We start from the raw sequence: 71,151 nt of genomic DNA on the forward strand, positions 1-71,151 counted from the left end.
AAGACTCAGATGACGGTGATAGGGATGGGTGGTGATCGAAGGGAGCAGAATACATGCAGGGGGACAAGTGCAGAAGTGGTGACATGGTGGCCACACCCAGGTGCAATACAATGGGGGCCTGGCTGGAGCTGTGACAGTCAAGAGAGAGCAAGTGGTCAGACTTGAGAGCTATTTAGGTTATTGGACCAACAAGGCTTGGCAATAGGTGGGATGAGGAGTTGAGACCAATTCCTGGCTCTCTGGGCAGGAGCACCTGGAGGTGAGCCAGACTTAGGTCTGTGTGTGTCCCAGGAGCAGCCCCCGAGGCAGCAGCCTCTGAGATGACCCAGTGGTCCCCTACTCCTGTTTTTCACACCCTGTGTCGTTCCCTCCTGAGTGTGGATTGGACTCAGTGACTTGCAGTGAACAAACACAATCTGTCAGCGGTGATGGATGAAGAGGCTGGGTTATAAAGGGACTGTGCCTTCCATGGTTGGTGCCCCTCGTGCTCTCTCTTCATTGCTGGTGTGGGGGGAGGCCAGCTTTCTTGACAAGAAGAGGTGGCCCTGTGGGGAGGCCTGTGTGACCGCTCTTGGGAATAGCTATTGGGGAGGAAGGACTGCCAACAGCTATGTGAGTTTGGAATCAGATCCCCCCGCCCCCTGTCAAGCCTTGAGAGATGACTGCCACCAAGGCCAACACCTTGATTGCAACCTCGTGAAAAACCTTGAGTCAGAACCACCCAGGGAAGCCACTTTCAGATTCCCACCACACAGAAGCTGCGAGCTAATGTTCGTTACTCCCAGCTGCTAGGTTTGGAGGTAATCTCTTAGGTGGCAATAGATAATCAATACAGCCCTCCTTCACACAAGCTGTGCTCTCAGCTCCCCTGGGGCTGGGAAGAAAGGGGTTAACCCCAGAGCCTAGGCCTGGGGGGCCAGGGGTTGGGGGGAGCAAGGTTAATGCCTCCAGCTCGAGAGACAGTTCATTACAGGTTATCTAGCGGCTCAGCCAACACTTGGGTCTGCTGCCAGCTACCCTCCCCCATCCCCCATCCTGTGGTGCCTGTCAGAGCAGGGGCCCGCAGCGGGGCATCCTGGAAACCGACAGATTTATTAACAGCCTTGCCTCTCTGCATCTGTCCACAGTGCGCCAGCTGCAAGTAGTGCCGGTTTGGCCATGGCCGTTCCCCTGGCAGGATCAGGCTGCCTCAGCTCCGGGGTTGCAGCATCTTCCCAAGCTCATGGCTCCAGCTCCGCTGTGGTGAGAGTCCAGAGCCCAGAAACTGCCAATAACCACAACCAACATGACTGGAGCACCCTGTGTGATGAGCCCTTACATTCACCATCTCATTCATTGATAACCCTTCTCAATGACCCTGAGAAGCAGAAATGCCTCTGAGCCCCATTCTGCACTTGAGAAAACCGAGGTCCAAGCTCATGTGGCTGGAAAGTGCAAGGCTGCCTGACTCCAAAGAAAGCAGCTCTACCGCTGCGTATTGCTCAAACCAGGTAGCGTGGGTTTCAGAACGTGTGGTCTGAACTGAAAATGTTCCAGTCCCAAGTCCCACTTCCTGTGGGGCCCAGGGAGCTTAGTGACAGACCCACCTCCTGGGATGGATGGGTGGCTTGGAGAAGTCAAACGCAGACAGCCCTTCGCACAACGCTGGGCACCTAGGAAGTGCTCCATGTGTGCAAGGATTTGCCTCTGTAAACGGGGTCTGTGGTGTTGAAGACACAGGACTCTTAGCAGTAGGGAGCCTATGAACAAAGTGACCTTTACCCTTTGTGCTTACGAAGAAGCCCCCAGCCCAACACCCACCACCCTCGGGGAGCTGTGCGCCCCCAGAGAACCGGGACTAGGAAGTAAGTCTGCTGGGGCCGGGGCAGGGGAAAGGGGAAGAGAAATAACCGTTGTGGGTTTTCTCTGAAAGCAGAGCCTGGGAGAGGGGAGTCGACCCCGATAAGATTAAGACTTGTTACAAACATTTCCTGAGTTATAAATCCTGGCGTGTTTTGTGGGTTTACCAGAAGGATTAAGTTGACTTTGAGAGGAGCCAAAAGAGAGGAGAAAGGCCACTCCGGGGGCTGAGTGTAAGAAGAGCTGAGGGCCAGCCTGGGGAGGGCCAGCCTCTCACTCGAGCCCAGGTTCTTTCCCAGCACCCCTGGCCGCAGCCCATCCTGTCCCTGCTTGAACCCTTCCGGTGACGGGGAGCTCACTCACACAAGGAAGGGCCTGTTTCCACAGGTTCCTCTCTGAATGTTAAGAACAGCTTCTCGCCCCCAAGTGCAAAACCTGCCCTTAGCAGCTTCATCCAATAACTCAGTGGGTTGTTGTATGGAAACATATTTTTAATACATTTATTTTGTCTCTAATACAAACACTAAATCTTCTTGTTCATTTGGATAACATCGTGGCCGACTATTTTGAGGTTTCTCTATACATAATTATATCACCTTTGTTGTCATAAGGAACTTATAGATAATTTTTATGAATTTATTTGAGCCCAAACTGACAATTGCCGGGAAGCCAGATCTCAAATGCTCAGGAGAGTGACAGTTTTGCAGCTTCTTCTTAAAAAAAAAAATGTTTATTGATTTTTAGAAAGAAAGGAAGGAAGAAGAGAGAAACATCATGTGAGAACACAACATTGATCAGCTGCCTCCTGCACAGCCCCCCACCAGGGATGGAGCCTGAAACCCGGCCATGTGCCCAGACCTTTCGGTGTGACGCCCAGCCAACTGAGCCACACCGGCCAGGGCTCCACAGCTGCTTTTATGCATTGGGAGTTAAGGAGGGAATGAAAGGAAGATTGCACGAAGGTGGGGGAAAACCAGGCAGGGATTGGATTATGGGATAGTTAGTAAAATTATGTGCTTTCTTGAGGGTGGTTTCTTCCCAGGGGTCTGGAAAGACAATTACTCTGGCATGTTAAAGGTGTTAACCTCCATGCACAAGAACGATGGACAGGGCTTGCTGAAAGCAAAGATAAACCTTTTACTAAAGAAGCTTTGGGCCTGGGGCAAGACTGCTCACCAGACCTGCCTACTTAAGAATTTATGATCAGATCGCCCTGTGAGGTTACTTTCTGTAGAACCCTCTTTTGTCCACACTTTTGAAAAATGACTTTTATTTCTTCTCCAAATCTTACCCCTTTTATTACCTTACGGCACTAGTGAGACCTCCAATAAAATGTTGAAAAAAATGGGTGCTGTGAACATCCTTGACTTGTCTCTGGTCTCAAAAAGAGAAGCTTGCAATATTTTACCATGAATTGTTAGCTGCAGACATAATCTTTATTAAAGAAATTGTCTTCTATTAATAATTTCCCACATTATTTTTTAATTTTAAAATCATGAATAAATATCAATATTTTATCAAATGGTCTTTTGCATGTTGTTTTTTGTCCTTTAATCAGTTTATGTGCTGAATTACATGAATGGAGCCTTAGCAATCTTGAGAAAGAAGAATGCAGTTGAAGGGATCACAATACTGAATATCAAAGCCATTGTAATCAAAACAGCCGGGTACTGGCACAAGAACAGGCATATAGATCAATGGAACAGAACAGAGACCCCAGAAATTGACCCAAGCCATTATGCTCAATTAATATTTGATGAAGGAGGTAAGAGCACACAATGGAGTAAAGACAGTCTCTTCAATAAATGGTGTTGCGAAAATTGGACAGATACATGCAAAAAAATGAAACTAGACCACCAACTCACACCATACACAAGAATAAACTCAAAATGGATAAAAGACTTAAATTTAAGTCATGAAACCATAAAAATCCTAGAATATACAGGTAGTAAAATCTCAGACATCTCTCATAGCAGTATTTTTGCCAAAATGTCTCTTAGGCAAGGGAAACAAAGGAAAAAATAAACAAATGGGACTACATCAAACTAAAAAGCTTTTACACTGCAAAAGAAACCACTAACAAAAGAAAAAGAGAACGCATTGTATGAGAGAACATTTTTGCCAATGCTACATCTGATAAGGGGTTAATTTCCAAAACAGTATATAAAGAACTTATACAACTCAACACCAAAAAGACAAACAATCCAACTAAAAAATGAGCAAAAGACCTGAATAGACACTTCTCCAAAGAGGACATACATAGGGCCAATAGATATATGAAAAAATGCTCAACATCACTAATCATCAGAGAGATGCAAATTAAAAGTACAAAGAGGTATCACCTCACACCTGCCAAAATGACTACCATCAATAAATCAACAAACAACAAGTGCTAGAGAGGATGTGGAGAAAAGGGAACCCCAGTGCACTGTTGGTGAGAATGCAGACTGGTGCAGCCACTGTGGAGAACAGTAGGGAGTTTTCTCAAAAAATTAAAAATAGAACTGCCTTTTGACCCAGCGATCCCATTTCTGGGACTGTATCCTAAGAATCCCGAAGCACCAATCAGAAAAAAATATATGCACCCCTATGTTTATAACCAAGATCTGGAAAGAGCCCAAATGTCCATCAGTAGATGATTGGATACTAGTAAAAAAGCTGTGGTACATTTACACAACGGAATACTATGCAGCTGTAAAAAGGAAGGAATTCTTACCTTTTGTGACAGCATGGATGGACCTGGAGATGATTATGCTAAGTGAAATAAGCCAGTCAGACAAAGACAAATACCATATGATCTCACTTATATGTGGAATCTAATGAACAAAATAAATGGATGAACGAATCAGAACACGAGGAATGGTTACATGGAACAGGCTGACAAATGTCAGAAGGGAGGTGGGTGGAGTGGACGGAATGGAAGAAGATTGAGAGAACAGCCAAAGAACATACATGCACACAGATAACAATGCGACGAGGGCCAGAGGGAGGGGAGGGTGGGGTTTGGATGGAGGTGGGCAAAGGAGGGAAAAGGGAGGGGAATGTAATAATGTCTGCCATAAATATAAAATATAATTTTAAAAAATCAACCTTGGGCTCCTGAGATTAGCCCATTTTGGTTGTGGTACTTTTTTATAGATTGATGGATTTTTGTGGTTAACACTTTATTAAGGATATTTCATTCAAGTTTCCGAGCAAAATTGACCTTTAATTTTTTTCTTTTCTTCCCCCCGCCCCCATATCTTTGTCCTATTCTGGTGTGTAGGTGATGTTAGCCTTAAAAAAATGAATTGGGGGTTGTCCCCTCTTTCTCTTTTCTTTGGAAGAGATTGTCAAAGACTAAAATTGTGTCATCTTTGGATGTTGGAACTTGTCAGTGAAGCGATCTAGAGTTGAAGTTTCCTTTTTAGAAAGGGTATTTCAGAATCCTTCACTGATAGAGGATTTCCTAGTTTTTCTGTTTTGTCTTGAGTCAAAATTAATATTTTATGCCTTTCTAGGATGTTCATTTCATTTAAATTTTCAAATGTATTGACTCAAAGTTGTTCAAAACATCCTCTTTTTTCTGTAATGTTGGTAGCATCTATAGTGACATCCCACTTTTTATTCCTAATATTGTGTGTGTGTGTGTGTGCCATTTCTGTTTTTCTCTAGGGAAATTTTATTCAGGAGGTTGTCAATTTTGCTGTCTTTTCAAAGATCCGACTTTTGGCTTTGTTGGATTAACTCTGTTTTAATTTTTGCTTTCTTATTTTATTCATTCCTGTTCTTGCCTTTATTACTTACTTTTTCTTACTTTCATTATATTTGTTTTAATATTATTTTTCGAACTTCTTGAGCTAAAGGTTTATTTTATCAGTTTTCAGCTCTTCTCTGACATATGCATTTAAAACTACAAAATTTCCTTCTATGTACTGATTTATCTACACCTACAAATTTTGATACGGATTTTCTTTGTTATCAATTGATTCAAATCTTTTCTGGTTTCCTTTATGAGTTCTTCTTTAATTCATGGGTTATTTAGAAGTATATTTTTAAATTCCTTAGCATATGGAAAATTTTGAGTCATCTCATTATTGACTTATACTTCAGTTATAATGAATAGCTGTTTAGATAACATGCTCCATGTGATTTGGATTCTTTAAAATTTCGTAAGACCGGCTTTATAGCCAAGTTATAGTCAAATTTGGCAAATTGTCATATGTGCTTAAAAATATGGTATTGGATGCAGAGTTATCTATATATGTCCATTAGGTCAAGCTTGTTCATTGTTTTGTTGAAATCCAGTGAATAGAGTCTGCAAATGCTCACTCCTACCTGGTTCTCTCTTTTCTAGGGACATTGGCAAACTACATTTCTCAGTACCCTTGGAGCTAGGAGAGACCACGTGACCAGTTCTAGCTTAAGCGATATAAATGGGCCCTGGCTGAATAGCTTAGTTGGTTAGAGCATCATCCTGATATGCCAAGGTTGTGGGTTCAATTCTCAGTTGGGGCACATACAAGAATCAACCAATGTATGCAATCTCTCTCCTTTCCTCTTTCTCTAAAATCAACAAAATATATACATATATAAAAAGAGATGTGAATAGAAGTGAGACATGTAACTTCTGGGCCGAGGCATCTATAGCTCGTGCTATCTTCCCACTTTCTCTTCTTGAGAAGCATCTGTGGAAACCACAGGATAAATTGGCAGAAACACGTGATGGGAGAGCCTGGATCCCTGGGTCACTGCATGGAGGAGAATAGCCCTGGCAATTGCCTGATTCCACTGGACTCCGTGTGAAATATGAACCTGTGGGGTATTAAGCCACCAAGACTTTTGATCTTTATGTTACTGCAGTATAACTTAGCCAGTAAATACATCCTCTATATCCATATTGACTTTTTGTCTTCATGTTCTGTCAAATACTGAGAGAGATGTAGTGAACCTTCCATAATGATTTGAATTTGTGTATCTCTCCTTAGAGCTCTATCAATTTTTTGTTTTGCACATTTTGAACTTATGTCATTAGGTTACAGAAGATTAAAATAGTTATATGTTCTGGTAAATGAAAACATTTACTCTATACAGTGCCCTTCTTATTTCTAGCAATATTTTTAATGGTGTTCTTTGAAATACAAAAGTTTTAAATGTTTATGAAGTCCACTTTATCAGTCTTCTCTTTTATCACTTGTGCTTTGGGTGCTGTATCAATTGCTCTATTTTTTCCCCCCACATGGGTGGGTTCAGTTTGTGGAAACTCTCCAGGTTTTTATAATCTGTACACTTTTATGCATACGTATGTAAGACTTCAATACAAAAATTTTTTAAGGGGCTGATAAGAATTGCAACTTTTCCCACTGGGTCATTGTGAGGACTGAATGGGTGGCGGGATGGATGCACAGTGCTGAGCACCGCACCTGGCACCACTTGTTGCTCAATCATGTCTGCTGCTGTTGTTATTATTGTTAAAATCTAGCTCTGCCTCTCATTGGGTGGGTAGTCTTGGGTCAGGTCTCACTCTCCTCATTTGTACAACGGGCTAGTACACCCACTTCACGAAGGCTACCGGCCTCTCAATGACACAAGATACAACATCGTCAAGCTTGAAGTCCGCTGCAAAGGCTTGGGTCAATAAAACAGGAAAGGAGGAAAAGAAAAACCAGGTTCATGACCGGGAGAGACAAAATGCTAGGCTGTAAAGATCTGGGTGGCTGCCAAGCTCTGGCTGGGAACCCCTTCGCGTTTCCATGAGAGGCCGGCCAGCCCCGAGAAGGAATGAAGGGGGAGTTGGCCAAGGGAGCGTTGGCTTCCAGGTGGAGCCGGGCCTGGTGGTGCCAGGGTGACCGACTGGCTGTGGAATCATCAGAGACCACACCTCCCTCTACCCTCTAGGCCCCCACACAAGTTGCCCTAATCTTATTCCAGTTCCCCATCGTTGCCCAATCAACCCTCTCCACCCACCCCTACCTCCTCTATGCCTGCCTTGCCCTTGAGATCCCACCCAGGAAATCTTCTCTGCCCTTCTGCTCACTGGGGCTCTCCATAGCCACGCCCAAGTCCCCACTTTCACCCCGCTACTCCCTCATATCACCTTTCACTCACTTCCCTCCAGCGGAAACCTCTTCACAAGAATAAAACCCAAATCCCGCTCTGACCCCCAGGACAGGTTGGAGAGCATGTGAGATCTTGCTCCTCAGCGTGTGTCATCAGTTAGGCTCTTATAAACGTCTTTAAGGGGTGGGGGTGGGGAACGTCAAGGTTTTCAGGGGCTTGAAGCTTATAACATCGAGGAAATTCGCATTAAGGTATAACATGCACATAGAAAAGGCTCACACCGTAAGCGTACGCCTCTATGAATTCCCCAAACTGAACACGCCGTGCGAACCAGCACCCCAGCTCAAGAATCAGACCCTTACCAGCTGCCAGCTGCTCCCCTGGCTCCCCTTCCGGTTGCTACCCGACCCCTGACGGTAACCACTGACTTCTCACATCGTAGAGGAGTTTTTCCTGGCGGTGAACTTCATAGGAACAAACCCATTCAGTGTGCACCCCTGTCTGGCATCTTCTGTGGAACGTGTTTGTGAGATTCCAGTAATCGTGCACAGAGCTGCAGCTTGTCCTTTCTCCTTCTTACACTGTTATGTTGAATGACTACGCCGCAATGTCCATACCATCCTGCCAGCGCTGGACGTTCAGGTTGTTTTCAGCTCTGGGATATTGTAAGAAAAGGCTGCTGTGGACATTCTTGCACGTTTTCGGAGGACACAGACTCGGCATTTCTGTTGGGTAAACATCACGGGAGGAATTGCAGCCTCGTAGGAAATGATGGTTCGTCTGCTTGAGAAGATCCTGCGGATAGCTTTCCAAGGTGGTCCTTGCATCCCCCTCTTCTCCTGACAGTCCCTGGGTCCATGTCTCCACTGAAACTGTGTGTGGGCTCTTTATTTTACCCACTCTGGTGGGAGGACGCTTGGCACCCTGGCTCATGATTGCCATTAAAACATCATGGTTTTCATTTTAATTTGGGGGCACCATCTTTAAGAAAAAGGATATAAAATGATGAATATAAAATGGGGTACAGAAGTGAATATTTAGCCCTGACCGGTTTGGCTCTGTGGATAGAGCGTCGGCCTACGGACTGAAGAGTCCTGGGTTCGATTCCAGTCAAGGGCATATACCTTGGTTGCAGGCACATTCCCCAGTAGGGGGTGTGCAGGAGGCAGCTGATCGATGTTTTTCTCTCATCAATGTTTCTAGTTCTCTATCCCTCTCCCTTCCTCTCTGTAAAAAATCAATAAAAAAAAATATATTTTTAAAAAGTGAATATTTATTAAGAATGTGAAAAGAAATCACAGCAAATTGCTGGGGATTTTCAAGCTTCAGATTCCTTTCTTCTGAGATCTCCCAGAAGCGCTTACATGGAAATGCTTCCTGATAGCGGCCTGGCTCCGGTCCTGCCTGGAGCCGCAGCAGCTACCTCAGACCCTCCTTTGTGGCCGGCTGTGCAAATGAGGGTCCCAGAGCTCCGCGTCATCAACTTCCTGGGAAATGGCCTCTGCCTGGCCCTCGCCACCTCTGCTCCCCACCCACCCCACTTTCGTGGCCTCACTCCTCTTCCTTAAGGGATCAGCTTTCTCATTAGCTTCTCAAAGAGGCCTTCTCTGACTTCCTTATCAAAGACCCTCTAATTTCATAAACCCATGTCACGTGACAGAGGACAACAGAGCAGGAGGTGAGGAGCAAATGCTGTGGAGCCAGCCTGCCTGGTTGGTGTCCTGTCTCCACTATTTTCTGGCTGTGTGACCTTGGATATGTCATGTAACCTCTCTGGGCCTCAGCTTCCTCCCTGCAGGTGGAGGAGGCAATGCCAGCTCCTGCTCACAGTATGTTGTGAGGGCCCAGCAAGTTAGTGCAGGTGATGCCTGGCACCCTGTTCATGACTGCCATGCTGGTCCCATTGCCCCGAGCCCTGGTCTCTCCTGGCACATCTCACCTCGCACTGGCCATCTGCTTTAATACTATTTACCCCCCCCGCCCAAAACAAAAAACCCATACCCTAAGCCATTACCCACTCCCAGTCCCTTAATCCCTCCAGCCCCAGGCAATCACCAATCTACTCTCTTCTCTATATACTAGAGGCCCAGTGCACAAAATTCATGCACGGGCAGGGTCCCTAGGCCTGGCTGGTGATCAGGGCCGATCGAGGCCTTCCAGCTGCCTGCTGGGACCTTCCTTCATTCCCAGCCTCTGGTGGTCAGCGCACATCATAGCGAGTGAGCGAACTCCCGGTCTCCCAGTCGAACTCCCGAAGGGACACTTTGCATATTAGCCTTTTATATATATAGATTTGCCTCTTTGGGACATTTCATATAAATGAAATTATGCAACATGGGGTCTTTTGTGACTGGCTTCTTTCATTGAGTATGTTTTCAAGGTTCATCCATATTGTAGCGTGTACTGGTACTTCACTCATTGTTATTGCTGAATATTTTGTTTTATGGGATATACTACATTTTATTTATACACTCATCAGTTGATGGACTTTTTGGCTACTATGAATAATGATGCTATGAACATTCCTGTACACATTTTTGTGTGGTCACATGGTTTCATTCCTGCTGGGTGTATACCTAGAGTGGAATTGCTGGGTCATGCGGTAACTGTTCATGAGCCCAGCCTCTAGTCTGGCTTTCTCAGACCCTGGGGTGCTGATGGGGAAAGACTTGCCATGTCCATTGCCCGGGGTCTGGGGATCAAGTCCTCCCTTCCACTTTCCAGGTCTTTCTGTGAGATGCTGTGGTTGAGAGGGTCAACAGATTCTAAATTCCTGCTCCACCATCGACTTGCTGGGTGACGTCGAGTGAGCTGCCTGACATCTCTGCACTTTCGTTTCCCCAGTGGGGAAATGGGATGATCCTCTCTATGGCCTGTTCTGAAGATTGGCTGAGATGACAAAAGCCCAGCTTTATGTTCACTCATTCAACGTGTTCATTGCTGATGGATGTGCCTCACGCTGTTCACAGCAAATGAGACGCACAAGCCCTAGCCCTGCAGTCTCGTGTTCACATGCATAACATCTTGTTTAAGCCTCACAGTATCCCTGGAGGTGTACCTACTGGGATCCCTCTCCCAGAAGAAGAATGGAGAGAACTCTGCAGCTGAGCCCCTCTCCTCCATCCCCCATCTGGACTTAAGTTTAGAACCTCCGAAAACCAAATGTTTTGAAATTTTATGGAAGTAGACCAGATATACAAAGAGAGGACCATTATATAACAATACGGTTGGCACATTTTCACAGGCTGAGTGCCTGTTTACCCAGCACCCAGATGAAGAAAATCAAACCATCCCATTCCCGCCTCCCCGCTGCCAGGGAAAACACGTCCCGACTTCTCACACACAGATGAGTTCCGCCTGCTCATGGACTGCATGTGAGCGGAACTCTGTTGATAATAGTCTTTTGTGTCTGTTGAGGTCTATGAGAGGCACGGTGCTGCGTGTCATTACAGATCCTGTGTGCTCAAGGCTGATACGCCATCATTTTTTGTTGTTGTTGTTGTTAATCCTCACCCCAGGATATTTTTCCATTGATTTTTAGAGATTGTGGAGAGGAGGGGGAGAGACAGAGAGAGAAACACCGATGTGAGAGAGACACATCAATTGGTTGCCTCCTGCTTGTGTGCCCCGACGAGGGCTGGGGATTGAGCCTAAGACCAAAGTACGCGCCCTTGACCGGAATCAAACCTGGGACCCTTCAGTCTGCGGGTGGACACTCTATCCGCTGAGTCAAGGCTAGGGATGATGCATCATCATTTTTTTTTTTTATATCTTTTCTGCTTTTAATGGGTCCCTTTGGATTTCGGCTCTTAAAACAGAACACAGAGCTTCACAGTTGCCCAGTTGTGTGTTTCTGCGTCTGTGCCCGGGCCTGTGGGGCAGGGAAGCAGGGAGGCCAGGAGAGCGCGCTGACCCAGTCCCGGCCTCATGGTGCACATGCCTCCGGGGGGCTGCGGCCTGGCCCTTTACTCTCAGCTGCTCCTTATTAGATTCTATCAACATTCTGTTATCCTGGACTTGGCTTGAGGCCAAGGGGTGAGCTGGCAGGCATCCTAGGCAAACAAGAGCAGCTGGAGAGGAGAGGAACTCTGGGTGTGGGAAGTTGGCCCCAATCAGACACCACGATGGTCACCAGGGCTGTGTGGAGGCCTCTGCCCACGTGTTCTGGAACCATTTGGGAAGGAAAACTCAGTGGAAATTGGGCCTCCTCTGGGCTCGGCTGTGTTCTGGGGACAGGAGGCAGCCTGGGTTCAAGTCCAGCTCTGCAGTGAGAGCTATAAACTGGGGGGAAACATGACTCGGCTGTTTGAGGAGTAAGTGACTCGGTGCACATGACGGTTCCTGACCCTGAGAAAAGGCGGGTATTAGGGTTGCAGTGTGCCAGGGGGGCAGCTCTGTTTTCCGTGCACCACTTTCCTGGACCTGCACGTTGGCCATGAAAGCAGACACCATCTCATCCTCACTCAACAGAGGAGGACCAGGAGGCACAGAGAGGCTGAGAACCTGCCTGAAGCCGTGCTGTGAATCCGTGGCAGAGCCAGGCTTTGATTCTGCGTCTGTTTGACTCCAGAGCCCAGGCCCCTGATGCCAGGGCTGTGAGCCGAGCTTGGAGGGGGCCCAGAAGCACTGAGCTGCCCTGTGGCAGTGCACGTACGGACTGTGCTGTAGGGCCCAGACTCGGCCCTCACATCTGGCTTGGCGAGCAGGATCTCAGGTTCATTTTCTCTGTCGACCAGCAGGGCCTTTCTCCTTCCTGGGCTCCTGGCTAGTGGGCTACCCGGGGTGGAGCAGGCTTAGGGGCCACTCAGGAGAGGCCTCTGAATTTGTCCAGCATTGGCAGACCTGCCCTGTGGGGGGTGGGCAGTCAGAGCTGGAGCCAGAGTTGGCAGTCCTGAGTCCACTTGGTGGCCCCCTTTCAGGGGTGTGAGCCCTATCCTGCCTTCAGGGTGCTCCAGAATATAGGGTGCACACACACAGCTGTTCTAACAGGCTGCGGAGTGTGGCAATGGGCTTTTACAATGTGCTGAGGGGAGCCAGAGGTTGAAGCGCTGGCTGCAGTCCAGGAAGGCTTCACAGAGGAGGAGGGTTTTGAAGGCTGAGTAAGAGTTCCAAGGTGGAGATCACGGGAAGGGTGTTCTTCTCAGAGGAAGCAGCGGTAAGTATCAGCTACTCAACTCCATCCCCTCCTCCATCCCCAGTTGCCTAGCCATCTCTGTTTTCAGGGGGCTGGAGCCTGGAAATAATACTTTCCAGAGTCCCTGGCCAACTAGTTTCTGCGTAGGTTCTGCCAGTGGGGAGAAGGCAGGAGGACTTGGGCAGGCTTTGTAGACCCCAGCAGTTCTGTCGGTACCAGGGCCGCAGTGACAACCCCCCCAGCAGCGAGGTGGTGCGGACTGACGGGCTCCTGGGCTCCTGGGCTCCGTCCAGGTGACAGCTCCTTCCCGATTTCTGGGTGACATGCCTCTCTGTGCTCTTCCGCCTTTCAGATGCCTCTGCCATCAGTTTCCCCAAAGAACTCGCTCTCTGCCTGAAGTGGCTAGTGGTTTCTGCTTCCAGTAAATGCTGGTAAAATGCTCAGCAGTCCAGGCCAGAGCCAGGGTGTAGTGTGCAAGGAACAGAAGAATTTAGCACCTGGATAATGGGATTCATTTATTTGGATTTATTGTTAGGAGCACGTCATGTCTTTCAGCAGGGGTTCCCTGAGGACCGGAGACTGTCTTCTATCATCTATTCAGTCAACAAACATTAGTGGGGAATGAGGTGAATGACCAAGTCCCCACACTCCTGGAGTCACAGTCTGACATGGCACCATCCACCCATCCACTATGATAGCCAGTAGCCACCTGTGGCCATGGAGACTTGAAACGCAGCCAATCTGAACTGAGACAGCTGTCAGTGTGAACTCTGTACCACATTTCAAAGACAGTGTGTGAAAATAAGAATGTAAAGTGTCTCACTAATGAATTTTATATTGGTTACGTGATGAAGTAACAATATTTTGGATATATTAGATAAAGTGTATTTCACCTGTGTCTATTTTTTAAGTGTATTTTTATTGATTTCAGAGAGGAAGGGAGAGGGAGAGAAAGAAACATCAATGATGAGAGAGAATCACTGATGCCCGCCCCATACTGGGGATTGAGCCCACAACTTGGGCCTGTGCCCAGCCCAGGAATCAAACCATGACCTCCTGGTTCATAGGCCGATGCTCAACCATTGGGCCACGCTGGCAGGGCTCTTTGCTCTTTTTAATGTGGCTTATGTTACATTTCTTTTGGACGGCACTGGTTTTATGAGAGCTGAGTTCAAATACTTTGATTTAACAATTCAGTATTTACTAATGTCTATTTAAGACAGCGGTTCTCAACCTGTGGGTCGCGACCCCTTTGGGGGTCGAACGACCCTTTCACAGGGGTCGCCCAAGACCATCGGAAAACACATATATAATTACATATTGTTTTTGTGATTAATCACTACGCTTTAATTATGTTCAATCTGTAACAATGAAATTGGGGTTCACCACAACATGAAGAACTGTATTAAAGGGTCGCGGCATTAGGGAGGTTGAGAACCACTGATTTAAGAGAAACGTGGTCTCTGTCCCTGAGAACGTCATATAGAATGGCAAGGGGGACAGATATACCAACATGGAACTAAAACTCACTGAAAAATGTTTGAGTTGGTCCACGTTTCAGGGCTCTGGGAGCCTGAGGAGAAATCTGTGAAGGACTCACGGAGTTAAGCATTAGGGGATGAGAAGGAGTTCATAAGATGGGCAAGGAAGGGAAAGGACACGCGGTTCAGGGAACTAGACATGCAAAAGCTAAGAAGTGGGCAAGTGCACAGGGTTGGGGAGATACAGGAAGTTCATTGTGGCCCAAACATGTTTTGTTTGAGAAAGCGGCTGGAGAGCCTTGAATGCCAGTCAAGTTTGGACCTGGCTGGTCGCAATGTGAATGAGCTCACCCACTCACCCTCCTCTAAAGCATGAAAAGAGCCAGACAGACCTTATTTGAATGTGCAAAATAAACTCTTTTATTTCAGTGCTCGCTCCCTGTGGCTCAAAAGCATATCTACTGCCTGATGGGCACCCCAAAGCGTGTATAAAACCATAGAGAAACAGAGCAGTGTATGAAACAGATGTGTGGGCTCATTTTGTGACTCTTCCCCTGTGCAAAGCAGCCAGTTCTAAGTGCATCAGCGTGACCTTCCCCGAGGCCCTCGCTGGGCTTTTGGGGGCCCTCTTTGGCTGGGACCCCATTCCAGATGGAGAATGCTCCCTTTTCCCTCCTCCAGCTCTAGGGAGACCTTAGTCCCATGGAGGGTGTGGGGGATTAAGCCAGAGATGACAGCTCGTAGCTCTCTGAGCTGTGTTCCAGGGCCCCGGTCCTGCAAAGAGGGGTTGGCTGAGTGCGGACCCTCTCGGTTAGTGAGCAGCACAGGCAGCTAAGGCTCTTGTGAAGTCTAGACATTGCGGTGGGGAGGCTCATGGGTAGGACAGGGGCCTCTGGGCTTTTTTCCCTTGGGACTGGGGTCTGATGGAAGGTGCCTGGGCACAGGTGTGGGGTCTGGATAGGCTGGGGCAGAGCGGTGGTCCTGGTCATGGTTTCACTCTTAGAAACACCCGGGCACGTGGCCTAAGCCCTGTGCAGCCAGGGAGTAGGACTTGCTGGGTCATACACGGCATCAGGAGAGCCGAGAGGGCCTCGGAGGAGAGGACAGCAAGGCCCAGAGAGGGGAAGGCTGCGGCTGGCCGCACCTGGGGCTCCGACCACTCCCAATCCTTTCCCACTTCCTCACCCCACCTGGGTCCTTTTGGATCAGGTTCCAGATGGCCTCTCTGACACTCTCAGGTCAGGGCTGGTGGCAAGAGCAGGGCGCTGGACTCGGAGTCAGAGGCCTGTGCTCCATCCCCAGGCCTTCACATTACCCAGCCTTTGGAATACCCACAAGCCCGCCTGTGCGCACGGGCCACCTCCCTTCTCCTAGGCCCCGTCTCCTCCTTGAGAAATCAGCTCCCATTCTGCAGTTTCCCGTGGTGATTAAACGGGTTGGCAGCCCCGAGAGTACCAGCTAGTACAGGAGGCACCTGCATGTAGGGGCTTCACAATCGTGAGGAGGGTGGGGGAGCTGTGGGCCAGAGCTTCTGGGATGTGGGAGGAGCTCAAGCCTGTCCTGCACCTGGGACCCTCCCCATCCCCACCTGCGCTGGCTCTCCCAAGGACCTCTGGGGCCTGGGCACAGTCTGGGGAAGGGGCACAGGACACACTAGGGTGTGGAGTTCCTTGATCCAGCCAACTCGGGAGACTATCTCATCGTCTCATTTTTGCTCCAAGGGACTGTGGTATAGGTCAGACAGTGTGGTGGGTGGTCAGTTGCTTTCCAAATGGCATCTGGGCTGGAGGGGGAGGCGTGGGCCTCTTTTTCTCCATCCCAAGCCCAGCCAACCCCACTGTGGAGGCACAGAGCATCGCTCATGGGTAAGGGGGTGGGAACCAGGCTCAGGGGACAAGATGGGTCTGGGGCCCATTTTCCTCATTAGCTTGGGATAAAGATTGGGGGTCAAGTTGGGGGCTGTGGGCTGGCTGAGATGGAGCTGGGCACGGGAGCCCCTTAGGGGGGGCCAATGATGACGTTCCGGTAGCCCTTCACGGCCTTCAGCTTGTTGCTGTCGAAGTTGACCACCAGCTTGTGGAGGCCCACTTGGACAGGCAGCAGGTCCACTCTGACCTTGACTTCCTGCCCCGCCTCCACGGGGTCTGGGCTGTGGAGAGAGAGGAGGAGGCTGAGGAGATGCCAAGCCCAGTGCCCACGAAGGGGTCAGGCCAGAATGACGTGTGGATTCAGAGAACTTAGCACAGAGCCTCTGTACAGCTTAATGCTGACAATAATGACAGTAATAAATGGATCCACTGCTCTCTGGGGCCTGGGCAGCCTGCTTTGTATAGAGGGATGTGTGTGTGTGCGTGTGTGCGTGTGTGCGTGTGTGCGTGTGTGTGTGTGCGCGCACGCGCTCATGCACACATGGAAGTGGATGGTGTGCTTGCGGTAAGAGGGGGTGTGCTCAGGTGACCACATGCGTGAAAATGCACTGAGCTGTACATGTGTGACTTGGGTTCTTTACTGTATGTAAGTTACATTACAATAATAAAGTGAAAAATAAGTGTATGTGCTCATATGTGCATCTGTACATAGATGTGCATCTAGGACACACATGTAGACACTCAGGGTACCGATGCCTGTGTTTATGTGAGGGCCTGTGCGTTGGGGGCAGGTGTTCAGTGACGGGATGTGTACTTGTTCCGGTTTGTGAGACACGTGCATGGAACACAGGAGTGTGGGTGTTGAGAGGATGAGAGTGGGGGGGGACTCTGCCCCAAGGGTACTCAGGCAGGGGTGGGTGGGAGTGTGGATGAGAGGAGGGGTTATGGGCCAGAGTGTGGTGCCCCCATCAGCATCTGCCCTCGGCTCCCAGTCCCCAGGCTGGAGTGACCGACACTTACATGTCCACGGTCTTCTGTGTCTCGGTCAGGCCAGCCCCCTCCACAGTGACGGTGCAGCCAACCAGGGGCTCAGCGAGCGGGTTCTGCAGGGACACCTCGGCCACCAGCTTGCGGTTCTTCTTGGGCTCCCCCAGGATCTGGGGCAGGGCACAGGGCAGGGGTAAGGGGCAGCATTGAGGGAGGGGCCCAGAACCCCTCCAGGGCAGGCAGGGTCCCGGCTGGGCCATCCCGGTCTTTGCTGCAATTTGGCCCACTGTTTGCTGAACACAGCCATGCCCCTCCTGCCGCTCTCACTCCTGACCTCCGTGCCTCAGTTTCCCCATCTGGAAAACAGGTGATGATCCTGGCCCGGCCTCCTTCATGGAGCTGCAGGGAGGCTCCACACAACCCAAAGGGGCTCTACTCTCCCTTGTTCCAGGGCCTAGAGTGGGAAGATCACAGGCTTTGGAGCCAGCCGATCTCTGCCCCTTCCTCGCTGTGTGACCCCGGAAAGTCACTACCCTCTCTGAGCCTTGGTTTCTTCACGGAAGAGAAATGCCTGGCTGCAGGGTTCTCATAAGGATTGCTGAGCGAATAACGTGCAAGCTCCTAGCAGAGTATCTGGCACACGGTGCTCACTCCCTCACGCTCTGCTCTTCACCATTTATTCGTAACTGCTGCATTTGGGGTCCTGAGTGGCTCCTTGAAGTGAATCACTACGATGACAATGATGATGGTGACAATTTTTATTGGGCGCTTACAATGCACTGGATAGGTTCTGTGTGCTTCTTGTGGATGCACATTTAATCCTTATAACACCCACCTTAAGGTGAATAAACTGAGGCACGGAGGGGCAGAGAAGCATGCCCAGGGCCACCCAGCCACAAAGCCAGGCAGCCAGACTTCAGAGTCTATGCCCTTGACTCCCCCACTCTCTCTGCCCTACCAGGGTCCCAGGCTCTGGGGATCTAGCTTTAGGAGGCTAGCTTTTCAGGGTCCGTGACTCTGAGATCCCTAAATGCCATGACTCTACCATGCTGAGATTCTAAGATTCACCCCTAGAGGCTACATGAGGCCCAAATTCTTTTGGCTTCATGATGCTTTTCATGAGGATCCCTGAGGTGTCAACGAGCTTGAGGGAGCAGGGATGCAGGTGCACGAGGCCTGCCCTCTCCCAGCTCTGGGCTTGCCCTGGGACCCTGCCCAGCCAGCCCCTTACCCGGATCTTGATTTCTGGATTCTCCAGATAGATGTCCCTCTCGGCCAGCAGGTAGGTGTCGGCAGCTGGCTCGATGAGGAGGCCCCGCACCTTGATGAGGTTCGACTCCGTCAGGTAGTCACAGTAATTCGCATAGAGGATTGGAAGGGAGATGCTGTTCTCTGCAGGGGGGAGGCGAGAGCACACTTAATGACCAAGACACAGCCCCACCTCTCCTCTTGCATTTCCACCGGCACAGAGAGGGCAAGGAATGTGCTCGAGCTCACACAGCGGGAGGATGGCTGGGCAGATCCCAGGCCTTTCCCCTGCCTGCCCTGGCTCCAGGGTGCCCAGGGAGGAGGTGGGCAGGGGAAGTAAAACAGCTGGTAGGGGAAGGCCTGGAGCTCTGACAGGCCTGGGTGCTGATCCTGCCTCCCCGGCTTTGCTCACGGGGATGCTGGGCAAGTCACTCGGCCAGTCAGGATCTCGCTTTCCCCCATGAGGTCGGTAAGACTGTGCCTTTTTATAGATGAAGAAACACTCCTGCCAGTAGGGGCTCAGATCAGGAGACCTGGCCCTGGTTGGCCAATGACGGGCTGTACGAGCCTGGGAAGATGACCTCCCTTCTTTGTTTTTTCTGTTGCCTCTTGTTTCCCCAGACAATCGGCACCTTTAACGCTGGCAGCACTAAGACGAGAGGTCCTTTCAGAGCAAAAGCCACACAGCAATGCGGGAGTAAGAGAGAAGGAAGCAGGGTCACCCCTCCCACTGCAGAGAAACCAAGTGTGATTGTTAGCCTATTATTCTGACAAGAACACTGAGGCCTGTAGGAGGCAGGAAAGGGCAGGGAAAAGGACACAGGACTGAGAATACGCAAGCCTGAGCCAGGCCCTGCTTGTCCCATTGGTCACAGGGAGCCTTGGACAGATCCCTGTTTCTGGGGCCTCCCCTGCCACACAGGGTCGCTGGAGGGAGGGTCCCTGGGCTCCATCATCACCCCAGTGCCTCTCTCCATCGTCCCAGTGCCCTGACAGGAGATGCTGGTGCCTCTTTTTCTGCGATCTGGCCCCTTCCTCCCCCCACTAGACCAGCATTTCCCAAACTCCAGCCATTCACGATTTTTCACACATCGGAGAGTATCCTAATTCTTTGCTCGTTATTTTTCTTTCAGTCCACTCATTTATATTTTCTAGCCTATTCTAACCAGGGAAATTTTTCATCATCATTTGCAGCAAACCAGTCTCACTTACCATAAATAGAAGGTAACTGGTAAAAATAAATACAAGCGAAGTCATGCTTATTCAATTCCGGTGAGCTATCTTGTTGCTAAGGGCTCTCAGTCCGAGACCTGAGCTTACTATTCAAAAGGGAGATTAGCACCCACTGCGACGTCCCCCGTGAGATCATCTGAAGGAGCGTGAAGAGCTGAGGGAGTCACTTTCTCACACTGATGGTCCACATCCCACCCTTTGGAAAATGCTGCCTCCGTGTGCCCAGCCCTCCAGCCATTCATTCCCCGGGTGGATCTGCCCCAACCTCTGATCAGATGACATTAGGGGAAGAAAAGCAAATCTTCCGCCAAAATGGACAAAAAGGAGTGAAAATTCCTGGTGGGGCAGAGTGGAAAGTCTGACCAACTCCACAGGAAAGAAAGGGAACATTGTCATCCAGGAGCTTCGAGGACACGGCCCAACTGTTGACTTTTCCAGGAGGCTGAACCGGGTGGGGTTGGACCTTCGAGAACTGCCTTCTGCCGCAGGGACCAAGGCAGGGACCACAGCCGTGGCCTTAGGCCAGGTGCTGGCCGAGAGAAGGAAACTTGTCCGGTGGTTTCAGTCATTCCTTAATGATTTGCCTGTTCTGGAGGGTGCTGTGGGCAGGCGTGATCACCAATTGGCTGCATTCCCTGTGACCACCGGGAGGGGTGAGGGAGGAGAGAGAGACAGGGAGGGGCAGGAAGGGGATGGAGAGAAGCAGCAGGGCAAGGAGGCAGGGGTGGGGGCGACTGGATTCTGTTCTGCTGTCCTAGGCCCAGCTTCCTGTCCATTAGCACATGGAAATCCCCCAGATCTTATCATCCGAGAATCATGTGCAACTCAGCCAAAGTGTGGGGTTTTCAAGAGTCACAGACCCGGCCTCAGGTTGAACTTGGCACTGGAGGCCCCACGGGGCGCCTGGACTAGCTCCGCCTCGCAGCCTGAGGATACCGTCCTCTGCCCCCTCCCTGCAGGCTGTGCCCTTGTGGGTCCATGACCCCCTGCTGTGAACACATGCCCAGGATGAGGAGAAACGGCAACAGGCTTGGCGGGAGCCTCTCCGGAACAGTGCTCGTGGGCCCGATGGCATCTGAGCGGCAAAGAGGCCCGGGAGGAAATCATTATCCCTGGTCCAGGCTGAAGTTCACGTCTTGCCACACATTCCAGGAAGGACACTTCCTCCCTTTGAAGTGGTCCCAAGCCCAAGAAGGAAATGACATGAATGCATCCTAACAAGTGGGCCGAAGGGCTCTACAAAGAAGAATCGGACTTTGTCCAAACGGGGAACCTGAGGCCTGGGATGGAGGAGAGAAACACCCCGGCACCCGCAGCCCGTCAGCAGAATTGGGTGTCCTGACCACCCCACACACCTGACACGTAGGGCCCGGATGCTTAGGGCCAAGCTGGGTCCTTGCGGTGCCATCCAGGGCTGCAGGGCTCAGGCCCCACTGCGCCCAGCACGGAGACCACTACCTGGCACGGCAGGTGATCAGGAAAGGCCCGGGGGCTTCTCGCCTCCCACGCCTGTTTGCACTTCGCTCGTCCAGGAGTGAAGGCCCCCCACGCCCGGCACCACTTTACACTTCCCTGCCAGGTCCTGAGCACCTGAGCACACGTCCGCACAGGGGCCCGTTAGGTGGGCATGTTGTTGCTCCAGTTAATGGGTGAGTATGGGTTGCGGCTCAGGCAGCGTGGCCACCTGCCCAAGGTCATACATTTAGGAGGCGGTAGTGGCCACATGCAAAGCCAGTCTGACTGGCCTCAGAATGCATCTGTCAACAGTGTAAGTGTTGGGACCCCAGCCCTAGTGCCAAGTGACTCTGTCCTGAGGGCTTGGCCCTGCTCAGGGACCCTGACCGACCGTCTGCTCGGGACATGCAGCTCCAGGAGTGCCCACGTGGTTCCCAAGACAAAACCAGGAGGTGGCACTGTCAGTCCCATAGACCCCGGGCCTGAAACACGGGCAGGCCTCCTTAGCACCTGGATGGCTGTGCCCCACACGCCAGCCCACGGGGCCAAGGGCTGAAGGAGAGGAAACGTGCAGGCTGACAGGCAAGAGGAGAGGGAGGGCCCCCTGCATAAACACAGAGCACCCCTGCCCTGGGCCTCGCGCAGCTCTGCCTACTAGCATAGTCCCAGGTATGAAGTTGCTACGGTGTGCCCGCCTCTTCCTGGCCAGACGGTCCCACACTATCAGGTCATGACTCTCCTATCTCTGAGGGGGACACGGAAGTTCAGCCAGAAGGACCCTCAGAGGACCATCAATGTCTCATTCCACTGGCCCCAGGTCCTCTCCCAGCTCCATGACCCCTCTGCCCTTCTCATGCCTCTGGGTCCTAACGCAAAAGGCAGGACTGGGCTCCTGGGTGGCGGGAGGAGGGCTCCGTGCCGCCTTACCAAGTGACCTCAGCAGCGGCCACAACCCCTCTCAGGGTCTCAGCCTTATTTGCCCATTTTCCAAAGTGAACTCGTATGCATCCCTCAAGGCCCAGCCCCAGATGACCCCTTCTTAAGGAAGACAACCCGGCAACAAAAAGGACCAAGGAGACAACCGTGCAGGCAGAGCCTCTGCCCAGGGCTGAGGGCTGGGTCATCTACTGACATTATTTTACCCCAAAAGAGGGGAGACAGGGAACTAAGGAGGGACGGGATGGGGGTCTGCCTTACAGGGTGGACGGGACAGGCGCTAGGGCGGTTTATGAGGAGACAATCAGGGCCAGGAGGAAGGAAACCCTTCTCTCCGCAGCGGACTGGACCGTGTCTCCTGTCACCACGACAGCTTCACTGTCCAATGTGGCAGCTTCTGGCCACACGCGGCTGTTTACAAAGTGAAATGGAAACTTCAGTTCCGCAATTGCGCCAGCGGCTTGTCAAGTGCTCAGCAGCCACATGGCCTTAGCGCTGGTCTAGCACAGTGGTTCTCAACCTTCTGGCCCTTTAAATACAGTTCCTCTTGTTGTGACCCAACCATAAAATTATTTTCTTTGCTACTTCATAACTGTAATGTTGCTACTGTTATGAATCGTAATGTAAATATCTGATATGCAGGGCGGTCTTAGGCGACCCCTGTGAAAGGGTCGTTCGACCGCCAAAGGGGTCGCGACCCACAGGTTGAGAACCGCTGGTCTAGAACCTCTTCTCTCAGGGGCTGGGAACCTCCAGAGGAGAGCGGCTCCTGGGTGTGGGAGTTGCTGGAGACAGAGGAAAGGAATTAGCGGGGAGAGAGCAGTGGAGAGTCTGGGAAAGCAGTCGGAGTCCGAGAACATGAGCTGGAACAAAGCAGTGTAGCTGCTGACAGCACAGGTTCGGGTCTCAGTCCTGCCACATCCCGACTGTGTGGTCTTGAGAACGTTACTTAACCACTCTGCGCTCAGTCTTCTCCCCTGGAAAATGGGGAGGTAAACTGCACACGCTCAGGGCACAGGGCCCTTCCTAGCACGTCAGTCTGTGGTCAGTCACTGACCCAGGAACAAAGGGCCTTACCGGAATGGGGCTCCAGGGAAAGATCGAGCAGGTTCTTGGAGCTGCACACCGGCCCCAGCGTCCCGTTGGAGCTGACGGTGCGAGCGCAGAGCAGGAGGCGGCAGGCGTGGTTCTCCGCAGTGTCGTTGGTGATGTGGGCGAAGACGTCGAAGTCGCTGCCTATTTTCATGCTTCGGGCCACGCGGATCCGCATGGCCACGCCCGCCTCCTCTTTAGCTGCCAGCTTGTTCAGGTTGTTGGCCTTCCTGAAGGCCTCCCTCTCCTCTGGGGACCCTGTGGGGGTCGGCAGGACATTTCTCCCGTCAAACCATCCTCTCTGGACCTTTCAGAGGCCCGGGAACACCTCTTCCTTCTGCGTTATCCTTTCCACCCAGAACACGGCCACGGGACCCCCGGCCCCCAGCCAGCCCTGGAAAGTCAGTGCGGGCCAGATGTGGGCCGGGGTCTGGTTTCCCCGTCATCCCTATGAGCCCCACTGTGCTGGGCAGATGCTTAGAAACATCAATCGTATTGGATTGGCTGTCGGATGTGCCCGATCCAATTTTAAAAATAATCCACATCCTTCCCCCCACCTCCTCCTACTGATTTAACATTAGCAACAGAAAGAAGTCTTATTTTTGTGCCTGATTGAACCCATCTTATCTTTATATCTCTCTTGGCCCATTTCTCTTTCATCTCACCCCTCCCCATCCACCATCCTGCGCACTTCCCCAGCTGTATGAGAACTACTGCAAAAATAAACACGACTGAGTTTCAGAAACCTCCTCCCGGGCCCCCTGGATTTCCAAGCCTCTCGAGTTGAAAAAGTGGGAATTGCCCATCTACAGCTGCAGGTCCCACTGCTGGTAAGCGCTGTTAGCACACAACATGGACATCATTCATTTTTGTTGTGATGCATGCCTCTCCTATATAACAGACACCCCTTCAGTTTTATTGAGTCAAGCCAACCCCCCAAAAAGTCAGGCTTAAAGACCAAATGGAATCCTTTTGTAGAATATAGAATTATTTTCCTAAACAAATTATCCTCTACCACCGTCTTCCAGTGTGTTTGGTAAGTATAACCTGCTCCTAAGGAATTCTTTGGAACGGAGAATAACCTACAGGTCATTGTATGCAGACTGCCAAATCACACACACACACACACACACACACACACACACACACACACACACATGCCGGGCTGGTAAAACCGGAGCTTATCTGCAAGGCAGTGTCGAAGGCTCAGGGCACCTACCCTCTGGGTACTTATAGTTGTGGGTGATGTCCTCCCGCTGGTCACGGCCCACACTCTTAGTGCTGATCTTCTGCCCCACTATCATGGAGTTGTTGATGGACTTGTGCATGGACCCATCCTCCTGCCGGATCCATTCCACCACATCGGCATTGACCTCGGCAAAGACAAAAGGGGCGTCGTACTTGGTGCTCAGGTCGCCTTCCTTGATGGCACGAACTGGAACCGGGCCACAGCAGTATGTCCCTGGTTGGGGGAAGAGGAGGCAGAGATGCACCTGGGATGAGGGTAGGATGGCACCCTCCAAACCTTCCACAAGTCAACCACACGCGGCAAAACGTCTCGAGCCATAAAGCCCTTTGGCTCAGGGACTCCACTGCTAGGAAAGCATCATAGGTAAGAATTAAGGATCGAGACTCTGGAGCCCAGCTTTTAGGGTTCAAATCATAGCTCTTACTAGCTGTGTGACGTTGAAGTAGTTACTTAACTTCTCGGAGCCTCGGTTTCCTGTTGGGGATGCTATTCATACCTCCCTAATGAGGATTTGCATATACGAGGTGCTATGTAAGTGATAAGTAAATAGAAGGATATCCCAAAGCACCCTAAGGAACCGAGGGAGCCACGCAGCCGGCCGTATTTGAGAAGGCAGGGCCTCTGTCTGGTACAACACCCGCGCCAATGTTTATCTCAGCGTGGCTTACAGCTGCCTCAAACTGGTCACACATCTGAACGTTGAGGACTGGAGGCTGGGTAACTGCATTATGGTGTGTCCATTTGATGGAACACAGTAACACGAAATTCAAATTCAAATCACAGAAACTGCCTGGTAGAGAAATGCTAACGACGTACGAAAAAGTGACAAACTGGCGCGAAAGGCCACATACAGCCAGAGCTCTTAACCCGGAGCCCACGGGCCCCCAAGGTGCAACGAATAGAATCCAGGGGTCCGTGAACGTGGATGGGGAAGATGAGGTCTTTCTCTTCACTGTACTGTGACAGCATTTCCTTCGACTGTGGAAGCAGCAAACCATAATCTTAGCTGCACTTATGACTCATCACCCATAAAACCACAGATACTTTCATAGCACTTAGTAGTTGTCACAGATAATTGGAGATAACGTTTATGCTCATCCTTGCTACCAAGTTACCTAATGTATTAATTCTACCACTATCTTGTTATATGAAACCTATATGATTACATTACAAATCTATTTTTAAAATTTTTTGATAACTCTATTTCAGTGTAATTGGTTGACTTTGTAAACCCTGGGTATTATGTTCTATGAATTGGCTTTACCAATTTTGCGGTGGTTCTCTCTTCCTCGCCTGCACACACATATGCAAACAAGCATATAATTGGAGGTGACTGTGTGAGAATGTTAACGATGCTTTGTGTGGAGGGAGAGGACAAGTTGCTATTTGATATTTTCTTTATGCTTCTCCCTACTTTCTGTTTTCCACAGCAGGCAGGGGCGACGTTTCATATTACATCAGTGAGCTGCCCACATCAGATGGACCAGTCAGTGACCTTCGGGGTCAGCCAGACTTGGGTTAGAATGCCAGCCCTGTGCTCTCCAGCGGAGGGACTCGAGTAGTGCTCTCTGAGCCTCAGTTTCCTCATCTAGGCAATGAGGACACACCTACCCACCTTCACTCTTCTCCTGGGGCGTGGGGTCGAGGGCCTGCCACCCCTCATACCCCGGCTGCAGGTCGGGCCTGGTCATCCACGACTCCACCCAGCAGTGGAAGTTCCTGTTGGGAAACGAAGCGGAACGTTGGCCAGGACTCACACTCAGGCTTTCATCCCCTCCCCACAGTCCACACTCGCCTCGTCCTCAGCTGGGCCCACCTGGCCCCCTGGCACTCCTCTTTGCTCTTCCCTCTGTGGGCCCCGGCCAGGTGCTCCTGCACTGAGTGTCATTCTCAACGCCTCTCCCACCGCCCGACCCTTTCAGTGGCTCAGCTGAGGTTTCCTCCTAATTTCTCAGCCCCGTCCCTTCTTTTCCAGCCTCTGGAAACAGGCTGTGCCTTGGTTCAGGCCTCATCCCCAGCCGCCTGGACCACACCCCACCTCCGGTCTCTCCCTCCAAACCTGCTCCCAGGTGGTCAGCCTGTCCCGCTCCCAGTTGGGAGCCTTGGGTGAGGTGACAGCCGCTGCCGCTGGAGGCCCAGGCCCCCTGGCCTCCAGAATCCCGACAACGCTACTCCCCGAGGCCATCCACGCCTCGCGCTGACTTTTCTCCTCTTGGCCTTTGCTCATGCTGTTCCCCCTGCCTGGAGAGCCCTCCCCACACCCCGCTTCCCCCTCGTGCAAACTCTGTTCAGATTTGAAACCCAATTCAAATGTGACCTCCTCTGAGAAGCCTTCCCAGATCTCCTCTCCTGGAGACCACAGGGCCCTCCCCCAACCTGGGCCCCACCTCACCAGATCATCTCGCTCTTGTTACCCTCGAACTCCCCGAACTCGTTGCGGAAGTACTCGATGAGCAGGTTGCTGTTCGAGTCATGGGCCGAGTTGTAGTTGGTCACGACTCGGGTGGGGATCCCCAGGCACCGCAGCACTGGGAGGGGGGACACGGCAGAGAGAGGGGTTAGGGATCGGGCTGAGGACCTGAAGACATGCCCATCGGTACCCCAGTGAAGACTGCACCCACTGTCCAAGTGGTGAGGGTGTGTCATCCCCTTACCCAGACAATGGTGCCCACCTTGCTAGTCGCCCCATGCCCACTCTGTACCCCTAGCTAACAGAAGAAACCTCTAAAATGCAAATCTGACATCAACATGCCTCTGCTAAACCTGCAATGGCTCCCCGTGGCCCTTGAGGTCAAGGCCAGACCTCTGGCTGTGGCCCCCTGGCCTTGCAGGCTCTGGCCCCTGACTGCCTCCTGCACACGTTGCTCCAGACACATTGGCCTCCTCACTGCTCCCCCAGCACCCACACTCCCACCAGCCACAGGCATTGGCCTGTGCTGTGCTGTCCTCCAGGAAAGCCACCTCGCTGGGTTTAAATTGCCCCATTGTTTGCATTCATACCAAGACTAGGGATTCATCCCCATGGGTGGGCACGTGAGGGGGCCTTTAATTAGTCCTCTGAGGCAGGGAGGCATCTGTCTTATTTCATATCCCCAGAGCCCAGCGTAGGCCTGGCACAGACTATCTTGTCCAATGAGATGAAGGTGTGGGTGAAGTAGAGAGAGGAGGAGGGAGGGAGGAAGGGAGGAATGAAGGAATGATAGAGATTCAGAGTGGGGGGCAAGCAGTGAAACAGGCAGAAGAGGAAGCAGAGGTCAGAAGTCCTTCCATTCCAGCTCTCGCTGCTTCCAGCTGTGTGACCTGGGGCCAGGCCCTTCACCTCTCTGGGCCTTGTCTCCTCTTCTATAAAATAAGGCCAGGGTGCAGGTGCAGTGTCATCAGATGTGTTGGGACACCGGCATGGACGAGGCGGGCCCTGTATTCACTCCAAAGCACATGGAGAGGAGAGAGCCCCAGGCATGAGTCTTGCCTGAATGGCGGTACTGGGTGCTCCTGACAGATGGAATTATGGGGCTTTTACTTCCCCATCTTTCAGGTGCTTTTTAATGTACATTGTAAAAGCAACACACTCTCAGGGTAGGATAAAGAAAGTAAATAGCTAAAAAAAAAAAAAAAGAAGTGAAGCAAAAAAGCCCTGCCAACATGACCTACAGGACTCTTGTTTCGCTTTTAGTTTTGACCGAGGTTGAATTGCTAAATCAGGGGAGGGGCAAGGATGTGAACTTTGCCTGCCATCAACTAGGGCCCGGGGTTCTGGCCAGATGTGTGGGCGTTGGGAGGCGGAAAGGAGCAGCATGAATCCCCACCTCTTGCCTGGTTCCTGTGCCCTGAGGGCTGGGCAGAGGCCAGACTCGCTGCTGCCTCAGCGAAGGCTGGTGGCCCAAACCTAGCCTTGCCCCACCGTGCCACCAGAATCCTGTCCTCACTGCCCAAGGAGCAAGGTATCATCTCTGTCCCCACGGATGGTGTCTGGGAAGCCTCCATCACAGTCTACGGCCAGGAGGCTTCCCCCAAGTCAAGCACACGTGGTTCCAAGCCCAGCTGTGCCACTCACCACCAGCTGTGTGACCTCGGACAAGACACTTGCCCTCTCTGAGCCTTCATTTCCTCCTCTGAGAGGAGCTAATAATAGTTCTTGTCTGGATGTTGTGATGACTCAGAGAGGTGCTGGGTATGGGCAGTCCAGTTTGCCAGTGCCCAGGGTGGACCAGCAAAGTGTGTCATGGTGCCCTGCAAATGTCTGTCTGCCAGTGTTGGCCAACTCGCAGACACGGAGAAAATGCCCCAGGATCCAGATGAGGAATCACAGCTTCCCCTGACAACCCCCAACCCAAACCTAACCTGAGCCCAAGACAGTGCTAAGGATCCTACAAGCTTCCTGTGAATTGGGTTGGTCACCACTGTCTCCGTTCTACAGGTGAGGAAACTGAGGCTTAGAGGCACCAATTCTCGTGCCCAAGTCCACCCAGGGGCTGGAGGTGGAGCTGGGATCAAACTAGGCAGTAAGACTCCAGCGCCCATGGACCAACCCACCATGTGGCTTCCTGAAGAAATGCCGGGACTGAGGGAGTCAGACAGCCCCTGGTTTGCCTAAGTTTTCCTGGTTCCGTTCCACACCAGGCCTGGGAGGAGGCTGCAAGGACCCTGACGCAGCCTTGGCCCAGGGGAGAGGACAGTCACGGGCAAGATCTGCAGCTAAACCTGCAGGCGGTCACAGCCCCGGGGGAAGCAGGCATCCACAGGGGAGCGCGGGGGCTCAGACCACCGATGGTGGGGTTTCTTCAGGAAACCCTTGGGGTTCTCTGAGCAGGTGTGCCATAGGCCCCTCAGAGGAAAGGGAGCAGGTGGAGGAGGTTTCACGAGAAAGGGGAATTCAGAGGTCACGGGGGCAGACAGTCATGGAGGGGGGGAAATGCGGAAGGAAAAGCAGAGGCAGCCTCGCTGGGAACCGGCGGCGTCAGGCTGTCCCCACCCAGCCTGCTAGAGTGCAGGAAAGTGCAGGGGCTGCTGGGGACCCTTTTCTGGGCCTGCACACTTCAGTGTCTTAGAGTCAGAGAAGCTAGGAACCCAAGATCAGCTCTTAGATTTCCTGAGCCCAATAATAATAATAATGATAATGATAATAATAATAATAATAGTAGTAATGGCAGCAGCACTATGTAAGTATTTGTTGTTATGCATATGAAATAATTTTAAACATTTCACATATGCTAACTCACTTAATCTTTACAACACCCCAGAATAAAGGCACTATTATTACGCCCATTTGAGTTTAGTGATTACTCTTAAGGACACGCATGGTCAGAAGCCCAGCTGGGGTTTGAATTCCACCCTTGACTCCATGTTCCCAACTGGGATGTGATGCTAACCCATTCTCAAAGCGCCATCATCAGCCTAGGTTTGCCTGGCTCCAAAGTCTATATTCTCAACCCTGAGCCCGTGCTGCCTCCCAAATAACATCCCTCATTGTGGGAAAAAGGAACAGAGAGGGGCAGCCACTGGCTCCAGGCCACACAGTACATTGATGGCACTGGTGGCAGAGGTAGGACGAGACCTTGGGTCTCTTGATTCCCACCCCAGGGCTCTCTGCACCCCACTTGCAGGGCTCATGGAGCTGAGAAAAGGTTCCTGGCCCTGCCACCCCGCAGTGTGCAGCTCACCTGTGCAGGCCACAGCAGCGAAGACCCAGCACTGGCCGTACTTGACCTTCTGGAAGCCGTAGTTCTTCCAGCGCCGCAGGATGTCCACACTGCCGATCCAGAACATGGGGCTGATGCCGTCCGCGTAGTTGTTGTCCCAGCGTCCCAGCAACACTCCCTGGTCGTCATTGCAGTTGACCTGCAACCAGCAGGGCATCAGGGGGATCAAGTCTGGGGAGAGGGTGGTGGCTGTGCCAGGTTGAGCACAAGTTCAGCACATAGTAAAAGGCAGGGAAGGGAGTTTCAGGATGAGGGAACAGCAGGTGCGAAGGTACCAAGGTGTGACAGGCTGTGTGGTACAGCAGAGATGGTTGGGGCTGGCAGCCAGGGTGCAGGAAAGAGAAAGGGAAGGCAGGAGGCGGAGAGGGGACAGGCCATGAGGGTGATGCTGGAGATGTGAATGTGTCTACGGGGTGGCACCCTGTGATCTGAGTACAAAGACCAGTTCTGGCTTCTGCCCAGATTGTGTCATTCCCCAACTCCCTTCCCTTGGGGATGAAATCCAGGCTTCTGCGTGGTCTGGCCCCGGCCTAACTCTGCAGCCCCGCCTGCACCCTGCTCCCCCTTGCTCACTCTGCTCCAACACACTGGCCTCCCTTCTGCTCTTCAAACCTGCCCAAGTCGGTACCTAATCAGGGTCTTTGCACAAGCTGAGCTCTCTGTCTGAAAGGCTCTTCTCCTCCCAGTTAGTATATCAGCTCAGGGATCGTCACTTACGGAGGCTCCCCCCTCCCTCGCTGAGGTTAGGCCTGCGGTCAGACACGCTCACACATCTGGGTTCCTTCAGCGCCTGCATCATTATTTATGACTATGCAACTCATTCACATGACATTTTGGTTAATGTCTGTCTTTGCTCACTCTCCCACTGGAACATAAACTCTATGAAGTTAGAGACCACACATGTCTTAAACCCAGCTGTTTCTCCAGTGCCTGGGACATAGCGGCACTTGATAAATATTTGCTGAACGAATGAATTGCTTTGAGGGATCACATGACATTATCCTCATTTGGGTAAATTTTGTCTTTCTAAATACCAGCTCTCTTAGCTGAGACTCACCCGTCCCCTGGGAGCTCCCACTGTGCTCTGCCATGGACCCCTAGGGTGGGCCGTGCTGCTCACTCACCATGGCGCTCACCACCCGGCCCACATAGACCGGGCTGCTGCGGCGGGAGCAGTCACGGCCACTGTTCTTCAGGTGCTTGGGGTTGATGTCCAGGAGCTTCAGGCAGGTGTCCAGGATCTCGTCTTCAAACTGTGTCAGAGGAAACAAAAGGAGGATGAGGGGGGTGAGGAGTCACCTCCTCCAGGAAGTCTGCCTTGAAGCCCAGCAGCTATAGGACCCCTCAGCCTGCCTTACACAGACTGTGATGCCAGCTTCTCCTGGCTGAGGAGGGACTGGGGTGGGACAAAGACTGAGTGTATGAGAAAGGGAAAGGGGGTGTGCCTCCATCCAGGGTCTGACTGGGGGGTCCTGGGGATTTGGAGTAGAGGCCACTGAGTGGGGAGCCCAGTGTCCCTGGGGCTTCTCTACCCTCAGAGTCACCTCAGGCCCTGCCAGTGTCCTTTTGCCCTCTCTGCTCAGCCAAATCTCCTACTTCCCCCAAAACCTGACTCACCCTGCAGAGCGGGTGAGGGCCCCCTCTTCCCCCACCCCGCCCACCCACACTGCTCTGATTGGAACTGATGTAGATTAGAAAGATATAAATCTACTGGTAATCTCGTCACGCCTCTGTTTCTACCATACTCATTGAAATCTAGATTTCCCTTGTAGCCTGCAGGGCCCTGCATGATCTGTGGCTGGGGTTCCCCTCTTACTGCAGGGCCTTTGGACTGGCCATTTCCTTTGCTTGGATGGAACGCTCTTCCTGCCACCCTCTGTATGGCTCACACCTTCTCATCCTTGCAACTCAAATGTTATCTTTATCCAAAGTAGGACTCCCTCCTTGTCACACCCATTGGACCACGGATCTGTCATGTCCGAAGGCTCTTCCGTCTGTCCCCTGCTCCACATCTCTATGGCCTTGTCCCAAACCAGGCCTCATCACAGGTCTCCCTCCACGGCTTGAATCCTTCTGTGGCTCCCTATTGCCATCAGCTTGACATTAAGGCCAGTTTCCAACCTGAACACTGCTGATTTCTCCCACTTCACCTCCTGGGGCTCCTTCATAAGTACGATGCTCCTCAGGCTACAAGACACTTCTTAGGCATAAATTGTCCCGTCTCCAAGCTCTTGCTCATGCAGTTCCCTTTGCCTAGTAGACATGCACCCACCTCCTCCAAAGCCCAGATCACATGGTGCCTATTTCAGGAACTGCCCTGTCCCCTGTGGGCAATTATTCCCTTCCTTTACATCAGGAGGTTGAGGGATCAGGGGTGAGATAGTTCTTGCTTCATGAATTTTCTCAGCAATGTCTCAAGAATTTTTATGGGAGGCTGAATGGTAGAGGAAAACAGCAATGGTTTGGAGAACCAGCCCAGGCTGGCCTGGGAGAATGAGAAACTACATGGAACAGCGATGAGCCATCCAGCTGAGGTCAGACAAGTTCAGCCTAGACAGCCATGCCCTGGCTGACCCAGAGGTTTAAGCCTCTTGGGTTTAGGCTTGTTTGTTATTCGGCAGTAGCTAGCTGATATGTCCAGACCAACAGTTCCCAAAGAATTGACATTAGATCAGAAGCATCAGCATCACCTGAGAACTTGTTAAACATGCAGAATCTCAGCCCACACCCACATCTACTGAATCTGACACTAGGGGTGGGCCCCGTGATGTGTATTTTACACACGTTCCCAGTGATTCTGATGTATATTTAAGCTTGAGGTCCACTGATGTAGATGAAGGCTTAAAGCCCGCTCTCAGCACATGCTGAGCATACAGTAAGTACTCACCAAGTGCTGCCTATTAATTTGACATATGGCCTTGAATGTTCCCCTTCTCTCTCCTGGAATGACTGCCTGCCCACAACTCCTAAAGGCTCCCCTCATTCTTTCCCACCGTGAATATCTGGGGCTGCTGCTCCCATGGCAGGTAGGGAAACCCTTCGCTGTGTGACTTCAGGCCTGGCCTGGACTGTCTCTGAGCCTCCATTTCAGGGACCTTGAATGCTGACAACGTGGGGTGGGCGGCTCTGAGGCCAGATCACACTTTTGCAGCGTGACTGTCTCAGACCCGGAGCCCAGCACACAGTGGGTCTGAGATGGTTGGGAGGGGCAGGGTGAGACCATACCTGCCCAAAGTTCCAAGGGACACCATGGATGTACTTGGCCGAACCCTGGTAGACGAAGCCCTGCTGGGCGAGGACGTACTCCTGCCGCTCTTCCTCGGAGTCCAGGTACACAGCATCCGCTGCGGGTGGGAAGGAGGGGCCTCAGCTCTGGGTCTGGTGAGGCCCAGGGTTCCCGCAGACTTGGCATCGGGGATGCCAATTCCCCAGGGCCAGGTCAGCGTCTCAGAAGCCTTTCTAGCATTTAATCTGAAAAACTACTCATTAATACATAATCCCATGTCAATGACAGAGATTGTGTTATCAGTTAGTGACAACAACGGCGGGCTGCCTTTCATCCAACATTTGTCACGTGCCCGGATTGGTGATAAGCATGTGGTATATAATAACTTGCTTATTCTCCACAAGAGCCCTATGTAGAAGGGATCCATGAAAGCCCCATTTTACAGGTGGAAAAAACTGAGCCTCGAGAATACTTTACGAACGGGAAAACTGATGCTAAAACAAAGGGCAGAGGAGCCTGGGCAGGAGTTGGGAGCCCCTAGCTCTGCTCTCACTTGCTGTGTGGCCCTAGCAGGTCACCTCTCCGGCTCTGCCCACCTCTCATGTTCCCTGTGCATACAATGGGTGGCAGATCTGAAAAGTGCTTCGTAAGCTAAAGCCCGAGCCAGCGTGAGGAAGGAGCACTATTCAGGGTGGAGAGAAAGCCAAGGAGGTGTGTCTGCGGCGCGGGGGGAGGTGGGGTCCCGTCCAGCTCGGGGGTTAGGCACAGCCACCTGGAGCAGGTGGCATCTGATGCCTTACGACGTGCTAAGCAGGGGACCAGAGACAGCCAAGTTGCAGAGGCTGAAAAATGCAGGGCACTTAGTTCCCTGTGACTAGTGAGGACAGACAAGGGGGCGGAGGTAGCCGGGGCCAGAGGGCAGGAGGTCAGATGTCAGGCTGGCCTTTACCATCTCCATGTCACAGGGGAAGAAACGGAGGAAGGGGAACTCCAGAGCCTCGTTATGCCTTTGGTGGGCCCTGGGCATTGCTTCCATTAAAAAAATGTATATATTAAAAATGTATTTCATGCCTGCATTGGTATAAGGATGGATATAGTAATATTATATATTAAGACATATTCTCTGGCCTAAACACTTACTGTTTTCTTTTGATTTTAAAACAATTCACATGTTTTTGTGGGCCCCTGAGGAATGGTGGCCCCAGGCTCTGCCTGAGAAAGCACAGTCGGTGCTCCTGGCACAGCTGGGCTAGAATACAGCGGCCAGGACCCCTCCGGCCCCGGGCTCCACCGGCCCCTCTGCAGTGACCAGCACCCCCGCTCGTACTGCATGGAGCAAGGCAGATGTGGCAATGGCTGAGTGTCTATGTATCCTGCTCTTTGGCTCCGGAAATTGTGCAATACAAATTATCCTTACGATAAGTGAACCATGTGGTTATAAATCAGTTGGCAGTGTGGGAAAAAGAGTGAAAGAGAAAGGAATGCCACAGTGTTTTCCCATTGGAGTGGGCGTATCAGCACCCTGGGTGTCCCCAGCTCAGGTTCCCAGCTCAGGTAAGGGGGGGGCGGGCACTGGGGACAGAAGCCTTGCTTGTAACGGGCACTTGATCCTGTCCATGCTGGAGCTCAGGGACAGGGGGTCCCCTGTCACGGGCGGATCCTGCCCTCTGCCCCAGAGGGAGAACAGTGTCCTCGTCCAGCCCCATCCCACACAGAGCCCAACTTCCTGCTTTCCAATCACCAGGCCCACTGCTTCCTCGAGGCTCTCACCCTGGGATGTGGGTCACTTCTTTAGTCACTGTGCTGCTTGGCTGACCGCCACGCCAGCCCGTGGGCAGGGAGGGGACAGTTCCAGAGGAAGGAGGACATCCCCAGAACCTCGCTCCCTGTTCGCTGGACTCTGAACTCGCACAGTGCTGGCTGGGAGGAGGACACTGCATGGCCCTGCTCCACGGGCTGGGCTGCCAACGGGCTGTAAGCTCCGCAGGTTGTCAGAAATCAAAACAAGCACATGTGCCCGCTTCGGCAGCACATATACTAAAACAAGCACATGGCGGGCTCCAGCAAGGCCGATTCTGTCCTGAGAAACCATCCCATGTGGCCACGAAAGCAAGGGTGCAACACCCTCCCCATGATGAAACCCTGACGTAGGGGACCAGATGAATGAAAGAGCCACATGGACAGGATATGGTCACTCAGGTGCTCAAAAAGAATGAGCTGATGGCCCAGCTGGTGTGGCTCAGTGGTTGAGCATCGACCCATGAACCAGAAGGTCAAGGTTTGATTCCCGGACAGGGCACATGCCCGGGTTGCAGGCTCAATCCCCAGGAGGGGCCGTGCAGGAGGCCGATGATTGATGATTGTCTCTCATCATTGATGTTTCTCTCTCTCTCCCCTTCTCCCTTCCTCTCTCTGAAGTCAATAAAAACACATTAAAAAAATGAGACTAGCCCTGACTGGTTTGGCTCAGCGGCTAGAGTGTCGGCCTGCGGACTCAGCGGTCCCGGGTTCGATTCCGGTCAAGGGCATGTACCTTGGTTGCGGGCACATTCCCAGTGGGGAGTGTACAGGAGGCAGCTGATCGATGTTCCTCTCTCATCGATGTTTCTAACTCTCTATTCCTCTCCCTTCCTCTCTGTAAAAAATAAATAAAATATATTTAAAAAAATGAGTCTCTGTGTGCAGATGAATGTGGAAAGATCCTCAAGACATATTGTAGAAGAAAAACAACCCAGTAGGTTGATGTATTTGTGGGATCCTTTTACATTAAAGGAGACAGAGGAGCTCAATGCGGTGATATCTCCAGGCACATGTGCCCAAATCTAAGGAGATGAGCCCCCATGGTGGCTATGATGGTGTTCCCCAAGGAGGGGTGACAAGGGGTGGCTGTCTCTGCAGTGCTTGAGGTTTTATAAAGAGGACCATCTCCTGTCTTACTGTTATAATGAGAAATAAAAGCCAAAGTATGTAAGAGAAAATAAAACATCTTTCTGCTCAAATATGTTATCAAATACCCCCAAATGGAGAAGAAAAAAACATAAAGCAATGGCCTGTAAGAAGCTGGTTATCTGACTCTGGAGAGACCAGGATTTCTGTCCTGGGCCGAGACTTTGAGGGGAGACACCAGTTCCTGGGCTGAGACCCACCCACAAGGCCTCCCTCTCTGCCTTGCTGTGTAGGAGCAGGAAGGAAACCCAGCCGACTGCCTTGTTAGTCAGATGGGGAAACTGAGGCCCAAGAGGCGTTGTGGCAGCCCCTGCCTCCTCCCATCTGCTCAAGTTGGCCTCGGTCCTCCTGAGTGTCCCCTCCGACTCCCCAGCTTCGTCCAGTCGGGTCCACTTACTGAAGGAGCTGCCAAAAGCCCCCTCACTTCTCTGAGCCTCAGTTTCCTGCCTGTGACATGAGGCCGCTGACCTCTCCCCCAGCGCTGGTTGAGAGGAATTATTGAGAGCGTGTGTGGGGAGACACTTAGATAAAACTGCTCCTGCCCCCCTCTCCTGGCTACTCCACCCCACCACCTCCCTCGGTTTCCCCTCCTCTTACCGGTCTGGTGAGGTTTAAAACAGAGCCCCGTGAAACAGTACCAGGTGGGAGCCATGGGCACCCCATTCCTGAGTGGAGCTTCAGGACCCGGCCACCTCCACGCCCAGCTCACAGTGCCATGGGGACATGCAGACAAGACATGGGCTAAGACCGCTTGGTGGCTGTGAGGCTTTGGCAAGTCATTGTGCTTCTGTGAGCCTGTCTCCTCCTCTCTACATGGGAATAAGAGGAGTCCTCACATCGCAGGGTCTGGGGAAGCTGAGCACGGAGCTGCACAGGGTGGGCCTCACTCAGTCCACCTTGATGTCTCTTCTGCCCCATCTCCCACCCTCAGTAGCTCCCATGGGTGGGTCTGGCCCTGCCCACCTCCCACCTGCCCATGGATGGAGTGCACCTCACCTGGGCACCAGGGGTTGAAGAGCAGGGTGAAGTTGCCCAGCATGAAGCTGGAGCCCTGGTAGCCGGTGGAGGCCTCCATGCTGAGGCGGTATAGGCCGATGGGGGCGTGAGCTGGGGCAATGAGCTGCAGCGAGAGTTCACTGTCCTGCTGGTCTAACACCGAGGCCGTCCAGGCACCCTCCTCCACAGCATCGGACAGCGGGAAGCGGGCCTTGGTCCCCGCCTCCTGGCTGGGTGCTGGGCCTGTGGAAGGAGAAAGCAGGGGCCATGAGCCAGGGGTGGGCAGGGAGGGAGGGAGTCAGGGCTGGCAGGGGCCTGGCACACGCCAGGGGTCCTTGGGCCTGGATTCAAGGCCTAGTTATGCCACTAACCATGGAGAGAACTTTGGCAGGAGATTTCATCGCCCCGAACCTTGGTTTTCCCATCTGTAAAATGGGGATCAAACCCCCCGCTTGGAGGGTGGTTTTGTAGGAATGCGTGACAAGCTGTAGACAGATTCCTCCTGGGAGAGGGGTCAGTGCAGCCTGGGGCAGGGTCTGTCACGCTGCTCTGGGCTGGCATGGCTTTGGACAAGCCCATCCCCCTCTCCTTTTGCCTGCCTGCAGCAGGGACAGGAATTGGGTAGGTGCTCCCGGGGGCCCGCCTGTCCTGCCGAGTTCCTTTACCCACTGACGTCCTTCTTCCCTTTCAGGAAAAGAAACCCAGGCTCCGAAGAGGATGGGACAGGGTCCCCGGTGGCCCCTCCAGCCTTTGGCCTCTGGATCTCCATGACAGCTCCGAGGAGTGCTCACAGCCGTCTCTCACCTGCCCATCGCCCTTTGCACTTTATGAAATGCCTGGGCACTCCCAGCTTCCCCTAGGCCCCCTTGAGGGGGGAAACTGAGGCTACCCCAGGGTCAGAAATCAAAGCAAGTATGCACGTGCCCGCTGTGTGCTTGACTCAGTATCCCTGGGCAGGGTCGGCATCCAAGCCCAGGTTCCTGGGCTCTGGCTGTCCCCTCGGCACCTCTCATTCCCAGAGGATGCTCCCTGGGGTGTGTGTGTGTGTGGGGGGGGGGGGGGTCTCGAGGCTCAGGGAGGCAGAGGGGCTGCCTCAAATAGCTGCTTTTTCAGGTGGAGGGGAGGGCCTGGCCCATGCAGGCAGGACTGAGTCATGGGGAGGGCGAGGGCGGCCGGTCTCCCTTTCTGGACTTGGGTGGCGGAAAAGAGAAACAGAACCTTCTCTGCTGGACTGGGCAGCTGCCCAGGAAGGTTTATTTTTAATCGTCCACCCTCTCCCTGCAGCCCAGCCCACTGCTGCTGACAATACGGGGCCTGCTCACTGAGGGGCTCCCTCCCGACACCCAGCCACCATCCACACCCAGGCCCAAATATAATCATGAACTAACAGGCCTGACACTGGCCTCCGGGACCCTGTCTGGGTGCCAGGAGTCAGCTGTGAGCCTTTAAACGCTCCCAGGCGTCCACAGTAGGCTTTTGAGGGAAGAGTCCAGCAGTACTGGGGCCCGAGAACCTATCTGGTTCTGGCTCCCCCACTCAGGCCCTGAGGCTGTGTGACCTGAGCTAAGTCACCAGGCTTCTCTAATCTGTAATTTTCTCATCAGAGAAGAAAATAGGTTTAGACCGCATGCCTGGGAGGGCCTGATTCCAGGTCTGAAACTGGCTCTGTAACCTTGGACAGCTATGTAGCTTCTCTGTGACTCGGTCTCTTCGTCTGTAAAATGGAGCCAATTGCACTACCTCTTCACAAAGTCAGCCTGAAGCTTAAAGAAGATGAGGCATGTGAAGTGTCTCCAAAGGGGCCTGGCACATAGTAAGTGCACAATAAATAAAAGTTACTGTGCATTGTCGCCTCCACCTCCTCACACTCTTTAGAGCAGCCGTGGGCAAACTACGGCCCGCGGGCCGGATCCGGCCCATTTGAAATGAATAAAACTAAAAAAAAATAAAAAGACCGTACCCTTTTATGTAATGATGTTTACTTTGAATTTATATTAGTTCACACAAACACTCCATCCATGCTTTTGTTCCGGCCCTCCGGTCCAGTTTAAGAACCCATTGTGGCCCTCGAGCCAAAAAGTTTGCCCACCCCTGCTTTAGAGGATTCAGTGAGAGTTTATAGAAGGCGTTTAAGACAGTGACTAGGAAGTAGTAATTACACAGAAATGTGAGCTATCTTCAGTATCATCAAAAGGGACCATTAAAGCCCAGCTGGCATGGCTCAGGGTTGACCGTTGACCTGTGAACCAGGAGGGCACAGTTCGATTTCCGATCAGGACACATGCCCAGGTTTCGGGCTCGATCCCCAGTGTGGGGCATGCAGGAGGCAGCCCATCAATGATTCTCTCTCATCATTGATGTTTCTCTTTCTCCCTCTCTCCCTTCCTCCCTGAAATCAATATATATATATATATATATATATATATCCCTAGAGTGCTGGGGAGGGCGATCGCTCTCCTCCTGTCTTTCGCCAAAAGTGCCGGGAGTGCTACCAAAGCTTCGAAATGGCGTCCAGTTCTAAGTCTGCTTTTATTAGTGATGATGATATTGCTAAATATGTCCATGTAGTAAAGGTTTCCTTAAGTTTTTGAATATGTAACTTCATTTACTTGCGATTCATAATTTTTTTCCTAAACTGCTGTAAAATCAGCAAAAATGCCTTGGCAATTTTAGCATAGTTCTTAGGATATTGGTTGGCACTCAAAGGGTTAAGGGGGACCATTAAAAATCAGCATTCTCAGGCCATATAACATTTTGGAGACTGGAGTAAAATGAAAACTGAAGCAAGAGGGGTAAAGTTGGGGTGACCCCATGTTCCAGTTTGCCGGGAAAGTCCCGGTCTATGCCTGTAGTCCTAGTATAATTATTAATGGCATCCCTTTCACTCTCAGAATTGTCCCTGTTTGGAAGATCAATGATCTGGTCACCACGGTTACAACCTGGGCCAGGTCCCATAGCCACAGTCACTATTGACATACCAGCCTCAGGGAAAGGTCAGGAAACACACTTCCCTTTCTCTCTGTCCCAGGACAACGGAGCACCTAGGTGTGCCCCCCCACCCCGTACCCGCCCGCCCCCCCCCCCTTACCCCCACACACAAACATGGCCCTTTCTTCCAAGGGGCCTGGAGGGGGGGATGAGGACAGGCTGTCCCCCGGCCTCACCGTGGCTCATGTAAACTGGCTTTGAAAGTTCCTGGGTTGCGGTTCCACACTGCACTCTTGTGGGGCCAAAGACACTGCAGGGACCCCCTGGGCCTAAATGGCTCTGGGGACCTGAGGGTCCTGGGCACTACCCCAGACCAGGGTGGCAGGAGGCCAGGTGTGGTGGCTGAGGGGAACCGCCCAGAGCAGAGCCTTCTATTGGCCTCATAAGAGCTCTTTTCACTCCTGGCTGGCCTCACTCCCACCCCACTCACCCTCACGCCCTGGCCCTCCCTTGGAGGGAGCGTGGCTTTAATCTGGTAACAAAGGTGGTATTTGTCTCCTGCGGTCTGTACCCCATAACAGAGCCTGTCAGGTCTCGGACTGTCTGGGTGGAACACGCAGCCCTGGGGGGTGTATGGGGTCAGGCCACACACTTCATTCCATGGGTGACTTGGCCAGCGATCTGCCCTCTCTGGGCTTCAGTTTCCCTGAAGAGGTAGGACAGGAAGATCCCAGCGAGAATGTTCCAACATTCTAGGGTGCCCAGGGGCTGGGCGCTGACCTCAGCCAGGCCAGGAGGTGGGAGGCCTGGCTTCCTTCTATTGTCCTTCAGGGCTCCCCGGCCCCAGGGAGGGTCTCAGTTGCTCAGACAGGGGAAGCTGTGTGCATCCAGAGAGACTGTGACCTCCGTCCGCGGCCGCCCGCAGGGGCTGTGGAAGTGGCCAGGGCAGGTTGGCTACCGTTTGAGGTAATTTGGCCAAGACTGGAGAACAGAGATTAGTTGTTGGGGTGGGAAGGCTGGTTACCTTCAGAACCCTGAACTTGAAATCCTAACTACCTAACACTTAGATAATTGAGGAGAAAGAAAGGGGACACCTTGAAAAAGAAAGAAGAAAAAAAGGAAGGGGGAAGTCACAGGCTGCCAGGCTGGTAGTTGTCTACCGTTCCATTTCACAGAGGAATACACTGAGGCCTGGCAGGCACTTGAAGGTAACTGCTATGGGGTCACAGTGATGAGAAACTTCAACTCTAGGGTTGGGTTTGAGTTTTCTTTTCTCATAGACACCGTGTGACCCGTGCAAGTAACGTGACCTTTCTGAGCCTCAATGTTCCCATCTGTAAAATGGGGCTCCTTATGCTTCCGAGATGGGGGGATTTAGAATGGGCATGCAAACAGTAGGTGCTCCATAGATGTGATTTTCATCATTCTACGCTTGACTCTTCTCAGAGCACCACTGTCACGTACTCCAACCTGCTACTTTACAGAAGGGGAACTGAAGCTAGAAAGATCAGCGACTAGCTGGAGGCCCCTTTGTTAGAAAGGGCCCCATAGGTGCTGGGTGTGTGGGGGTGACTTTGGGTAGTGGGTGTGCTCCTGCCCAAAGCGGAAGGGGAGGGAGGAAAGGGATGAAGGGGATATCCGTGGCCAGCCTGCAGGCGCTGTGATAAGCCTTATCAAATGGCCTCCCAGGTAAATAAATACAGGCCTCAGCCAGGTGGGTGCAGCTAGTTCCTGCCCGCTGCTCTGCCTGCCCTCAGTGACCTCAGAAAGAGCTGCTCTTTCCCACCCTTGGGCCAGAGTCCCAACCAGGTGGCCTCTCGATGACCTCAAAGGAGTGGTTCCCACTGGAAACCAAAGCAGCGGATTCGGCATTCAAAGCCACTTTCCCAGGAATGGGCATGGGCATCTGGGGATGGGATGGCTGGGGTCTCGATGTCCCTTTACCCATCGCTGGAGACCCTGGAGCAAGATCAGCAACAGCCACTAATGTCAACAGGGCACTCCCCCAAGTAAGGCCCTTCTCACTTAACCACCCTTCACCATGACTGCTTTTCACACGATAACTCAGGCTCAGAGAGGCTAAGCAACTCACCCCAGGTCACACAGCAGGTAGGCAGCCCCGTCTGCACCAGAACCCAGGCCTGTCCATGCAGCCCTGAGCCCGAAGCAGCCTCCCTAGGGCTGGAGCCAGCTGGGTTCTTTCCAGCACCCAGACCTCATTTGGGCCTCATTTGGGTCTGATCCCAGAGGCCTGGGCGGGTTGCGTGGATTTTGGGAAGCAGCTATTGATAAGAGCTGGAAAGCTGTTTTGATGTGGGAATGAGCACAAAAGATCTTGACCCCAACCCTGATGATAACAGGTGTTTAGGAACCAAGGTGTCCAGAAGCACAGACTTGTTTACAAAGCTGCGTGTCCTTGGGTGAAGTCTCTCAACTTTCTGCACCTCAGTTCCCTCATCTGGGAAACGGGGCTAGTGGCTGCTGGGGATTTTCCAGGGGGGCAAAGAGGAATGGAGTCACCGGCTCCACCGCCTGTCAGGGGACAAGCGAATCACAGAACAGGACAAGTTCAGGCTGCAGGGGGTGTGAAGGCACTTACCAGTTGAGACACTGAAGGTGAGGCGGTCCACACTGGCCTCATAGCTTCTGCCCTGAAAATGCAGCGTTAGCCGAAAGTACTGGCCCCGCCGTACCACCAGCCTCTCCCGGCACAGGTCTGCCGTGTGGTGGTCACGACCATTGGCCTCCAGCTCCAGGTCCCATTTCTCCACATTCAGATCTACGGAGACAATGAGGGGCATGAGTCCGGGCGGCATCCCTCGGCCAGCTACCACCCCCTACCATGCTCCTTCGCTTAGTACAGTGTCTGGTGCATAATAAATGATTAGTAAACTCCAGCTATTCTGTCATTATTGGGTGTTTTTGTTGTTGTTATTGGAGTGTGTCTCTGTGTGTGTGTGTTTTGTTGTTAAAGCAAGGGCAGTATTTGGGATAGGTTAATTACGCAGGCTTGCCTTTTAGTTTCAATTTTCAATTTTCAATTTATAGGAAATACAGAGGGCTGAGGAAGTTTTTAAACAAAGAACCAGGACACAACAACATTCACACTGAGGGAAACAAAAGGCAATGTCCTTGGTTTCTTTAACAAATAAAAATGGGGGGGGGGAGTTAAAGGGAGAACCTATAGATTATGAGGAATTTAAGAGACATTCCAACCGTTGCGCTATCAGATTAAAAAAACACACAACTACTTAAAACAGTTATTACATGTACGAGACAACTGGAAATTTGAATACTAATGGAATAATGGTGATGTTAAGGAATTTTTGTTCATTTGTTTACATCTAAAAAAAGAGGCCTTATCCTTTAGAGACATATATTGAAATATTTACAAATGAAACGATGCTTTCGAATAGCAGGGAGGCGGCCAGACAAGGGTGCAGGAGGCAGGAGCAATTATAGGCTAGTGGCAGTTGAGACTGATGAGAACAAGCACATTTGCTATGCCATTCTCTCCACTTAAAAAAATGTTTTCATTGATTTCAGAGAGAGGAAGGGAGAAGGAGAGAGATAGAAATGTCAGTGATGAAAGAGAATCATCAATCCATCAGCTGCCTCCTGCACGCCCCCTCCTGGGAACTGAGCCCGCAACCTCCTCGGCACGTGCCCTGACCTGGACTCGAATTGTGACCTTCTGGTTCATAGGTCGACGTTCAACCACTAAGCCACACCAGCAGGGCTCTCTATACTTTTATGTTTGCTCAATATTCTCCATAATACAAGGTTTTTAAAATGATGGGGATTTTGGAGTCTTCTGGGTCTAGGTTTCAGTTCTGTTGTGCAGCTGTGTGACCCTGGACAGGTGTCTCTCCCTCTCTGTGCCCTCTTCGCTCAAGCCTCAAAGGGCTGCAGTGAGTTCTAGCAGAGGCTGTTGGGGATGTTGGGACACCCTTTCCCCAGGGCTTAGCTCAGGACAGGAGCTGACGACCAGGCAGGGGTAGGGGTGCTGGGATGGGTGGGGGTCTGAGGGAAGCACAAACTTCATAAACCTTGGCAAGCTCAAGGTCAAGATTGGGAAGCCCACAGGGTGGGGGAAGAGGGCAAGACAGACTCTCAGAGTTGTGGGGCCCTTGGGAAGTATGTGGCCAACTGAGGCCCAAGGGTGGGGATTTGCCCAAAGTCACCCTGCACGTCAGTCCTTCCGCTGGGACACCAATCCAGGCCTCCTGCCTCCTGCCATGGAATATCCCAAAAGTGAGGTGCGAAGTGCCCAGCGACCGCAGAGGTAGGCATTATGTGGCCCCAGGTCCCACGGCACATGGCAGCGCTGGGATTTGAGTCCAGGGCTGTAGATTCTGGAGCCTGCACTAGTAGCCACCTCGCTCACAGCTCAGGGTTTGTTCTCCATCTTCCCGCCTCTCCCCCCTTCCCCTCTTCCACTGTGTCCTGTGTTATTCTCCCGCCAGGGAGGGGACACCGGGAGGCCCAGCCCCTGTAACCACTGCGGGAGAGACCTCCACCAGGAGCAGAACTTCCGCTGGCCTGCTTAGCAGGAGAGAGAGCACTGCTGTCCCCCTCCGGGAGATAGCCAGTCCCTGCTCTGAGGCTATTGTCTGGAGAAGGATTTCCAAAAGTCATGCCCAGCTTAAAGGGGTAGAAACCCGAGGGTCTGAAATCACAGGATGTCTGCACGAAGGAAGGAACCAAGGCCTTCCAGCCCGGGGGACGCCTGTAGGAAGTGGCCCCTCGGGCATCGGGGTGGGAGGCTCATCATAACTGTCACCTCCAAGGCCACCGAGCCCCACTCTTGGGGATGAGGATACGGAGCTGCACTAGGGACAAGGGTCACCTTAGCGACATGCCACAGCCGGTCCTGAGTTGGTTTTCCTTCCCACACCCTGGGAGCTGCGTCCCAGAGAAGGACCTGAGATCTCACAGCAGGTCAGGCAGGTTCATGGTTCCTCCCACTCATCTCTGCCCCAAATGGCCCCTGGCCCTGTCCACATTCCCCTCCCCCAGCTCCCTCCCGGACTGCAGTGTGCAGGGGTCATTTCAAATGGAGACCCGACCCAAGGGCCCGTCGGGATGCTGGGTCCAGCAGCATTACTGCAGGGACCTCCTCCACTGTAGAAATCCCCTCCCCTGGCATGTGGCATGGTAGCACTGCGTGTGTGTGTGTGTGTGTGTGTGTGTGTGTGTGTGTGTGTGTGTAGGCAGGTGGGAAATTAATTGAGCCCCTTTTCCACTCCTCTCAGGCCTCATAGATGTACCAAGGGCCGGCATTACACCCATAGTTTACAGAAGGGAGCCCTGGCCGGGTAGCTCCATTGGTTAGAGCATTGTCCCAATACGCCAAGGTTGCGGGTTCAATTACTGGTCAGGGCACATATAAGAATCAACCAATGAAGGTATCAATAAGTGGAGCAACAAATCCAGGCTCTCTCTCTCTCTTTCTCTCTCTCTCTCTCTCTCTCTCTCTCTCTCTCTCATCAATATTTTTAAAAGAACAGTTTATAGAAGGGGAAACTGAGACTCAACAAGTGGCCGAAGACTAGGGTTGCAGAACTTGAGAGCCAGAGGGACCTAAGGCCATCCTGCTCTCAGCCCACTCCCCACAGGATGCTGGAACCTCCTCTCTGGCCCTAGCCAGGGTCAGCTTGCACACCGCCCGGGCCAGCAGGCACGCCTCCTCGCAGCTGGCAGGGTCTACCCAAAGCTAAGTGTTCTGAGGCCAGGCCAATAGCCCCTGCACAGCCTTATGCCACTTGACACACAGCAGGACCCAGCCCAACTAACTGACTGAGGACAGGAACAATGCCCACTACACAGCACTTTACAGGTCCCACATGCCTTCATGTTCCATTGCCTCATCTGGCCCAGGCAGCCAGGGGTCAATGACTATGCCCTGGGGATGGGAAAACTGAGGCCCCAAGCCCAGCCAGGACTGGGAGCCAGGCAGCCCTCACCCAGCCCAGACCTCATGTTGCTCTCCAAGATTTGAGCCCCAGCCTGTCCTGACCCCGGGTGCACTGGCTTAGCACTGAGACCAGGGAGCGACAGCCGGGCACAGGGCTCCTGAGGAGCGGCAGCCCTGACCCTAATACTCACCCTCGGCCATGGTCAGGGTGGCAGTGTCTCCTGGGACTGGTGGCAGGACCCTCCGGTGTGGACCACTGGCAGCCGCTGTGGAGGAGGCTGAGCACAGGGAACTTATAGCCCGCTCGGGGGCCGGGCCGGGGGCGGGGCCGAGCGGGAAGGCGGGGACCTGGTGAGGCTGCTATTGCCCAGTCTGGGCCCACGCTCTGGGCTGGCCGCTCTGGGCTGGCCAGCGGTGCAGGAGCCCTAGAGGGAGGAGGGAACGGTGGCCAGGCAAGGGCTCCCCCTGGGGGAGCAGACAGTGCAGGGCTGGGACAGCAAAGACACACAATTAAATCAGGACACAGACACATCTGGACCCACAGTGTCAGACCTTGGGTAGCAGACACCTGGACAGAAAAATACACATATACAGATACAGACTCATGTGGAGCCCACACAGTCACAGACACACTCCTACACATACAACAGACAAACCTGGACATGCAGTGACATGGACACAAAATCAGGTTAAAAGCATGGAGACATGCCAGGACAGAGACACGGGCAGACACACAGGTACCCACCAGGAGCCACATACAAATACACAGGTGTCCAGATGCACCCAGCTCACAGACACACACAGACACCAACATGCCATCAGATATGGACACAAAAGCAGATTGGGGCATCCACAGGTATGCAGATGCTCAGAGACGGTCACACATGCAGACACAGCCTCGGGTACAGATGCAGACATACCCACAGAGACAGGCACGCCTCTTCCTGGAGCAAAACCCAGGTAGTCTGCCCATCTCACCCATCCCTCAGATGATAGATCTAATCTATCCACCCATCCATTGCCCACCCATTTATCTAGCCATCCACTCACCCAGCCGTCCACTCACCCCTATCTGCTTCCCATCCTCCCTCCATTCCCATTCACTATCATCCCTGCAGGCCCACCGTGTGCCAGAAGGAAACAAAGAAAACTCTCCAGGAACTCAACCTCGGGCCCTTCCCCCTAGCATCCAGGGCAGGGGGTGGAGCATCGCTCCTCCTGGGCCCTCTAGTCCCCCAGACTCCTATGCTTCTTACCCACCCTGAGGTCTGAGCAAGGCGGGTCCCTGGAGATGCAGGGGCCTGGGGCCTCCCCCAGCCCTTTTTCTAGAATAACTTCCATATCTCTTGAGGGATTTCAGCTTCAGAACTGGTCCCAGTTTCCATTCCCGTGGGACAAAGTGCAGGAAACAAGCCTGTGTTGTTTTAGTGGATGTTTGTCCCTGGGTCGAATGGGCCCTGCCTGGGTCTTGGTGAACAGACTCATGACACAGCGTTGAGTCCTGCTGACCTGTAAAAGGAGTGAAACTGCCCGGTTTTACAGATACTGTTACAGAAATTGTCCCCTGCAGCTGGCGAGAGCTCAGAGGAAGGAGCAGGATGAGTGAACATCAGTCAAGAAGCCAGTGCCCACTCTGCCCTGACCAGCTGTGTGGCCACGGGCAGGTATTTCATCTCTCCAGACCTCAGTTTCCCCCTCTGCAAATTGGGGGCAAGAATTCGTTCCTCTCAGCCTGGAGTAAGGCTCAATCAAAATGACCGAGGCCGGGACCTAGTATATAGTGCCCACTTGATAACCAGGTCCCTGAGTTTTGGAGAAAAATGCCAAGTGGCCCTGAGGGACAACAAAGGCTCCGGTGGCCAGGGGGCCCTTGCCCTGCTCTGGGCCTCAGTTTTTCTATCTGTTCAGGGGGACTGGGAAACCCTGCTTTATCTTACGTAATTGCACAAGTAATGATTCAAAACTCCAACTTACTGAGGGGAAAACTGAGGCCCAGGGAGGGTGGTCATGGGCTCAAGGTTCCCCTTCAGAACAGATAGGGGCCTTCATCATTTTGTGCAAGGGAAGTGCTGTACAATGGTTAGAGCAGGCTGTGTTACTCTGGGCAAATTACTAGACGTGTCTGAACCTCAGTTTCCTTCTCTATAAAATGGGTGTACTAAGAGTCCCCACCTCTGGGGTTTAGAGACAGTATCTGTTCAGTGCTGAGCATATGGTAGATGCTCAATAAATGGTACCCAAAACATTTTATGTGCAAGTTAAGATCAGGAGTCCCCTTCCTCCACAAAAGTGAGGTTCTTATGTGTGGGTGGAGCAGGTGGCAAGCAATATAGACTGTTTGTGGGGTGCTCAGAAGAACGCCCTGCCTCCCAAATAAGTCTTATACCCAGGGTCACGGATGCAGGGGCCCCACTGTTAGAGAGGCACCCCTTCACTTCCTTAAGGGTTTCCAGGCCTTGAGGTAGAGATAAAGGTGGCATTTTAGAACTTTTGAATAACCCATTACCAGCCAGATGTCCCACTTAAATCTCACAATATGATTTTTGTCATTTGTTAAATGAGGAAACTGGGGCTCAGGGAGGTGAAGTGACTTGCCCAAGGTCACAGAGTGAGAACGTGGAGGATAGGGTCTGGCCTTGGTTCAGATGCCGACACTGACTCTTCCATGGCTCAGGGGTCAGCCTTATATCCTGCCACGCCCACCCTGCTTCTGATCCATGGTGTCTGGTGGGCAGTGGACATTCAATACATGTTTTTGGCATGAGAGAGAAAGATGAGTCAGAGAGAACTGAGGGGAAACTACAAGGAAGGAGAGGAAGAAAAAGAAAAAGATAAAGATTCAGACAGGTTGGGGAAACTGCCCGAGGTCACACCGCACACCTGGGCTCCCAGGCCCTGGCTCAGCTGAGCCGTTCCCCTACGCAGAGGTGGCCCTGGACGGCTGAGCTGAGGGGAGAGGGAGACGGGACAGTGTAGGTGGGACTGTGATAGGCATTGGAGGCCGCAGTTTTTCTACCAACTGGTGACTAATGGCAGATGAGCAGCGTCTGGCGTGAGCCAGTCCAGGGAGGGAAGGACCAGACTCCCTGAGGAGGGATGGGCTGAGGTAGGGGTGAGAACAGGAGACTTGGAGAAAAGGTCAAGAGGTAGGTGTGACCTTTCATGCCCTCTGAAAGGGAGCATGGCTGGTGGCCTGTGGAGGCAAGATCTCTGTGCCCCTGGGGGTGGGGAGCAGAGAACAGTGCCCTTGATCCTGGTGGCCCTCCCAGTGTGTCCATTTTTAAAATGAAAAACTGACTTGCTCATGGTGTCCTCGGCTCCACTGTCATACCGCATCCTTCTCCCGCTGCCCCTGTCCCCTGTGTAGGGTCTCAGGCCCAACTATGTCACTGTAAAAGCAGAATCAACCCAGCCAGTGTGGCTCAGTGGTTGAGCATGGACCAGGAAGTCATGCTTCGATTCCTAGTCAGAGCACATGCCGTTTCAGGCTCAATCCCCAGTAGGGGGCGTACCGGAGGCAGCCATCGATGATTCTCTCTCATCATTGATGTTTCTATCTCTCCCTCTCCCTTCCTCTCTCTGAAAATCAACAAAGACATATTTAAAAAATAAGTAAATAAAAGCAGAACCCCAGCCCAGCCCCCAGCACCACAGGACTGTCACAGCCCGCCTTGTCTAAGGACCAGTGTGTGGGCGCCTCTGTCTCTCTCCACCCTCCTGGCTTTAGGTGCTGCTCAACAAATGTTTGTTGAATAAATAAGTGACCTGTGGCAGAGAGGGAGAAGAGGGGGGAGAGAGAGAGAGAGAGAGAGAGAGAGAGAGAGAGAGAGAGAGAGACTTGTCCAGCCCGGGGCCAAGCTCTGGAGGTTAGCCAAGCTCAGAGCCTTGGTTGGCGAGATCTGTGGTGCCAGCTGTCCATGGCAGAACCAGGCACCAGGGTGTGGTGCTGGGGCCTCTAACAAGCCTTGGTGCCTCCATCAGAGATAAGCGGTCTGAGCCCAACGTACTCTGCAGTCACATCTGTCACAACCCCCGGGTAGAAGGCCCTCTGCTGAGCCTCAGAGGCCTCGGGCTGACAATCTTCCCGGTCCCACAGCAAGTCAGGGCAGAGTCAGGTGCTCCAGACCCTGCAGAAAAGCCAGAACTGGCCCTGCACCTCCACCCTCGCTTTTGGACGTTTAGAAAGCTGCTTTTACTCCATTTGCCAATGGGAACTGCATTGTAACGGGAGTGGGATGGAACATGCGGCTCGCCTGGTGTCATCAATGCTGAATTGGCGTGACAAGGACCGACATGGAGTTCGAAAGCTCCACGCTCCACCCCAGGGCCCCTCTCATTGGCTGTCTCCAAAGAAAAGAACTCAAAACGCTTGGCCCACTGGGCTCAGAGAAGGAGATGCTGAGAAGTGAAAGCCCCTTCCCAGGAGAACAAGTTGAGTCTAGTATTGTTGTCACCATTAAGTGCTTCCATTTCTTCACTGTGCAGACACCCCAGGGAATGGGGAGTGTTAGGATTTTTGGAGAGCGGAGTCCTGCCCGTTACAGGCAGTAAAATGTGCTTTACTCATAGGAAAACCCGCTTCAGACCCTTACTCACAGCCAATTATCACTTACTTGGCGGACAATTTTAATCAAAATGCAACATCCTAACCTGATCTAGCAGTCCCCAAAGATGAGATGTTAAGACATTAGGATTGCGGAGAAGAAATACCGGATGTGGGATGTACCCAGGGAGGGACATGTTGAAAAAGACTCACAAGAGGAACCAGGACCTCTGATGTTGGTAATGTCTGGGGCCACTGGGAGTTGAGCAAACTGTCCTGCTCGCTATGCCCAGCCTCACAGGGCAATCAGCAGCAGTCACGACAGTGACCTAGAGCAGTGGCCGGCAAACTCATTAGTCAACAGACCCAACAGGGGGTCAGCAGACCTGGGTTCAAGTTCAGCTCTGCCACCCCCTTTCCTGTGCGACCATGGATAAGTCACAGCACTCTCTGAGCCCAGTTTCTTCATCTATATAATGAGGACAAAGTAGTGCCTACTTTATAGGTTTTCTGTGAGGATTAACACCATGCCTGGTAGAGAGTTGGCACTCAAAAAGAATGGTTGATTATCCTAGCTAATAAAAGAGTAATATGTAAATTAACTGTCACTCTGCAACAAAGATGGCGGCACCCATAGTGGCTGGGGCGGGACGCTGGCGGCGGCGCCCCAGCAATGCGAGCCCAGCGTCTGCACCCTGGCCATGTGGAGGGAGGGAAGGGGCCTTAGATCGGAGGCCAGGGCGAGGGACACTGGCATTGTTGCAGGCTGAGCTGAGGGACACCCCTCCCCCATGCATGAATTTTGTGTACCGGGCCTCTAGTTTAATACTACTACTACTACTACTACTACTACTAATAATAATAATAATAGTACTGATCCATCCTACGACATGTGGAAACTTCAAAACTATTATGCTCAGTGAAGGCAGCCAGTCACAGAAGATCACATATTATGTGATTCCATTTATATAAAATGCCCAGAATAGGCAAATCCACAGAGACAGCAAGCAGCTGAATGGGTGTCAGGAACTACAGGGATGGGACATGAGGAGTGAGTGCTCATGGGAACAGGGTTTCTTTTGAGGGGGGGGGCGGTGAAGAAAATGTTCTAAAATTAGATTGTGGGAATGGTTGCACAAATCTGTGAATAGACTAAAAGCCATTGAATTGCACAATGTAAACAAGTGCATCTTATGAGATATGAGTTACATCTTAATAATATGCGTGTTTTTTTAATGGTGGTTGGGAAAGAAAGCCAATCATGAGCTCTAGAAGCCTTTGCAAATATTGTCCCATTCTCCAATTAAACCCCAAAGGAAGCACTCCCGCCTGTGCCCCAGGGGTGTGTGCAGGCTGAGTCTCTACAGCTTTGTATGTTATGGCAAAAACTGGCTGCAACCTAAGTGCCCAGCAAAGGGGGAAGATACATAAATTATGCCTTGGAATATTCCACAGCAGTTAAAGAACAGAAGAGGTAGTCCTCTGTGCATGGACATGGAAACAATTGCAAGTCATAATTCTTAGGAGGGGGAAAAGAGCAAATGGGGGAACATTATGCGGGGGGTGATTCCACAAGATGGTCTATTTTTCTATGAGAACAAAAGCACAAGTACATATTAGATATGTAAATGTAAATATATAGAAGAAAGTTTGGAAAAACACTCCAAATTGCTGCTGGGGGTGGGAGGGGTACGGGCGCCCTGCCTGGAAGCAAGTGGTGGTGATTAAAGCTGGTTTCAGATCCCCTGGGAGGTGAGAAACGTAAGTGGGGGACTATTTGTATGTACCACTTTGGAAGTTAAAGGTTAGCTTTCGAAAGAAAAGAATAACCTGTTTTACATTTAGAATTGAGCTTTCATAAAAATGGAAAGACTCCAAAATAAAGAAATGCTGGCAAAGTACTAGTAGGTAGAAAAAATATAGAGATATAAAAGAAAATTAATGTGCCCCCCCCCAAATTCCACCACCAGCTCATTTAAAAAACTTTGTCAATATTGGCACAATCTTACGAAACCAAAACCCACAAGTACGGCACATGAATAAAGAGGAAATTCATCATCCCCCTATGCTGGTGAGAGTTCCCACATCTGACGTTCAGAATTTCGAAGACAGTACACTGAGTTTTGGTTTATGTAGCAACCCTATTCATATCTTACTATGCTTTTGGAGCACGCCCCCCCCCCCCCCCCCGCCCACACACACACTTAAAATCAAAGAAAGTGCTTGAAAAATCTTTTACTTTGTTGAAAGGAGAGTCAGAGAGGTGAAATGACCTGCCCAAGGTCACACCGTTTGGAAGGGGCCAAGTGAGTGCTCCAAAGTCCATGCTTGTAACTGATTCTGCTAAGATGTCATGCAAGGGTAGTTAAGCCTTGGGGCTAGTTTCTGGCCAAGATCCCATGGCCATGTGGGGCGGCCAGAGGGAGACAGGGAATGAACCACTGATTGTGCGGCCTCTCCCCACCTTAGGCTGAGTCACTGGTTGTGTCTGCCTGACACACCCATTTCAGTCAATAAGAGTCGAACACACGTTCTTTCATGGAAATAAATGACGCTCTAGGCTGAACACTTGTTTAGATGAACTGACCACTTGTGTCTCCTGCCTGTTTGATGAGCCACTTGAGTGACTATCTGCCTGAACTGAATGCTGGTAGGACTGAAGCCACCCTCAGCTTGACTCAGTTCATCTGAAACCCAACTCAAACATCCAAGGGGGACCTGCCGTCCCCCGTGTCCCAATGTCTCAGAGATGGGGAGTTTGGTCTTATTCTTGGAAGGGCAGGCATCAATGTCCAGGACAATAAACCCCAAGGCCTACAGGCCTCTGCAGTGGCTGGGGTCCTCTGCACGATGTACATTTTTGCTTCTGAGTAAGGACCCTTTTCTACAGGCTTGGTGGGGTTGTCAATCCAGCGACCCTGCTCAACTCTAGTTAGAGGCGGGCCTGGGACCCAAACTCAGCCAATCTGATTCTCTCCTGGGACTTTAGATCTTACAGCTCTGACACAAGTTCTAAATAGAGGCATACTTCATCTTACTGTGCTTCGCTTATGCTGGGCACATATTGCATTCTTTACAAATAGGTTTGTAGACGTGCATCTAGCAAGTCTGTCAGTGCTGTTTTTCAAACAGGCTCTGATGATGGTTGGCATTTCTTAGCAATAAAGTATTTTTAATTAAGATACATACATTTTTTGGACACAATACTATTGCACACTTAATTGACTACAGTATAGTGTAAACATAACTATTATACGCGCTGGGAAACCCAAAAACTGGGTGGCTCACTTTACTGCGATGTTCACGCTATTGCAGTGGTCTGGAACCAAACCTCCGAGCAATATCTCCGAGGTCTGCCCGCAATGGTTCAAGTTCACGGCTTCATTCCTAGGACCATTTCATTTCTTGTCTTTTCTGAAGCTAGGTTTGTTAGCTTGTTGTTTTATTTTTTTCATGTTGGATTTATTGAGTTACAATTTACATACAATTCATCCTTTTCAGGCGTATAGCTCAATGAGTTGACAAACATGTCCAGTCTTGTTACTCCATCAAAATGGTGATAGAGAACAGTTTCATCAACAACCCCCGCTTCCCCCCAGTTTTCCTCCTGCTCTTTTGCAGGTGATTCTCTCCCTCCCGCCCTCTGTCTCTGGCAACCATTGACCTGGTTACTGTTCTTATTATTTTGTCTTTTCCAGAATGTCATAAAAATGATATCCTACAGTACATAGGATAGCCTGGAATGTGGCTTCCCTTACTTAGCACAATGCATTTGATATTCATTCATGTTGTTGTATGTCTGCAGTTTGGTCCTTTTTATAGCTGAGCAGCATTCCATTGAATTGATGTACCACCGTTTATTTATGCATTAACCAGTCAAAGAACATTTGGGTTGTTTCGGGCAATTGTGAATAGAGCTGCTGTAAAAGTACAGGCACAACTCTTCGTGTGTAGTATGGTTTTGTTTTTGGATAAACACATGTGAGTCATCCCCATGTCCTTCCAATTGATTTTTTGGATGTTGTTAAGCTGCCTTGAATCTGTGCCTGTTCGTGCAAACAAAGAGCTTAATAGAGACCCTTATAGTTCCCTGATTTGACTTTTCCAACAACTATTGAGTTTAAGGTTATTCTCCTCATTTTATAGCGAAAACCGAGGCTCGGAGAACCTAAATAACCTTCCCTAGACCACGCAGTGGAAACGTAAATCCAAACTGAAGTCATAAAGGTCGCCCGGCTGCCTTTCTATATCCCTGGTCACCTTGGCAGGAGGTGACCAGCTTCATCACGTGGGTTCTAACCAATGTTTATTGACTGACAGTTGATCAAATGAGGGCTTCACTCCTTTTCCCTGGGCCTCAGTGTGCCCATTTGAGAAATGAGAAGGTTAAACCAAGTAATGAATTGCTGGTGTGCTAAGGTCTCTGATTTCAACTTGCTGTGACTATGAGAGGGGAGTAAGCAAGGCCTCATCTTCTGATAAACAATCACAGGAAATTGAGCAAGTGGGGGATGGGCGCCCATCCCTCATCCCACTGCTCCTCCACAGAAGGCCTCCTGAGCTTGCACCCCAGCTGGTTGACCCCCAGAAGAGCAATTCTCAGTCTCTGCCTTTCTGGCCTGAGAAAAAGAATCCCTTGTCACATTGGATTAGCACCATTCCCATGACGCAGCACCCTTTCCTCATCAGTACTTTCAGAATGTTCAGGTTTCTAAATGAGACCTGACAGGTGAGGGTGTTCTGCTTCTTCTTCTTCTTTTTTAAGCTTTTAAAAAATAAAATGAATCACCCTATGCATGTCCTGGAGGTTCAAATTAGATTAACCCTGTCCTTTCCTAAGCAACAGCGGGCTGTTGGCTTGCTGCGGGGTGGAGAGGTGGGAAGAGGGGAGTGACTGATTCCTCATCTCGGATCAGGACAAGTCCTACGTCAGGACCCACCTTCTTCTCAGGTCACCATCCTCTCTGGGTGCTCAGGATGGTCTCCTGACGTATCAGAAGGCCTGGAGGCAGAGCTGATGAAGGCCTCCCAGCTGTGTGACCTGATACAAACACCTTACCATCCCTGCACCTCAGTTTTCTCATCCCAATAACGGGGATAAGGAGAGTACTGACCTCCCAAATTCGAGAAGAAATGAGTAATTGTGAGGCAGAGCATTGGGCACTGGATAAAGCTGCACAAATGTTGGCTATTTCCATGACTCTTATTATTTCCAAGGGCTTCGAGGCCCTCGTTTCCATTTGCTCCCTCACGTCAGCTCTGGGGCCTGGGTGAGAGGGGATGCTAGTGTTGCCGTGCACCTACTGTGTGCCAGCTCTGTGTGAAAAAGATTTATGCAGGGTATGGCCTTTTCTTGGTTTGTTTTCCTCCTCATCTGGCCCCCCAAGACCCTAAGTTGTCATTCTCTTGAGTAGTTCTCTGTCTGCATGATGAATGGCTCCATCACCCAATTTCCAGATGAGAAGAGTGAAGTTGAGAAAGAGCAGGAGCTTGTCAGAGGTCACTGGGTGACACTTCTGGAGCTGGGACAAGCCCTGGGTCTGTCAAGATGGGTTCATGCTCTGTCTGTCCCTTCCCTGAGCGTCCCAGTCCCAGGTTCTGACACATCCCACCAGCTGAATCCAACAGGCCACCTCCATTCCCCAACCCCCACTGCTACCCCATAGCCATCAAGTAGCCCTGGGAAAAGTGCATCTCTCTAGACCAGCAGCTCTAAGACACCCACAGGATGGCCTTGCTGGAGCTCAGATAGGACATCCACTGCGATACCCCAGGGCAGAGGCGGCCTGGACTCCGGCCTTCATTAATGCCCCGTTCCAGGTTCACAGTGAGCAGCAAACCCCAGCTCAGCCACCTCCAATGGCTTTTGTGAAAGCCTTTTATACTTTGGGGAAACTGACACACCTGTGTAGGACTGGGTGTGCCCAGCTCCCAAACCATGCTTTTTGCAAAACGCCTTTCTCCTGTGCAGGGCCAGTTGTTACGGGGGTGTGAGAAGGGACACTGTAGAGCAGAGAGGAGGCTGGTGTGGGTGTCCCAGCAGGAGAGGATGGAGGCCGGGGCTGGGGAGGCGGTGCGGCGGGGTTCACACCTCGGTGCTTCTGCCTGCACTGCTCCTTGTGCTTATCTATCCTTCACAGCTTAACCCCAGAGTCACCGGTCCCAATGACAGCCGCCACATTGACAGCTGTGTGGCCACCGTGCGCTAAGTGCAGGGACCTGTGTTTTCCACCCATCATCTCCTTCAATCCCCACACCAACCCCAGGAGGAGTTAGCAAGCCTGCGACCTTTGTGCCGCATACCAAAGCTGACAAGCTCAGGGGAGGCCTGCAAGGTGACCTTACACACTCAGAGACCTACCGTAAGCACATGGGTCCCTCTGAAATGAAAACTCCAGAACTGAAAGTGAGTCACGATGAGTAGTCACGTCCTAGGCTGGAATCTCCCTCGATAAAGATCAGTCTTTACCTTGGTCTTTTTGTGTAGGCAGCATAGCTTTGAAATGTAATCCCTTTCTCCAGATCCCTCAGGGCTCAATCTCTGCAAGACCACAGAACCTTCTGTTGTTTTCTTGTTCCCCTGATACCACATACCGCCTCTATGTGCTGTCAATGGTCCTTGTTAACTATCCTATACCCACCGATGTAAGCGAAGTATGTGTCTATTCATTTTACTCTTTATCCAATCCCAGAGATCCCCCCCGCCCCCCGCCCCCGGCCCCTGGCCCCCGGCTTTGCTTTCTCCCACCTCCCTAATCTACCACCAATGAATTTCCTATCACCCTACTTATGCCTCCCCCTTCAATTGAAATGTAGAAAATAAGGTATAAAACTGTCATTCTCTGGAGCATTTTCTCAATCTGTCGAGACACTGCCTCCTGGAAAAGTTTGGCCCAAATAAACTCACAAAAATTCATACAGGTTTGGGATGTTTCTTACGTTGATACCTTAGACCAGTGATGGCGAACCTATGACAAGCGTGTCAGAGGTGACACGCAAACTCATTTTTTTGGTTGATTTTTCTTTGTTAAATGGCGTTTAAATATATAAATATCAAAAATATTTACTATGTTTTACTATGGTTGCAACTATCAAAAAATTTCTATATGTGACATGGCACCAGAGTTAAGTTAGGGTTTTTCAAAATGCTGACACGCCGAGCTCAAAATGTTCACCATCACTGCCTTAGACATTATCTGTATAGGGATGACACACATGTTCGCATCTTCAGCCCTGTCCTCACTCCTAAATTCCAGACCCAGCTTTCCCATCACCTCCTCCATTCCCCTGGTCTCCACCCCCAGCCCCGTTCTCCCAGTCGGCCCCTCTCCGTCGATGGCAACGCTACCATTCCTTCTGCCCAGGCCCCAGACCTTGGAGTCAACATTGACTCTCTCTCCCCGCCTCCCTCAATTCAGGCCCCACCCCCAATATGTCCTGATGGCTCTACCTTTAAAATATCTCCAGAACCCAACCCTTTCTCACAACCTTTACTGCCACCTGGCTAGTCCAAACCCCTGCTGTCTTTCATCTGGAGTACGTCTCCCTGCTTCTTCCCTCGTCCCTCCGCTTCATCCCCATCCACACAGCCGCCAGAGGGATCCCTTGAATGTAAGTCGGGTCATGCCGCTATTTTATGCTCAAGAACTTGCAATGGCTCCCATTTCACTCCAATTAAAGCCCAGGTTCTCATCAGGCCGCCAATAATGCTATGGTCTGACCCTGCTGCTCTTTGACCTCCTTCCCTGCTCGCTCAGCTCCCACCATTCTGGCCTCCTTGCCATCCCCTGGCATGCCAGCCGCGCTCCCAGCTCAGAGCTTTGGCACGGCTGTTCCCTCTGCCTGAGAGCTCTGCTCTGTCCTGGTGAGGGGACCTGGGCATGGCATGGGTGCCCGAGAAGTGTTTGGCACATCTGGGGAAGTATGTGACCTTAAAGGAAACTCAATCGTGGGTGAAGATGTGGCCCACACGTATTAGGTGCTGTGTGACCTTGGAGGTGGCTTAACTTTTCTGTGTCTCAAATTCCTCTTTCGTTGAACTGGCTTAAGAGTAACCTGATAGCATCATTGGGGTCTGTTTTGTCATGGCTGTGGGGAGAGAGAAGTCGTGCCCTCAGAGGCCAGCTGGTTCAGCCTTGCCATGTTATATCTAGAGACACTAAGGCTCAGACAGGGCTCACAGTCTAGAGACCCCGAAAGAGCTAGAGACAGAGCTGTGAGAGTGCTTTTTGAAGAGATGACTTTACTTATTGGATAACTTATTTATTGAACACCTACTGTGGACTGAGTCATGAGTAATACACAGTTCCTGCTGTCAAGGAACTCTCAGGTCAGTGGAGGAAATAGGTTACAAGGTGCTCGCTATTATCCACTAATTCCCATAAACGGTGTTCAGGGTTGTGTTGATGGAAAGCTTGGGGCCTGAGGAAGCCCAAATGGGAGAGAAACTCTGTGGGGGCAGATCAGGGCAGGCTTCACGGAGGAGGCAACACTGAGTCTGGGTTTTACAGTATGAATATGAGTTAGGCAGGCAGATCAGGCAAAGGGGAGCATTTGATGCAATGGAGTCTATCTGTGCATATAGGGGCAAAGTGTCAAAGGTGAGGAAGAGTATGGAGAATTTATAGGAAGGGCTATCAAATAGTGTGGCTGGAGTTTAGGAGTACTTGCAAGGAATTAAGCCTGGGAATCTTAGTGGGGCCCAGATCACAAAGAGCCTTGTATGCCAGGTTCAGGTTAGGCCATAGGGAGCCATGAGAAAGCTTTTCTATGGGGGAGTGACATGGCTTGGAATGACTTTGGGGACGATAATGATGTAATCATTAACCATGACATTTTAGAGCCTGAATTTAGTGATTATCATAATTGCAGGGCCCTATTTAAAAGACAAGCAAATTAAGGCCAAAATGGGAAATGGTGCCCAGCTGGTCAGGGGCGGAAGCATTTTCTCCCACATGGTCTCTTGAGGTTGGACTGAGCCTGAGGCTGGGGTTGTTTGCAGGTCCTGTGAGGAAAGCTGTTCCCAAAAGACCAGTTCCCATCCTTCTGTGACGCCCCTCTCTCTGTCTCTCCCTCTGGTCCTGCCCTGGAGTCTCTGAAGAGCATGGTTGATCTCAGAGACCTCTCAGTACACGTTCCTTTTCTGGTTGTGTGAACTTGACCGTGTCCCTTCCCCTCAGTTTTCCCATCTGACTAATGGGTGTGATAAATGAAGTGGTGGCTGGTGCTGACTATCAAACATGCTGGGGCCTCACTAAGGCCCCAAGGAGGGTGAAGGCCAGCTATTACCAGGTCTCTGAAAGTGCGAGTTAAAAGCTGGCTCTTGGTGAGATGGGGAAACCAAGGCCAATACTCTACCTCAGAGATTTTCAACCTTTTCACCTCGTGGCACACCTACACTAATTACTAAAATTCTGCAGCACACCAAAAAATGTATTTTTTCCAATATGACAAAAAATAGGTATAATTTTCATTCATTCACATTGGATGGCTGTTGTTATGTTGACTGTGTCATTTTTTTTTTTTTCCGAGAGGAAGGGTGAGAGAGAGATAGAAACATTAATGATGAGAAAGAATCATTGATCAACTGTCTCCTGTATGCCTCACATTGGGGATCCAACCCACAACCTGGACATGTTCCCTGGCCGGGAATAGAACCGTGACCTCCTGGTTCATAGGTTGATGCTCAACCACTGAGCCACGCCGGCCAGGGGACAGTTGTCATTATTTAACTTGACAATCTAAGGGAAAAGAGGTCACTGGCCCTGACTAAATACTCAGGTAATGCATGTTTTAAAACATGCTAGTGGCACAGCCGGTGAAAATCGCTGCTCTACTATCCCAAGTGGGACTCTGGGTGGCAATTGGAATTCTCACTTTTCTCATCCTGCTCTCTACACGCTTCTCAATGGGACCTACAACCTCAATAGCTGTGTATGTGAAAGTGGTGAAACCACCCACGGAAGGACTCCTCACAAGAACAAGGGACAGCCCTAGAGGAGGACAGACACCCCCAACCCCCAACGCCCCCACTGTGCCTTTGCCTGGCTGAGCCCAGCTGGGAGCAGTGAGGTCAGGCCTGCTTGCTGCCTTGGGAGCAATGTCCCCAGGGCCTGACGGGGGTACAGGAGGCGCTGAATCATCGATCTCCTCTTAAAGAATCTTGAGCATGACCTCACCTGGCACAGCCTGTGCAGGCACTGGAGACTGGAACTTGGAAAAGGTCGCATGGCTTTGGCACTTGGCCAGTTTTCTCTGGAAGAAGCATCACTGCATTAGAGTCAGGACTACTTTAGAAGCTTAATTCCACCCTCAGGCTCCTTGAGAGTGACCTCGAAATCGCACAGGTAGCAAGTGGAGATACACGCACTTGGTCGCCAAGCATGAATTGGGGCGCACTCTGGGCTCAGGCCTGTGTCAGGACCGGTGGGAGACAGAGAAATGAGGCAGGCATGTTTTCTTTCTGTGGCTTTAACAGAACATCTGTGGGTTTTTCCTAATTGACTTTAATGAATGTTCATTGTTCAAAATTTGTAAAATACAGAAGAGCCAAAAGAGGGAAGTAAAAGTCACTCCAAATATCACCACCAAAGAGAACAACTGTTAACAGTTTGTTGTATTTCTCTCAGTGTTGCTATATCATATTTAAATTATGTGTACATGTAAATGGTTTTTAATTGAATTTATCGGGGCGGCATTGGTTAATAAACTCAGATAGGTTTCAGGTGTACAATTCCAAAAAACATCATTTGTATATTGCTTTGTGTGTTCACCACCCCAAGTCAAGTCTCCTCCTATCACCATTTACTCCCTTTTACTCTCTTTTACCTCCTCCTACCCGACTTTCTCTTTGGTTATAAAGGATTTTAATTTCTAAAAATGAAATCACTTTTAATCATCCAACAAATGTTTATTGAGCATCTACTCTGTGCCAAGCATGTGCCAGGCACTGGGATACACAGGATAAGACAGAGGTGGTTCCTGCTCTCATGAAAGTTGCCTGTAAGTATTATTTGATCACCTGCCCTTTTTCAGTGGGTGTCTAACATTTTTCAAGTCACAACATGTATTTCCACAACACAAATTTATTCATTGTCTAGGATTTCATCAAATAGATGAAGCCTAATTTATCAAACACCTTCTGTTGCACAGTTAGGTTGTTTTCTGTGGTTTCATTATTGCAAGCAGTGGTCATCCTTGCAGCCATTGGTGATGGTGGGTTGGCTTATTCAACATTCATTTCAACCTCTTTCTATGTACCTTCCTGTACTGTAGGGCCTGGAAGGGTGAAGATTGCATTTCCCAGACTCCCTTGCAGCTAGGGTTTAGAGACCAATTAGATCATGCCCATTAAGTGCACATGTGTGAGATGTGCAGCTTTGGCTGTTCCTGCTGGTTATGAAGGTATTGAGATTTCTGCAGCTGTGGTCTCAGTGTTCAGTCACCAACTCATGGGTGTCCAGAGATGGTCAGGGTATGTTTGTGAAGGAGGGTGGGTGGCGGGGGGTGGAGATCAGTAGCATCTGATCCCTAAAAGCTAAAATGATGAGTTCCTGAATGCAACAGTTCCCAAGCTTTTGGGCTGTGACATAGGCAGCAGCTCCCATGAGTGAGCAATATAGTGATGATGTTCTGAGTCATTCCTAGAGGCCCAGCCCACTCTCAAGGTTTTTTTAAAAATAATTTCGAAATAACTCAACTTCCTGTATTAAATTTCTTTCGGCTTAAAGTATTACTAGTAAATGTGGTAAATTTCTAATAATGAAATCAAAGATTTACCCTTTGTTGGTTTAAATAGTTTTATTGAGATATAATTAATGTACCATAAAATTTATCCATTTAAAGTGTACAATTTAATGGTTTTTAATATATTCAGAGTTGTGGGTCCATCAGTACAATATAATATTAGGACATTTTCTTCCACTTCAAAGAGAAACAATAACCATGAACAATCACTCTACACCCTCCTCTTCCAACCACTAATCTATTTTACTAGAGGCCCTGTGCATGAAATTCTTGCTCTGGTCGGGGGGTTTTGGGGGGACCCCTCAGCCCAGCCTGTGTCCTCTCACAATCCGGGACCCCTCAGGGGACGTCTGCTTTAGGATCGGGCCTAAGCCAGCAGGCGGATATCCCTCTCACAGTCGGGGACCCCTCGCTCCTTACCGCCTGCCTGCTCCTGACCGCTGGGATCACTGCTCCTTAGCGCTGCCAAGGAGGCAGGAGAGGCTCCCACTGTGCTCGCCAGCCATGAGCCTGGCTTCTGGCTGAGCCGTGCTCCCTATGGGAGCGCACTGACCACCAGGGGGCAGCTCCTGCATTGAGCATCTGCCCCCTGGTGGTCAGTATGCATCATAGCAACCGGTCGTTCTGGTTGGTCTGCTGTAATGGTCGCTTAGGCTTTTATTATATAGACTAGAGGCCCGGTGCACAAAAATTTGTGCACTTGCGGGGGAGGGAGGGTCCGTCAGCCCAGCCTGTGCCCTCTCGCAGTCTGGGACCCCTCAGGGGATGACCACCTGCTGGCTTAGGCCTGCTACCCGGGGAATTGGGCCTAACATGGCAATCAGACATCCCTCTGGCAGCCTGGGAGCCCTTGGGGGATGTCCACTTGCCAGCGGGGAGCAGGCCTAAACTGCAGTTTGACATCCTTAGCGCTGCTGAGGAGGCAGGAGAGGCTCCCACCACCACCGCTGTACTGGCAGCCATCAGCCTGGCTTGTGGCTGAACAGAGCTCCTCCCATGTGAGAGCGCCCTGACCACCAGAGGGCAGCTCCTGCATTGAGCGTCTGCTCCCTGGTGGTCAGTGTGTGTCATAGTGACCAGCCATTCCCAGGCCTGCTGTTAGGGTCAGTTTGCATATTACCCATTTACTGTATAGGATAGAGGCCTGGTGCACGGATGGAGGCCCGCTGGTTTGCCCTGAAAGGTGATCTGGATCAGGGTGGGGATCCCGCTTGGGTGCCTGGCCAGCCTGGGTGAGGGGATGATGGCTGTTTTCAGCTGGTCACACCCCCTTCAGGGTGGGGGTCCCCACTGGGGTGCCTGGCCAGCCTGGATGATGGGCTGATGGCTGTTTGCAGCTGATCACACCCCCTTCAGGGTGGGAGTCCCCACTGGGGTGTCTGGCCAGTCTGGGCGAGGGGCTGAGGGCCGTTTTCAGGCTGGCGGGTGACTGAAGCTCCCAACCTCTCCTTTTTTTCTTTTTTATTCTGGGATCTATTTACCTTCTATGGCTGTCGCTGGAACTGAGAGCTGGCTTTAGCTCTGAGGCTTTGCTCCAGCTCTGAGGCCTCGGTTGCTGAAAGCAGGTATCTGGGTTTGTTTGGGTTCTATAATTGAAACACTGTTGCAACTCTAGCTCTGAGGCCCGGCTGGCTGAAAGCAGGTTTCTGGGGTTTGTTTAGCTTCTATATTTGCAACATAGTTGCTTAGAGTGCAAGCTCAGAGGCCGGCAGCAGCAGGCAGGGAACCTTGGCTTCCTCCTTCACTGGAGCAAGCAAGCCTCCTGTTCGCTTCAGCTGCCTGGCTGTCAGCCGTCATCTTGGTTGGCAGTTAATTTGCATATCTCGCTGATTAGGCAATGGGAAGGGTAGCGAAGTTACAGTTAATTACCATGTTTCTCTATTATTAGATAGGATGTCTCTATGGATTTGCCCATTCTGGACATTTCATAAAAATAGAATCATATAGTATGTGTTTTTTTGAAACTCTCTTCTTTCACTGGGCATAATGATTTATTTCAAGGTTTGTCCATGTTGTAGCATATATCAGAATTTCATTCCTTTTTATTGCCAGATAAAATTCCATTATATAGATATAACCACATTTTATTCATCCATTCCTCAGTTAATGCACATTTAGGTTGTATCTATTTTTATTTTTATTTTTTTAATATATTTTATTGATTTTTTACAGAGAGGAAGGGAGTGAGATAGAGAGTTAGAAACATCGATGAGAGAGAAACATCAATCAGCTGCCTCCTGCACATCTCCTATTGGGGATGTGCCCGCAACCCAGGTATATGCCCTTGACTGGAATCGAGCCTGGGACCTTTCAGTCCGCAGGCCGACACTCTATCCACTGAGCAAAACCGGTTTCAGCGTTTGTATCTATTTTTAAACTGTTGTGAATAATGTAACTCGGAATATTTGTGTACATGTTTTTGGGTGAATATATATTTTAATTTCTCTTGAGCCCTAGCCAGTTTTCTCAGTGGTTAGAGCATCAGCCCATAGATTGAAGGGTCATGGGTTTGATTCTAGCCTAGGGCACATACCTCTGCTGCAGGCTTGATCCCTGCTCCTGTCGGGGTGCATGGGAGAGGCAACCAATCTATGTCTCTCTCACATTGATGTTTCTCTCTCTCTCTGTCTCTCCCCCTCCCTTCCACTCTCTCTAAAAAAATAAAAATGAAAAAATGAAAAAAAATATCTTCAGATGAAGATTAACAAAAAAATTTTTCTCTTGGGTATATACCTAGAAATGGAATTGCTGGATTGTACGGTAACTCTATGTTATTCTTGAGACACTGCCAAACTGTTTTCCAAAGTTGTTATACTATTTTACATTCACATTAGCAATGTACACATTTATATTTTCTCCACATCCTCTACAACATTTAATTTTAAAAGTCTCTCTTTTTTATTATAGCCATTCTAGTGGGTGTGAAGTGGTATCCTATTATGGATTTAATTTACACTTCCCTAATGACTAACAATGCTGAACATCTTTTCATGTGCTTATTGGCTACCTGTGTATCTTCTTTCAAGAAATGTCTCTTTTGATCCTTAGCCCATTTTAAAATTGAGCTGTCTTTTTATTATTTATATGAATTGTTAGGGTTCATTATGTATTCTGGGCACAAATCTTTTATTAGATAGGCAATTTGCAAATATTTTCTCCCATTCAGTGGGTTTTCTTTTCATTTTCTTAATGGCACAAAAGATTTTAATTGTGATGAAAACCAATTTATTTATTTTTCATTTGCCTCTTGTGTTTTTGACGTTATATCTAAGAAGGCTTTGTGTAACCCAAAGTCACAAAGGTTTACTCCTATGTTTTCTTCCAAGAGTTTTATAATTTTAACTCTTACATTTAGGTTTTTTGAGTTGGTTTTTGCATATGGTGTGCATGTGGCTATTCAGCTGTTGTTGCATCATTTGTTGGAAAACTTCTTTCCTGGCCTGGCCGGTGTAGCTCAGTTGGTTGGGCATTGTCTTGTGCACCAAAAGGTTGTTGGTTCCATTCCCAGTATGGGGCATGCAGGAGGTAGCTGATCGATGTTTCATTTTCACATCGATGTTTCTCTCTCTCTCTCTCTCCCTCTCCCTTTGCCTTTCTCTAAAGAAAAGAAAGACTTCTTTCCTCAATTGAATGGCCTTGGCATCCTTGTTGAAAATCAATTGACTATAAATTCTCAATTCTATTCCCTTAATTCTATGTCTATCCTTAATGCCAACCCACATTGTCTTGATGACTATAGCTCTGTAATTATTTTTGAAATTGAAAAGTGTGAATCCTCCAACTTAGTCCTTCTTTTTCAAGATTCTCACTATTACAATTCCATATATTTTTAAAATATAAAAATATATTTTTTATTGATTTCAGAGAGAAAGGGAGAGGGAGAGAGAGATAGAAACATCAATGATGAGAGAGAATCATTGATTGGCTGCCTCCTGTACACCCACTATTGGGGATCGAGCCCACAACCCCGTTATGTGCTCTTGACCAGAATTGAACCTGGAACCTTTCAGTCCCCAGGCTGACGCTCTATCCATTGAGTCAAACCAGCTAAGGCTGCAATTCCATATTAATTTTAGGGTCATCTTATCGATTTCTGAAAAAAAAAAAAAAGCTAGCTGAAATTTTGATAGAAATTGCATCATTTTTTAAATCCTCACCCAAGGATATGTTTTTCATTTATGAGAGAAAGAGAGGAAGGGAGAAGAGAAACATCAATTCGTTGCCTCACACAAGTGCCCTGACTAGAGATTGAACCCACAACCTGATTATGTGCCCTGACCAGGAATCCAAGCCAAGACCCTTCGGTGCACAGGATGATGCTCCAACCACCGAGCCACACCAGCCAGAGCAATGCATTGAATCTCTAGATCAAGACATTTAGAGCCAACTTAGCAATATTAAGTCTTCTGATCCATAAACATGGAATGTCTGTTTATTTATTTAGATCTTCTTTTATTTCTTTCAATAATGTATTGTAGTTTTCAATAGACAAGTTTTGCACACTTTTGTTAAATTCACCCTTAAGTATTTTAACTTTTTCAATATTACTGTGAATGAAACTTTTCTTAATTTTATTTTAGATTGTTCATTATTAATATATGAAAATACAATTGATTCTTGTATATTGATTTTATACCATGCAGCCTTGCTGAACTTGTTTATTAGTTGTAATAATTTTCTAGTTGGTTCCGTAAGATTTTCTATATACAAGATTGTGTTCATCTACAAATAGAGGTAGTTTTGCTTCTTTCTAATTTGGATACCTTTTCTTTTATTTTCTTAACTGATTGCTTCAGTTTGAACCTCCAGTCCATTGTTGAGTAGAAGTGGCAAGAGCATGTCTCGTTCCTGCTCTTAGGAGAAAACATCTAGTCTTTTGCCAGTAAGTATGATGTTAGCTGTGGATTTTTCAGAGATGCCATTTATCAGGTAGATGACTCACCCATTTTTTAAGGCTTTCGCTTTGCTGTGTGAATCATTACCTTTTTACGTGCCAATCATCCTTTGGGAATGCTCTTGGTAACATCTCCCAGTGGCAACTTGGGTCATTATGAAAGTGTAGCCTCCAGAAATAAACCTCTCCAGGTGAGTATTGCTCAGCTGGCGGAGGAGTAGGGGGGTGAGATACCTAGTTACAATATTGCTACTCATGCAACTTAACCTGGCTCTATGATGACTGTAATCATACTGTACATTCCTAAATGACTGGTTTTTAACCTTGTCAGTCCAAAGACTCCCACCTCCCAACAATTTTTTATTGAGGTAAAGCATTGTGTCAACTTGGCTGGGCCACACAGAGAGATGTTATTTAGGTGGGATTAATATTTAACTTCCCATTGAAGGCTTTGAGAAGAGCAGATTACTCTCCAAGATATGCGTGGGTCTTTAACCAGTTGAAGGCCTAAGAGACAACTGACCTTTCCTAAGGGAGAACTCCACCAGCAAATGGCCTCAGATTCCAACTGCAGCATCAGCTCATCTCTGGGTCTCTAGCCTGCTGGTCTACCTGGCAGATTTGGGGACTTGCCAGCCTCCATAATTGTATGAGCCAATTCCTTAAAACACCCCCTCACACACACACACACACACACACACACACACACACACACACACACACACACACCTCCACTGCCCTGGCTTAGTTGGTTGGCGTGCCATTCCGTGCACCAAAAGGTGGCAGGTTTGATTCCACTTCAGGGCACGTACCCAGGTTTCAGGTTTGATCCCTAGTCTTGGAGTGTGCAGGAGGCAACCGATCCATGTTTTTCTCTCATATCGATATTTTTTCTCCCCCCCCTGCCTTCTTCTCGAAAATCAATGTTTAAAATTATTTTTTTAAAAAAATACCACCCATGGCCAAAACCGGTTTGGCTCAGGTGGATAGAGTGTCGGCCTGCAGACTGAAGGGTCCCAGGTTCGATTCGGGTCAAGGGCATGTACCTTGGTTGCAGGCACATCCCCAGTAGGAGGTGTGCAGGAAGCAACTGGTCAATGTTTCTCTCTCATTGATGTTTCTAACTCTCTATCCCTCTCCCTTCCTCTCTGTAAAAAATCAATAAAAATATTTTTAAAAAAACACCACCCATGTACATAGATATCTCGATATCTCTCTGTGAATATATATATATATATCCTATCCGTTCTGTTTCTCTGAAGAACTCTAATACAAGCATATACTCAGAAAGGTGCAATAAGTGTACAGCTTGATGAGTTTTCACAAGCTAAACATGACAGATCAAGAAAAAGGACATGACCATCGCCCCAGGAGTCCTTCCTCTGCCTCCATCCAATCACCAGCCCTTGAGAGGTAACTGATAGCCTGACTTCCAACAGCATGGTTTTAAAACCCTATAAAAATGGCATCATTCAGAGAGGCTAGATTAGCACCTCCTTAGATCCAAGAGTCAGTGTACCCAGTGGTCAGAGTGGGACCACCCAATTACAACTCCGCAGATCCATAAGGGACACACTCAGGGGGCAGACTCAGTGAGCACCAAAGCCCCACTGAAGCAAGTCTTGCCCCAGAAGGGTGTCTTCAGCACAGAAGTTCTCCCACCATAGACACAGCTGATTCTCACAGCCAATTGGCCTGGAGGTCAATTCCTCCCAGTGATACCTACAACAATAAAGGCTTCACTACAACAAGACTGTGCACAAAGCCCACCAGGGGGTGCACCAAGAGTGTCCACCTCAGGTAATTGGGGAGGCTGAGCCACTGGGCCCTACAGGACACCTAGCACAGAAAGCCACTCTATCAACACAGCGAAGCATAAAAAATGCCGAGACAAAGAAACAGGACACAAATGACAGAAATGGAGGAAAGCAAACTCCTGGATATGGAGTTCAAAACCACACTTTTGAGGTTTTTCAAGAATTTTCTAGAAACCGCCGATAAACTTAATGAGACCCTCAAGAAATCTAATGAGACCCTCGATGTTATGATAAAGGACCAACTAGAAATTAAGCATACACTGACTGAAATAAAGAATATTATACAGACTCCCAAAAGCAGACCAGAGGATCGCAAGAATCAAGTCAAAGATTTGAAATACGAAGAAGCAAAAAACACCTAACCGGAAAAGCAAAATGAAAAAAGAATCCAAAAATACGAAGATAGTGTAAGGAGCCTCTGGGACAACTTCAAGTGTACCAACATCCGAATTATAGGGGTGCCAGAAGAAGAGAGAGAGCAAGATATTGAAAACCTACTTGAAGAAATAATGACAGAAAACTTCCCCTACCTGGTGAAAGAAATAGACTTACAAGTCCAGGAAGCACAGAGAACCCCAAACAAAAGGAATCCAAAGAGGACCACACCAAGACAGATCATAAGTAAAATGCCAAGAGCAAAAGACAAAGAGAGAATCTTAAAAGCAGCAAGAGAAAGAAACTCAGTTACCTACAAGGGAGTACCCATACGACTGTCAGCTGATTTCTCAACAGAAACTTTGCATGCCAGAAGGGAGTGTCAACAAATATTCAGAGTGATGAATACCAAGAACCTACAGCCAAGATTACTTTATCCAGCAAAGCTATCATTCAGAATTGAAGGTCAGATAAAGAGCTTCACAGATAAGGAAAAGCTAAAGGAGTTCATCACCACCAAACCAGTATTATATGAAATGCTGAAAGGTATCCTTTAAGAAGAGGAAGAAGAGGAAAAGGTAAAGATACAAATTATGAACAACAAATATGCATCTATCAACAAGTGAATCTAAGAATCAAGTGAATAAATAATCTGATGTACAGAATGAACTGGTGATTGTAATAGAATCAGGGACATAGAAAGGGAGTGGACTGACTATTCTTGGGGGGGGGAGGGGTGTGGGAGATGTGGGAAGATACTGGACAAAAATCGTGCACCTATGGATGAGGACAGTGGGTGGGGAGTGAGGGCGGAGGGTGGGGTGGGAACTGGGTGGAGGGGAGTTATGGGGGGAAAAAAGAGGAACAAATGTAATAATCTGAACAATAAAGATTTAATAAAAAAATAAATAAATAAAAATGGCATCATTCAACACGTACTCTTTTGTGTCTGGCTTCTTTCACTCAACTGCACGTGGGGTAAGATTCCCTGCATTGGTGCCTGTCGTAAAGAGCTCATTCTTCTTGCTGTGGAGTATTCTGTTGTGCAGCTCACCTCAGTTCACGGTCCATTCAGTTTTGATGCTGCTGTCAGCATCCTTGCACATGTGTCTTAGTGAACATGTGAAACATCCTATTTGGGGATGAACCCCAAAATGTAATTGTCAGAGCAGCCTTTTAATAGCAAATATTTTATGCTTCCTTTTATTTTAATTTTCTGAAATGAAATTCATGGATGATAATCTACCCACACACACATATATGTCATTATCTTGCCCAGTCTGCAATATAAAGGAGCTATAAATAAGATTCAATTTATAATAAAATCCTGTGTGTTTCAATATGTGTGTGTTCAATTCTGTGTGTGTTCTCAGGCACAACTGCTCAAATTATAGTAACCAGTATCTACTCATAATGAATATTTTGAATTCCAGAGACATAAACAGATCAGACCTTCTCATACACAAGTAGTGCAGGAAAATGATGGGGAGAAGGTGCAGGTGGA

General features: G+C 50.3%; 1 protein-coding gene and 1 long non-coding RNA gene across 2 annotated transcripts in view; one reads left to right on the forward strand and one right to left on the reverse strand.

Moving 5' to 3' along the window:
• LOC132239611 (uncharacterized) overlaps positions 1-9,007 on the forward strand; it is a 12,711-nt gene extending 3,704 nt beyond the window's left edge. The window contains exons 1-3 of the long non-coding RNA XR_009454085.1: positions 1-1,490; positions 3,398-3,604; positions 6,176-9,007. The exon at positions 1-1,490 is cut by the window's left edge and continues 3,704 nt beyond it. This is a non-coding gene — a long non-coding RNA (uncharacterized LOC132239611). The remainder of the gene's footprint in view (positions 1,491-3,397; positions 3,605-6,175) is intronic.
• Positions 9,008-14,886: 5,879 nt separating this feature from the next.
• Positions 14,887-46,612, reverse strand: TGM2 (transglutaminase 2). The gene is made up of 13 exons (XM_059706125.1): positions 46,465-46,612; positions 42,956-43,135; positions 37,429-37,671; positions 33,486-33,604; positions 31,385-31,513; positions 30,222-30,399; positions 26,954-27,089; positions 26,177-26,280; positions 24,532-24,774; positions 23,298-23,570; positions 18,580-18,740; positions 17,382-17,518; positions 14,887-16,642 (listed from the first exon to the last, which is right to left on the reverse strand). The coding sequence occupies exons 1-13, from the start codon at positions 46,472-46,474 to the stop codon at positions 16,492-16,494; spliced, it is 2,064 nt and encodes a 687-aa protein (XP_059562108.1). The 5' UTR covers positions 46,475-46,612; the 3' UTR covers positions 14,887-16,491.
• Positions 46,613-71,151: the final 24,539 nt, after the last annotated feature.

Source organism: Myotis daubentonii, chromosome 8, assembly GCF_963259705.1.
Source record: "Myotis daubentonii chromosome 8, mMyoDau2.1, whole genome shotgun sequence".
NCBI classification, from domain to species: domain Eukaryota; kingdom Metazoa; phylum Chordata; class Mammalia; order Chiroptera; family Vespertilionidae; genus Myotis; species Myotis daubentonii.

Bases quoted from the DNA above. Each gene is read 5' to 3' on its own strand.
- TGM2 (XM_059706125.1), bottom strand. The intron at 31,514-33,485 runs GTATGGTCTCAC...CCTCTGACACAG, and splicing joins TCCCTTGGAACTTTGGGCAG to TTTGAAGACGAGATCCTGGA. The intron at 26,281-26,953 runs GTGAGGTGGGGC...GTTTCCCAACAG, and splicing joins AACAAGAGCGAGATGATCTG to GAACTTCCACTGCTGGGTGG.